Source organism: Beta vulgaris, chromosome 8 (assembly GCF_026745355.1).
Source record: "Beta vulgaris subsp. vulgaris cultivar EL10 chromosome 8, EL10.2, whole genome shotgun sequence".
Classification (NCBI taxonomy): domain Eukaryota; kingdom Viridiplantae; phylum Streptophyta; class Magnoliopsida; order Caryophyllales; family Amaranthaceae; genus Beta; species Beta vulgaris.
The window spans coordinates 10,926,499-10,990,032 of NC_079209.1; the positions used below are offsets into that span (position 1 = coordinate 10,926,499).

A 63,534-nucleotide genomic window follows, 5' to 3' on the forward strand; every position below is an offset into this window, starting at 1 on the left:
TCTGTCGTCACTCAGAAGAGGGAAGTAAGAAGAGAAAGGAAGAAGGTAGCAGCAGACACCAGCCCAAACAGCAAAAAACGGGCGGTAGGTCGGACAGATACACGGATCATGGAAACGACCCCCGTTTTAACAAGAATCGGAGAGAAATCTACCTGGACATCAAACATAAATCCATGCTACCCGATCCCCCGCCAATCAGGACCTCAGCCTATCGAAGAGACAAAAGCCAGTGGTGTGAGTACCACCGAGAATGTGGACATACCACTAAAGATTGTAGAGAATTGAAGAAAGGATTGGATAACCTGGCGGACCAGGGGAAGCTGAACCGCTACCTCAAGCATACAAGCGAAGAGAAGGGGAAGTAGAAGGTCGGTCAATACAATAGTGGGGATACGGAGGGTTTCATTGGAGTCATCGCGGGTGGCTTCACCTCAGGAGGCCTAACCGGTCGAGCTAGGAAAGCCCACCTCCAAAACCTCAAACACCAAGTGCTAGAGGTCAAGCCAAGCCGGTCGGACTGCCCTGTCCAGTCAGCCAGTAAGTGTGCCCCACGATGACCCCTTGGTCATCGAGCTTAAAGTAGCTAATTCCCGGGTAAGGCGCGTCTTAGTTGATAGCGGGTCATCCGCCGATATCATAACTCTAGAATGCTTAAAGAAGCTGAAGTACAGTGAGAAGGATGTCACACCACTCGACCAGCCACTCATAGGCTTCGGGGGTAACTCCGTGCAGCCTGTCGGGTCGATAAAGCTCCCCACTCGGATGGGTGAGAAAGGCAAGGGAAGAAGCCTACCGATTGACTTCCTAGTGGTCGACATCCCTCTACCATACAACAAATAATGTGACGACCCACTCTGAACAAAACAAAGGCTGCTATCTCCACATACCAACTCCTCATGCAGTTCGAAACAAATGAGGGGAAGGTCGGAAAAATAAAAGGGGATCAGCAGGCCGGGCGAGAATGCTATGTTAACAGCTTGAAGAGCAGAACTGAAGTCGACGTCCAAGAGGACTCAAAGAAGAGGAAAAGAGAAGAAGGTTCACCAAAGAATTTGGGGGTATACATCAAAGAGAACCCCAAGCAGTACGAACGACCTCAGCCAGCTGAGGAAGACGAAGAAGTAGTGATTGGGGCGGAACCCGGTCGGACTGTGAGGGTGGGCAAGGCCCTAAACCCAGAAACAAGAGCACAGGTAGTGGAGGTGCTCTGGGAATACCAAGACGTATTCGCCTATGAGGCCTCACAAATGCTCGGTCTTGACCCCAAAATCATGTGCCATGAACTCAACATCAAGGAGGGGTACAAGCCGGTCAAGCAAAAACTAAGGCATCAAGGTCCGGAAAGATGCAAAGCTGCTGCGGTCGAGGTCAAGAAGCTGCTCGACGCAGGATTCATTGAGGAATGCCAGTACTCGGAATGGCTAGCCAATGTAGTACTGGTGAAGAAGCCGAGTGGGGCTTGGCGCATGTGTGTGGATTTCACAGACCTGAACAAGGCCTGTCCGAAAGATAACCACCCTCTGCCCAAAATTGATAGGCTGGTCGATTCCACGGCTGGTCATGCCCTCTTAAGATTCATAGATGCCAATGCAGGCTATCATCAAATCCCGATGGCAGAGCATGACCGAGTTCATACCGCCTTCACTACCCCCCAAGGGGTCTATTGCTACAGAATGATGCCATCCGAACTGAAAAATGCTGGAGCCACCTACCAGCGGACAGTTAACAAAATTTTTAGTGATCAATTGGGTCGGAACATAGAGGTATACGTTGACGATATGATAGTCAAAAGCAAGGCCCATTCTGATCACCCAGCCGACCTAAGGGAGACGCTGAGCACACTGAGGAAGTACTGTATGATGCTCAACCCTAAGAAGTGTGTCTTTGGGGTAAAAGGGGGTAAGTGCCTCAGATTTCTAGTTGATGAAAGGGGTATCGAAGCCAACCCCGACAAGATAAAAGCAGTGCTCGAGATGAAATCCCCTCGGAATGTAAGAGAAGTGCAGCGCCTAACAGGATGCCTAGCTGCCCTCGGACGATTCCTATCCCGGTCGGCTGACAAAAGCCTGTTCTTTTTCAAAGCTCTCAAGAGAAAAGAATTTACTGGGACGAGGAAGCTGAGCAAGCCTTCACTTCCCTCAAACTTCATCTTTCAACACTTCCAAAGCTCATGTCCCCCTTACCGGGGGAAATACTATTCATATATTTGGCAGTATCCGAATACGCCCTAAGTGTCGTGCTGGTGGCCGAAAGGGAAGGGGCACAGCACCCGGTCTACTTCATTAGCCATGCCTTTCGAGGGGCAGAAGCGAAATACAGCGAGGTGCAGAAAATGGTCTTCGCCCTCGTCATGGCTAGCAGAAAGCTGAAACCCTACTTTCAGGCCTATCAGATCAAAGTCCTCACCGGACAACCCCTTCGCAAAGTAATTGAAAGCAGGAACCACTCCAGTCGGATGACAGACTGGGCCGACCAATTGGTTGATTTCGGATTAGAATATGAACCCAAGAGAGCCATAAAAGCTCAACCCTTGGCTGATTTTATAACAGAGTGCACAACTCGGCCCCCGGTCGGCCAAAGAGAAGAGTGGGAATTGTATGTAGATGGTTCCTCCACTAAGTCGGGGTGCGGAGCGGGGCTAGTGCTCAAACCCCCGGTCGCGGAGAAAATGGAGTACGCAATCAAGTTCAAATTCCTGGGGTCTAACAACGAAGCAGAATACGAGGCCCTCATCCTAGGACTTCAGCTTTGTATCTTGGCGGGAGCTACATCTATTGAGGCCCGATCGGATTCTCAGCTTATAGTGGGTCAGGTCTCAGGAGAGTACGAGGCCAAGGAGGATAACATGAGAATGTACCTAGTTAGAGCCCAAGAGTTCATCAAAAAGCTCTCCCATTTCCACATCAGCCACATACCTAGATCGGAAAATCAACAAGCCGATGCTCTAGCTCGCATGGCCAGCTCGGCAGAGGGGTCAGCTCCTCGGACCATCGTGTGGGAGATACTTCGCCAGCCAAGCATAAATGCCAAGGAACAGTTGATCCTAGATCGAACATCTACTAGGATGGACGAAGTGGTCGGATATTTAGGGGATGGAATCCTCCCAGCAGAGATCAAGGAAGCCGAAAGGATCAAGCACCGAGTAGGTTGGTTCCTATGGCACGATGAGAAGCTCTACAAGAAATGATACACGCACCCACTTCTGAAGTGTGTAACTCCCGAAGAAGGAAACTACATCCTAAGGGAAATACACCAAGGGGCGTGTGGCAGCCACCAAGGGGGGAGAGCCATAACTGGGAAAGCTCTAAAGGATGGATACTACTGGCCTACTCTTAAGGCAGATACACAAGAATTAGTGAAGAGGTGCCCATCCTGCCAAATTCATTCGGATATTCCCAGAGCCCCAGCCACCCCCCTCACCTCCATCCAAGCAGTTCTGCCATTCGACAAATGTGGCATGGATCTACTCGACCCCTTCCCCCAGCATCAGGTCAGCGCGAATTTCTAATAGTGGCACTAGATTACTTCACTAAGTGGACAGAGGCCGAGCCCCTTGCCTCCATCACTGACAAGCAGGTGCAAGCCTTTATCTGGCGAATCATAATCACAAGGTTTGGGGTACCCTGGGCCTTAGTCTCAGACAATGGTCGGCAATTCAACAGTGGACCAACTCGGGAGTATTGTGCTCGTTTTGGCATACAAACAAGGTTCTCAGCAGTATCTCGACCCCAAACCAACTGTCAAGCTGAAGCAGCTAATAAGATAGTGCTCAAGGGAATCAAAAAGTCACTTGACGCAGCAAAAGGGGCTTGGGTAGACGACCTACCCGGAGTCCTCCGGTCCGCTCGCACAACTACTAAGGAGGCAACTAGACACTCCCCGTTCGGTTTGGTATATGGTAGTGAAGCGGTCTTGCCAGTAGAAGTTGGCATCCCATCACCTCGAATCACCTTCTATGCCTTCGAGCAAAACGAAGAAGAAAAGCCTGTCAACCTCGACCTACTACCAGAAACAAGGGGCAACGCCTTGCTAAGGTCGATCCGCTACAAGCAAAGAGTGACTCGGCAATTCAATCATCGAGTTAAAACAAGGCCAATTCAGCTCAAAGATTGGGTGGTATGGAAGATGAAACGTCGCATTTTTCGGAAAGCTTCTAGCTCAACCACCCAGCTGAGAAATGCCATGTGGCAAATCACTGGTTTCCAGCTCAATATCACCCGCTCAACCATAACAGCAGTGTCCTCAAAGATGCCGGTCGGACAAGATGATAGTCTCCAAATTCCCTTTAATCGGTCGATTCAACTAAGTGCTAGGGAACACCTGGTCGGCCTCTCCAGGGCTCATTAGCCCCTGTCCGAGCTGCGCCCGTCAATTTAGAACCCGGTCGGTGACATGGGGCTACCTTGCCCATTGTCCGACCAGGTCTCTATTGATTCCCTTTATTTAGCCAACTCAACTATGTACTAGGGAACACCTGGTCCTCTCCAGGGCTCATTAGCCACTGTCCGAGCTGCGCCCGACAATCTAGTTACTGGTCGGTCACATGGGGCTACCTTGCCCATTGTCCGACCAGGTCTTTATAAGCTCCCTTCACTTAGTCAAATCAACCAAGTGCTAGGGAACACCTGGTCGGCCTCTCCAGGGCTCATTAGCCACTGTCCGAGCTGCGCCCGACAATCTAGAACCTGGTCGGTCACATGGGGCTACCTAGCCCATTGTCCGATCAGGTCTCTATAAGCTCCCTTCAGTTAGTCAAATCAACCAAGTGCTAGGGAACGCCTGGTCGGTCTCTCCAGGGCTCATTAGCCACTGTTCGAGCTGCGCCCGACAATCTAGAACCTGGTCGGTCAAATGGGGCTACCTTGCCCATTGTCCTATCAGGTCTCTATAAGCTCCCTTCACTTATTCAAATCAACTAAGTACTAGGGAACACCTGGTCGGCCTCTCCAGGGCTTATTAGCCCCTGTCCGAGCTGCGCCCGTCCACCCGGAACCTGGTCGGTCACTCTGAGGACTCCTTAGCCCCCAGCCGAGCTGGTCTCCTCCCTAAGGACCTGATCGATCAAACTAGGGGCTCCTTAGCCCCTCAACCGAGCTGGCCTCCTCTTCAAAGACCTGGTCGGTCAATCAAGGGGCTCCTTAGCCCCTCAGCCGAGCCGTTCTCCTCTTCAAGGACCTGGTCGGTCAATCAAGGGGCTCCTTAGCCCCTCAGCCGAGCTGGTCTCTTCTTCAAGGACCCTGGTCGGTCAATTGGGGGCTCAGCCCATCTTCCGAGCAGGTTTCCCCCATATGAACTACTTGGAATTAAGGGCACCTGGTCGGTCTACTATATGTTGGCCCCGCTGAGATCATGGACCTGGTCGGCACCTTCCCGACCTGGTCTTCTTCCAATCTTCCCCTATGGAGGTCGGTCTACTATATGTTGGCCCTGCTGAGGTCATGGACCTGGTCGGCACCTGCCCGACCTGGTCTCCTTCCAGTCTTTCCCTATGGAGGTCGCTCACCAGATCATGGGGAGAAATCTACGCCACAAATGGGCTTCACCCGGTCGGACGACTCTTCTGCCCCTTCCTGGCGTGGGGCTAAATCTTTGGGCCCATTAAATCCCTCCAAGATTCTTATGCCATGTGGCACCTCCACCTAAGCTCCGTGGGTCCCGCCAAAATACAGCATGGCTAACAAGCATTTGGGGAACCATGGGTCCCACCAGAATCATTCTTGAAAAGGTGTTACCAATCCCTTGGTGAGCTGTCCCATCCAGCACACCTCTTTCTAGGAATTCCCACTACTATAAATACCTCTTGTCACATCAATGCAAAGGTATTGAATTCTCACCTAACTAAGTTGAGTTTCTCACTCTAGACTCTTTCTCTACCTCAATCATCAACTGACTTGAGCGTCGGAGGGGCGATCCCGGAACAACCCCCGGGGTAGTTTTTCTGTGTTTTACAAGATTCCGGCGAACTGATAACCAGCTCTGCTCAGACTTAAGGACTTGCTCAGCACATACCATTAACCTCAATTTCTAGACAAAATCAATTTTAATTTGACATGTATGCTTAATTTTGAGCTTATATAACGATATGTTTCAAGACATCCTTGATCCTTTTATGTTACTAAACTATTCGGAGTGTCGTCCGGCACGAACAACTAGTTTGTAGTGATGTATTAGTACCGATATGTGGTCTTATGTAGTACTACCTTTAGGCAACAGAGTATAGTGTGGTACTTCCCTCATTTCTTTATTATAATCTATTCATTTTGTACTTTGGCATTATTCACATACTTTGTTTTGATCTCATTTGTGATTAATACACAAGGAAAAATATAATTAAGTGTAATCTTGTTTGATTCATCTCAACGTATATTTTCTAAATATCACCATTTTTATAGAAAGTGTGGAAGTTGAATTGAAAAAGAAACACAAGTAGTATATAGACTCTCAATAATTAATAATATACTAATAATCACAAAAGCATAAAAATTAAATTAAATACTTTATTTTTTTTCCAGTGGAACAAAATAATAATATTGTATTCACATTAGAAATTGTTGCTCTTGGTAGTCTATTACTAAAAAGTGATTTGATAGTGTTATATTAGTACTATGGCTCTATTCTTTTGAACTGAATAAATGAAAATTCATTTCAGTTCAGTTCAGACCAATTCATTTCATTATAGTTCAGTTCAGTTTAGACAAATTCATTTCAGTTCAGTTGAGACTACAACAAGTTGTGTGAAATCAAAAGGTTTGAATTTTGCGAGCATGAATGGGTTGAAGACCATATCAAGTTTGAGATTGTCAGATTTGTTTTCTTGGTGTCTAGCAAAGGCGTTAAGTATGTTGTAATACCTCTGGTAGTTTAGCATACTGTTGTAAGACCATACCGTGCTTTCGTTGATGTGTGATGGTGTGCAACACATGCATATGGGACGATATTAATGTCTTCAACAATAATATTGGATATCATGATATACCGATGAATGGTTTGCTTAAAAAAAAAAAAATCTTACAAGAGTTTATGAAGTGAGAAGAAAATATAAATATGACGGGTTTGAAAAAAAAAAGACGTTCTCGTCTTGTTGAAATATTAGGTGCGTTCGAAAATAATGGCGTTCTCATCGAGAAAAAAGGAAAAATTTGCAGGTTCGAAAAAAATGGCGTCCTTGTTTGACCGGCGATTGATGGATTAAAAAAGATTGACGTTTTCATCAAGACAAAGAAAATTATGTATTCGAGAAAAATGGTGTTCTCGATTTATTGAAATATTTGGTGAGTTCGAAAAGAATTGGCGATCTCATCAAGAAGAAAAAAATTGACGGGTTCGAAAAGAATGGCGTTCGCAACAATATATCTATTTTATTTGATTTGACTTAAGTTTTTTGTTTCTCCAATCGTAACATTCTTGTTAATGCCGTTGCGATTACAGGAGAATGTTATGATAGATTTAGGAGTATATTCTAAATCTATCTATGTAGAAGTGTTTACGTAGCTAGACTATCTATCTACAAGTGTTTATTTAGAGATAATATTTATTAGTATCATATTTAGTTTGTTTTCCTAGTTCTACCTGATTTAGGTTTTATATGATGTACTACCAATACGGCAATACCCTTTTAGGTTAATAATAATACAAACTTTTCCCCTTCAATCTATTTGGTCACATGATAATTTTAAACTCTAGTTTTATTTTTATCTATATATAAAGTGATCTGATCTAAATTCTTTAAAATTTAATCTGCTCCGCATTTTTTAGGTCTAATATGATATGCTAGTGTAGGTACTCGGTTTGACAAAATTTTAACAATATAGAATCATAACTAAATCTTTTTAAATTGGTCTCAATGTTCATAATTTTTCATTACCAAAACATATTTGGTAAATAATTCGGCAAGATTGAGAATATAATTTGATCTTTTACAAACATGATTAGACAATGAGTACTACTTACTAGATATTCCTTAATAAAATTATAGAAGTATATATTTTATAAATCTTAAAGATGTCCTAAAACAAGTTACCTTATTATTATTCATGATAATATAGTATATATGTTTTGAAATTATATGTATCTTGACAATAATTTTCTGACAATAATTTTCTTACACAGTACTTAAAGGTGACGGGGAAAATTGAAAAAAAAAATCTAATTAAGGCTATAATTCAACTTCAACCTAGGTACTAGAGAAAGATCTATTACTCCTATTAGAAAAGTTGTCATACATTAAGGGCCTGTTCTCCCCATCTTATTTTCAGTTCAGTTCAGTTCAGTTCAAATCAATTCAGTCCAGTTCAATTCAGTTCAGTTCAGTTCAGATCAGTTCAGTTCAGATGAGTTCAGTTCAGTTCAGCTCTTAACAATACTTTTACTCTCACATATCACTATTCATTTCAGTTCAGTTTAATTCAGTTTAGTTCAGATCAGTTCAGTTCAGTTCAGTTCAGTTCAATTCAGTTCACTTCAGTTCAATCCAGCTGTTTTATGCCGAAGAGAACATGCCCTAAAACAAATAAAACAAAAATAAAAACTAGAGACTCGAAACTTGGCTTCCAAGGACTTTTAGGTTAGTTGCTTTATTTTATAAGTTACAACGTTAAACACTTAAACTTAAGGATATTAGTAATGTACACCTTGTCAAAATTAAACTTCTTGAAAAAACACTTACCTTAATTACTTTCTCCAAAGTAAATAAAAGGAAATACCTTAATTATGTAAAAAAAAAAAAAGAGGGTTAGAGATCGTTATCCTATTTGTAGTTCAGATATAACTCTACTTTGTAAAGTTTTCCAAAATCCGATCGAATTCGGATTCTTCATAAATTATATATAGTTTATGATTAGAAGTCAAAACCTTATACTTACATACGTCAAATATTTAGCTTCAATAATAATACTCACCTTTCCTCCTCTCACTTGTTCTCAGTTTTTAGCTTCTTCTCGCCATAATACTCCTTCACTCGTACGAATCATCAACATAACCATGTCTTTTAATGGAGAATTATTCGAAATTATGTCATGGTTACCTGTAAAAACTTTACATAGATTATCAACCATGACAAAAATCTGCAAATATATTCTATCTGAACCCTACTTTACGGAGAATCAATGTCAAAATTCGTGCTCGAAAACCGATGAGTGCTTGATTATAGAAGAAGATTCAGGCCTAAATACCAAGGTTAGAAAACTACAATTTTCTTTCTTATCCAAACCACAATCTTACAATGGCATCCAAAAAATCCCTTAAGTTCTTAGTGAAAAAAAGTCGAATTTTGGCATCAAAGAATGGGTTAATCTTAGGTAGAACTATAAACTCCAAAAAAAACCAACCGAATTATTTCTGTGCAACCCTGCAACAAGAACTTGGTCGACTATTAAGTTGCCTAACAAGGAATTAGCAAGGAGATATCAAATTGATGGAAGTTTAAATATTACGTTGGTATGTGGTAATGCATGTAGTAAAGAAAATATTAAGTTTCCATTAGACTATACTCTTTTGATGTTTACCATACATGATATACAGGGCCGTATTTGGATATGGGCGAGAGGGGCAGTTGCCCAGGGCCCCAAAACATTTCGGACCAAAAAATTGTTTATTTTTTGGTCTAGACCGAAAAATTAAACATTCAAAAAACTTGGACTTAATCAGGGCCCTACTATGTAGGCTCGCCCTTGGGCCTCCAAAGTCTCAGAAACGGGGCTGATGATATAGAAGATTGGAACAGTTGTTATGACATTTTTATCTTGGAGGCTGGTAGTAATTGGGTACTCAAACATGAAAATGTCATAACAAGTCGAAGTTTGAATTTTGATGAACAAGTTTTTGGTATAGATGGTTGTATAATTTATCAAATTATGGAAGTTGTTTTACGCGAGATTCTTTGCCTTATCTATATCATTACAATGTTGTACGTGGGACTTCAAGAATTCTAAGAGTACCGCAAGATAGTGATGATGTCAAAGGACCAACTCAACCAAAAGCTTAAGCTGATGGTGGAGGCCCCAGGAATAGATTTATACTCTATCACGCCCCCTCACGCAAGAGCCCTTTGGGCTTGAAGTGTGGATGCAGCACAGGTCTCCCTCATACCTGGCGCTAAATATTCCACTGAGAAAGGGGGTGGATGAGATTCGAACCCGTGACCTTTTTGTCATGCTGGCTCTTGATACCATGTCAAAGGACCAACTCAACCAAAAGCTTAAGCTGATGGTTGAGGCCCCAGGAATAGATTTATACTCTATCAGATGATCAAGATAATTTTGATATAATTACGTGTACTTTTCGGATATTTGGATGGGAGCGTAAGATGAGAGATTGTGTGTTCGAGTCTATTTGTCTAGTTAAGTTTATTCGATCGGATTCTTCATAAATTATATATAGTTTATGATTAGAAGTTAGAACCTTATACTTACATACGTCAAATATTTAGGTTCAATAATAATACTCACCTTTCCTCCTCTCACTTGTTCTCAGTTTTAAGCTTCTTCTCGCCATAATACTCTTTCACTCGTACGAATCATCAACATAACCATGTCTTTTAATGGAGAATTATTCGAAATTATGTCATGGTTACCTGTAAAAACTTTACATAGATTATCAACCATGACAAAAATCTGCAAATATATTCTATCTGAACCCTACTTTACGGAGAATCAATGTCAAAATTCGTGCTCGAAAACCGATGAGTGCTTGATTATAGAAGAAGATTCAGGCCTAAATACCAAGGTTAGAAAACTACAATTTTCTTTCTTATCCAAACCACAATCTTACAATGGCATCCAAAAAATCCCTTAAGTTCTTAGTGAAAAAAAGTCGAATTTTGGCATCAAAGAATGGGTTAATCTTTGGTAGAACTATAAACTCCAAAAAAACCAACCGAATTATTTCTGTGCAACCCTGCAACAAGAACTTGGTCGACTATTAAGTTGCCTAACAAGGAATTAGCAAGGAGATATCAAATTGATGGAAGTTTAAATATTACGTTGGTATGTGGTAATGCATGTAGTAAAGAAAATATTAAGTTTCCATTAGACTATACTCTTTTGATGTTTACCATACATGATATACAGGGCCGTATTTGGATATGGGCGAGAGGGGCAGTTGCCCAGGGCCCCAAAACATTTCGGACCAAAAAATTGTTTATTTTTGGTCTAGACCGAAAAATTAAACATTCAAAAAACTTGGACTTAATCAGGCCCTACTATGTAGGCTCTCCCTTGGGCCTCCAAAGTCTCAGAAACGGGGCTGATGATATAAAGATTGGAACAGTTGGTATGACATTTTTATCTTGGAGGCTGGTAGTAGTTGGGTACTCAAACATGAAAATGTCATAACAAGTCGAAGTTTGAATTTTGATGAACAAGTTTTTGGTATAGATGATTTGTATATTTTATCAAATTATGGAAGTTGTTTTACGCGAGATCCTTTGCCTTATCTATATCATTACAATGTTGTACGTGGGACTTCAAGAATTCTAAGAGTACCGCAAGATAGTGATGATCAAGATAATTTTGATATGAATACGTGTACTTTTCGGATATTTGGATGGGAGCGTAAGATGAGAGATTGTGTGTTCGAGTCTATTTGTCTAGTTAAGTTTCTTCGATCGGATTTTTCATAAATTATATATAGTTTATGATTAGAAGTCAGAACCTTATACTTACCTACGTCAAATATTTAGGTTTAAAAATAATACTCACCTTTCCTCCTCTCACTTGTTCTCAGTTTTTAACTTCTTCTCGCCATAATACTCCTTCACTCGTACGAATCATCAACATAACCATGTCTTTTAATGGGGAATTATTCGAAATTATGTCATGGTTACCTGTAAAAATTTTACATAGATTATCAACCATGACAAAAATCTGCAAATATATTCTATCTGAACCCTACTTTACGGAGAATCAGTGTCAAAATTCGTGCTCGAAAACCGATGAGTGCTTGACTATAGAAGAAGATTCAGGCCTAAATACACATTTTAGAAAACTACAATTTTCTTTCTTATCCAAACCACAATCTTACAATGGCATCCCAAAAAATCCCTTTAGTTCTTAGTGAAAAAAGGTCGAATTTTGGCATCAAAGAATGGGTTAATCTTAGGTAGAATTATAAACTCCAAAAAAACCAACCAAATTATTTCTGTGCAACCTTGTAACAAGAACTTGGTCGACTATTTAGTTGCCTAACAAGGAATTAGCAAGGAGATATCAAATTGATGGAAGTTTAAATATTACGTTGGTATGTGGTAATGCATGTAGTAAAGAAAATATTAAGTTTCCATTAGACTATACTCTTTTGATGTTTACCATACATGATATACAGGGTCGTATTTGGATATGGGCGAGAGGGGCAGTTGGCCAGGGCCCCAAAACATTCGGACCAAAAAATTGTTTTTTTTTTTGTCTAGACCGAAAAATTTAACATTCAAAAAACTTGGACTTAATCAGGGCCCTACTATATAGACTCGCCCTTGGGCCTCCAAAATCTCAGAAACGGGGTTGATGATATAGAAGATTGGAACAGTTGGTATGACATTTTTATCTTGGAGGCTGGTAGTAATTGGGTACTCAAACATGAAAATGTCATAACAAGTCGAAGTTTGAATTTTGATGAACAAGTTTTTGGGATAGATGGTTTGTATAATGAGAACGTATTGTGTCGGACTCGTCCGACCATAATCTTGGTCGGACGACTTTCAGGTGGTTCCAATTTTTTTTCAGGTAGTCTTCATTTTTTTTCAGGTGGTTCCAATTTTTTTCAGGTAGTCTTCATTTTGTTTTCAGTTAGTCTTCTTTGTTTTTCAATGGGTTTTTGTGCTTCAGTTAGACTTACTTGGGTTTCAGTTGGTCTTTATTCTTTTTCAGGTAGTCTACATTTTTCTTCAGGTAGTCTTCATTTTGTTTCAGTTAGTCCATTATTTCTTTCAGTTGGTCCAACTGAAAGAAAATAAAGTCCAACTGAAAGAAAAGAAAGTCCAACTGAAAGAAAAGAAAGGTCTAACTGAAAGAAAAGAAAGTCTAACTGAAAGAAAAGAAAGTCCAACTGAAAGAAAAGAAAGGTCTAACTGAAAGAAAAGAAAGTCTAACTGAAAGAAAAGAAAGTCCAACTGAAAGAAAATAAAGACCAACTGAAAAGAAAACAAAACACTAACCTCTGCTTTCTCTCACTTTTCAGGTTGTCTCCATTTTTTTTCAGGTAGTCTCCATTTTTTTTCAGGTAGTCTTCATTTTTTTTCAGTTAGTCTTCTTTGTTTTCAGTTGGTTTCAAATATTTTTAAACACCAACTGAAACATATAAAACACCAACTGAAAGAAATAAAGAACTAACTGAAAGAAATAAAGAACTAACTGAAAAAATAAAAGACCAACTGAAAGAAATAAAAAACGAACTGAAAGAATACAAAAGCTAACTGAAACAATACAAAAACCAACTTACCTTCACTCTCCTCAACCTCACCAATATCTTTCTGTTCCATGAACTCTTCAACCAAATTTCACCACAAACTTTTGAACGATTCTTTTTATTACTTGCTTTTTATCCTTTTTGTCGAATATTGTGATCTTAGTACTAAAGGAAAACATACATATTTGGGGCCATAATGAACCTTCTTCAACCTCAATCCTCATTCTTTCCTCCCTTTTCTCTCTCCTCTGACTTCGAAAATCAACCCTCTTTAGTATCTCAATCTCATCAATGGACATCACAGAAATAGCAAAGAAGCTAGGCCTCGCCGATAATAAACCCGTCATCCGTAAAGCGGTGGAGTTTCGCCGTCTCTCCGATGTCAAATTCGACTCATCCGCCATTGGAGTTGTATACTCTTCTTCTCTCTCTTTAAGACTTATCAATAGTTGTCTATTAAAATTTTATAAACCATTATTGTCTCCACTTGTTATCATATCAGTGCAAATCTCAGTCCTCAATATGGGTGCGTAAATGGTTTTGTGGGATGCGACGGAGTTAGTGGTGGTTGAGTGGGAAGGGGGAGGGGTAAAGGGAAAGAAGGGCGGCAATTGTCTGCGTTTTCTTACTAAGGCCATTTGAGTATTGGGCTCAGCCCGTCTGACAGTAAGTATTGGTCAGACGGTCTGACCCAATACTTTCACTTGTATAATTTATCAAATTATGGAAGTTGTTTTACGCGAGATCCTTTGCCTTATCTATATCATTACAATGTTGTACGTGGGACTTCAAGAATTCTAAGAGTACCGCAAGATAGTGATGATCAAGATAATTGTGATATGAATACGTGTACTTTTCGGATATTTGGATGGGATCGTAAGATGAGAGATTGTGTGTTCGAGTCTATTTGTCTAGTTAAGTTTCTTCGATCGGATTTTTCACAAATTATATATAGTTTATGATCAGAAGTCAGAACGTTATACTTACATACGTCAATTATTTAGGTTCAATAATAATATTCACCTTTCCTTCTCTCACTTCTTCTCAGTTTTTAGCTTCTTCTCGCCATAATACTCTTTCACTCGTACGAATCATCAACATAACCATGTCTTTTAATGGAGAATTATTCGAAATTATGTCATGGTTACCTGTAAAAACTTTACATAGATTATCAACCATGACAAAAATCTGCAAATATATTCTATCTGAACCCTACTTTACGGAGAAACAATGTCAAAATTCGTGCTCGAAAATCGATGAGTGCTTGATTATAGAAGAAGATTCAGGCCTAAATACCAAGGTTAGAGAACTACAATTTTCTTTCTTATCCAAACCACAATCTTACAATGGCATCCCAAAAAATCCCTTAAGTTCTTAGTGAAAAAAGGTCGAATTTTGGCATCAAAGAATGGGTTAATCTTAGGTAGAACTATAAACTCCAAAAAAACCAACCGAATTATTTCTGTGCAACCCTGCAACAAGAACGTGGTCGACTATTAAGTTGCTTAACAAGCAATTAGCAAGGAGATATCAAATTGATGGAAGTTTAAATATTACGTTGGTATGTGGTAATGCATGTAGTAAAGAAAATATTAAGTTTCCATTAGACTATACTCTTTTGATGTTTACCATACATGATATACAGGGCCGTATTTGGATATGGGCGAGAGGGGCAGTTGCCCAGGGCCCCAAAACATTTCGGACCAAAAAATTGTTTATTTTTGGTCTAGACCGAAAAATTAAACATTCAAAAACTTGGACTTAATCAGGGCCCTACTATGTAGGCTCGCCCTTGGGCCTCCAAAGTCTCAGAAACGGGGCTGATGATATAGAAGATTGGAACAGTTGGTATGACATTTTTATCTAATTGGGTACTCAAACATGAAAATGTCATAACAAGTCGAAGTTTGAATTTTGATGAACAAGTTTTTGGTATAGATGGTTTGTATATTTTATCAAATTATAGAAGTTGTTTTACGCGAGATCCTTTGCCTTATCTATATCACTACAATGTTGTACGTGGGACTTCAAGAATTCTAAAAATACCGCAAGATAGTGATGATCAAGATAATTTTGATATGAATACGTGTACTTTTCGGATATTTGGATGGCAGCGTAAGATGAGAGATTGTGTGTTCGAGTCTATTTGTCTAGTTAAGTTTATTCGATCGGATTCTTCATAAATTATATATAGTTTATGATCAGAAGTTAGAACCTTATACTTACATACGTCAAATATTTAGCTTCAATAATAATACTCACCTTTCCTGCTCTCACTTGTTCTCAGTTTTTAGCTTCTTCTCGCCATAATACTCTTTCACTCGTACGAATCATCAACATAACCATGTCTTTTAAGGGAGAATTATTCGAAATTATGTCATGATTACCTGTAAAAACTTTACATAGATTATCAACCATGAATAAAATCTGCAAATATATTCTATCTGAACCCTACTTTACGGAGAATCAATGTCAAAATTCGTGCTCGAAAACCGATGAGTGCTTGATTATAGAAGAAGATTCAGGCCTAAATACCAAGGTTAGAAAACTACAATTTTCTTTCTTATCCAAACCACAATCTTACAATGGCATCCAAAAAATCCCTTAAGTTCTTAGTGAAAAAAAGTCGAATTTTGGCATCAAAGAATGGGTTAATCTTAGGTAGAACTATAAACTCCAAAAAAACCAACCGAATTATTTCGGTGCAACCCTGCAACAAGAACTTGGTCGACTATTAAGTTGCCTAACAAGGAATTAGCAAGGAGATATCAAATTGATGGAAGTTTAAATATTACGTTGGTATGTGGTAATGCATGTATAAAGAAAATATTAAGTTTCCATTAGACTATACTTTTTGATGTTTACCATACATGATATACAAGGCCGTATTTGGATATGGGCGAGAGGGGCAGTTGCCCAGGGCCCAAAACATTTCGGACCAAAAAATTGTTTATTTTTTGGTCTAGACCGAAAAATTAAACATTCAAAAAACTTGGACTTAATCAGGGCCCTACTATGTAGGCTCGCCCTTGGGCCTCCAAAGTCTCAGAAACGGGGCTGATGATATAGAAGATTGGAACAGTTGTTATGACATTTTTATCTTGGAGGCTGGTAGTAATTGGGTACTCAAACATGAAAATGTCATAACAAGTCGAAGTTTGAATTTTGATGAACAAGTTTTTGGTATAGATGGTTTGTATAATTTATCAAATTATGGAAGTTGTTTTACGCGAGATTCTTTGCCTTATCTATATCATTACAATGTTGTACGTGGGACTTCAAGAATTCTAAGAGTACCGCAAGATAGTGATGATCAAGATAATTTTGATATGAATACGTGTACTTTTCGGATATTTGGATGGGAGCGTAAGATGAGAGATTGTGTGTTCGAGTCTATTTGTCTAGTTAAGTTTCTTCGATCGGATTCTTCATAAATTATATATAGTTTATGATCAGAAGTCAGAACCTTATACTTACATACGTCAAATATTTAGGTTCAATAATAATACTCACCTTTCCTCCTCTCACTTGTTCTCAGTTTTTAGCTTCTTCTAGCCATAATATTCTTTCACTGGTACGAATCATCAACATAACCATGACTTTTAATGGAGAATTATTCGAAATTATGTCATGGTTACCTGTAAAAACTTTACATAGATTATCAACCATGACAAAAATCTGCAAATATATTCTATCTGAACCCTACTTTACGGAGAAACAATGTCAAAATTCGTGCTCGAAAACCGATGAGTGCTTGATTATAGAAGAAGATTCAGGCCTAAATACCAAGGTTAGAAAACTACAATTTTCTTTCTTATCCAAACGACAATCTTACAATGGCATCCCAAAAAATCCCTTAAGTTCTTAGTGAAAAAAGGTCGAATTTTGGCATCAAAGGATGGGTTAATCTTAGGTAGAACTATTAACTCCAAAAAAAGCAACCGAATTATTTCGGTGCAACCCTGCAACAAGAACTTGGTCGACTATTAAGTTGCCTAACAAAGAATTAGCAAGGAGATATCAAATTGATGGAAGTTTCAATATTACGTTGGTATGTGGTAATGCATGTAGTAAAGAAAATATTAAGTTTCCATTAGACTATACTCTTTTGATGTTTACCATACATGATATACAGGGCCATATTTGGATATGGGCGAGAGGGGCAGTTGCCCAGGGCCCCAAACATTTCGGACCAAAAAATTGTTTATTTTTGGTCTAGACGCGAAAAATTAAACATTCAAAAAACATGGACTTAATCAGGGCCCTACTATGTAGGCTCGCCCTTGGGCCTCCAAAATCTCAGAAACGGGGCTGATGATATAGAAGATTGGAACACTTGGTATGACATTTTTATCTTGGAGGCTGGTAGTAATTGGGTACTCAAACATGAAAATGTCATAACAAGTCGAAGTTTGAATTTTGATGAACAAGTTTTTGTATAGATGGTTTCTATATTTTATCAAATTATGGAAGTTGTTTTACGCGAGATCCTTTGCCTTATCTATATCATTACAATGTTGTATGTGGGACTTCAAGAATTCTAAGAGTACCGCAAGATAGTGATGATCAAGATAATTTTGATATGAATACGTGTACTTTTCGGATATTTGGATGGGAGCGTAAGATAAGAGATTGTGTGTTCGAGTCTATTTGTCTAGTTAAGTTTCTTCGATCGGATTCTTCATAAATTATATATAGTTTATGATCAGAAGTCAGAACCTTATACTTACATACGTCAAATATTTAGGTTCAATAATAATACTCACCATTTTTCCTCTCACTTGTTCTCAGTTTTTAGCTTCTTCTCGCCATAATACTCTTTCACTCGTACGAATCATCAACATAACCATGTCTTTTAATGGAGAATTATTCGAAATTACGTCATGGTTACCTGTAAAAACTTTACATAGATTATCAACCATGACAAAAATCTGCAAAGATATTCTATGTGAACCCTACTTTACGAAGAAACAATGTCAAAACTCGTGCTCGAAAACCGATGAGTGCTTGATTATAGAAAAAGATTCAGGCCTAAATAACAAGGTTAGAAAACTACAATTTTCTTTCTTATCCAAATCACAATCTTACAATGGCATACCAAAAAAACCCTTAAATTCTTAGTGAAAAAAGGTCGAATTTTGGCATCAAAGAATGGGTTAATCTTAGGTAGAACTATAAACTCCAAAAAAAACCAACCGAATTATTTCTGTGCAACCCTGCAACAAGAACTTGGTCGACTATTAAGTTGCCTAACAAGGAATTAGCAAGGAGATATCAAATTGATGGAAGTTTAAATATTACGTTGGTATGTGGTAATGCATGTAGTAAAGAAAATATTAAGTTTCCATTAGACTATACTCTTTGATGTTTACCATACATGATATACAGGGCCGTATTTGGATATGGGCGAGAGGGGCAGTTGCCCAGGGCCCCAAAACATTTCGGACCAAAAAATTGTTTATTTTTTGGTCTAGAACGAAAAATTAAACATTCAAAAAACTTGGACTTAATCAGGGCCCTACTATGTAGGCTCGCCCTTGGGCCTCCAAAATCTCAGAAACAGGGCTGATGATATAGAAGATTGGAACAGTTGCTATGACATTTTTATCTTGGAGGCTGGTAGTAATTGGGTACTCAAACATGAAAATGTCATAACAAGTCGAAGTTTGAATTTTGATGAACAAGTTTTTGGTATAGATGGTTTGTATATTTTATCAAATTATGGAAGTTGTTTTACGCGAGATTCTTTGCCTTATCTATATCATTACAATGTTGTGCGTGGGACTTCAAGAATTCTAAGAATACCGCAAGATAGTGATGATCAAGATAATTTTGATATGAATACGTGTACTTTTCGGATATTTGGATGGGAGCGTAAGATGAGAGATTGTGTGTTCGAGTCTATTTGTCTAGTTAAGTTCTTTGGTAAGATGATCAAGATTGGGGTACTTGAATGCAATAACATGGAGAACGAGAGGGTGAATTCATGGCGTTGGTTGATTAACATAGATATTGTAGATGTTTTGGGCATCAAGGAAATTTAATCGTGGACAAATAGCTTCATTATTTTGGGGAATAATTTGATATTTGCTGATATTGATGGCAATGTGTCACAATATTGTTTGAAGGTGAGAATTATGGTAAGCTAAAAGAAATTTGCAAGTATGAAGATAGTTCTAGCCAAAGGTTGCGTTTCAATTCTTACTCCACCACTCTTCGCCCTTGCATCAAAGATTTGATCAAGCCTTCTCGTAGAATTAAATGATTATTAGTCGATAGTTAGGGTCTGTTCTGTTCAACTTATTTTAACTTATATAAGATCTTATGAGATCAGATAAGACAAAATAACTTGAACACAACAAACCGTTAGTGTTTTTTAGTTTATGTTGCTTGCATTATTAGTAATTAGACAAATGTTATAGCTATTTTTTTGTTTAATTGTAGTAAGTTTCATTTTTTTTTCGTACGATGCAATATTATTATTGAACCATATTTTTCCAATTGATTTTGCAGATTAAAAACTAATCGTATCTAATTTTTGCTATTCTATCTTTTTCTTTTTTTTTTTCCTTACATTGTCTACAAATTAAATTAGCATGTAGAAAATATTTTTTTTAGTTGAAGTGAATGGAGCATAATTTCATGAATAGAAAGTGAATAGAGCCTAATTGTGTACCTTTAACTTTCCAAAACATGACGTTAACTTCATTTTTTTATGAGATGAATGAAGATAAGTTAATAGAACATCTTATCTTATATTATCCGATCTGATCTGATCTTGTAAGATCTTATATAAGTTAAAATAAATTAAAAGGAACAAACCCTAAATTTGCCACATCTAACACATACATTTCTGGAATCCAGCTCAAGTATGTGACATAATACACAAGTTTCAAACTTGCATATGCATTCAACATTCTAATACTTACTAATGATGAAATCTAGCATAAATCCACCAAAAGTTTCACCCTTTATCTAAGCTTTATTCAAGCAAAATATATAACCAAAACTGAAAAAAAGCTGCATTCTGAATAATGCGAAAACAAAACTACAAGAAAATCTAAAATGAAAAATGTAAGGTTTTTCATAACAGAGAAACTGATCAAATTGTTCACATTAATTTCACCAAAATGTGACAATAATTTCAGATTTATACAGCACATGAGGGAAGTAAATTAAGAGAGGCGCTGTCAAAACTCTCGGCTGTAAATGTAATACATCCATTTTTTTCAGTGAATATATAGTAAATAGTTATATAATCAACTTAAACATGAAGGGGAGACTGTACATCTTCAGCAATTGGGAAATGAATTTACAGGTAAGCTCCTCTTTATGCTGCAAAAGATTGCAAAAAGGGAGAAAACCCACAAAACTTCTTCTATTAGAAGGAAGTTTTATCTATCAGTCTCAATGTTATCGTCACTGGATTGGATGTCCCTCGTTTCTGACAAAGTAAGCCTCCGATTCTTTCCTGGACCTGATTCAACCAGCCCTTCTGACGTCAATGTTAAGCCACCAGATGCTGAAGATGATCCTAATTAACGCCGCATAGCTGAGGCATCAGTAGCTGTAGGAGATAATACTACTATTAGATAATATTATATGTAAAGGGATAATATTATATTGTAAAGGGTAGAATGGTACTTTACTAATCATAGGTCTGTATTATAAGCACTATATATATTAAATGCCAGGTTAACCTACAAGAGGTTAACACAATTATTTCCCACACTTGTACATGGTATCACAGCCAGAGATTTACTAAGAAAAGAAAAACAAAACAAACAAAATAAAAAAACCTCACATTTTTTTTTCAAACGGTTTTCTTTCTCTTCTCTGCTATGGATCCTTCGATCCTTTCTTCCGCCGCCAGTACAGATTTCGCACCGCCGACCACCGGCCCATCTTTGCCGACGAGTGTCCTTCCACCATCTGCCGACATCTATGCGACTTCTCCGGCGTCTTTATTGCACGCCTCGTGGTCTGCTGCTGTCCCTCAGTCCGTGCCGTCGAGTTTTCCTCCGGCCTGCATCACAGCGGCTCTTCTCCGGCCACCCCGTCGCGCGTCCAGCCGTCCCTTCCTGCGACGTGGACTGCTGCGCCGTCCGCCTTTTCTGCCGGATTCTCAGTCTCCCAGCCACACGTCTGGGCACCTCCGGCCAGCCCGTCTCGCGCCTCGCCGCGTTTTCCGCCGGGGTTTCCATCCACCACCGGCGTTGTTCAACAGCCAATCCAACCTGGACCTTTTCCGGCCAACTCCATGCCGTCCACTTCATCGGTATTTGCCCTCCCGCAAATCTCCTCCCCTAATCTCAGTAATTTGGTAACTATTACTCTTTCTTCTCCCGAAGATTATTTATTGTGGAAAAGCCAAATTACTTGTTTATTACTTTCCATAATCTGCTTGGTATGGTTGATGGTTCTGCTATTATTCCCTCTGCAACTGTTCTTGATGAATACGGTGTTTTCATTCCTAATAGTCAGTTCTATGAATATTTGCGTTTGGATCAACAAATAAAATCTTGGATTTTTGCCACACTCTTTAGGGATGTATTTGTGGATGTTCATGATTCACATACTTCTGTGGATATTTGGACTAGATTACAATCTAGATTTATGCATGCTAGTATGGCCAGATTAATGGAATTAAAGGGTCGGTTAACTCGTCTTAAAAAGACTGCTTCCCAGACGATTATTATACCATTTGAGCGTCCTCGATCCCACATCCCCAGCGTTTTAATCATAGCTTTGTTCCCTCCTCCTCAGAAAGTGTCACTCGAGCCTTAGCTGCACTATCTGTTGGTGGTGAAGCTAATGACTCAGTCTGGTACCCGGATTCGGGCGCTGCATCTCACATGACTCCTCATGATGGTACGTTCTCTATTAAAACTCCTTATACTGGGTCTAATTCTGTTGTAGTTGGTAATGGTACCTAACTCCCAATTAAAAGTACTGGACATTTAACTTTAAAAACAGCAAGTCGTCCCCTCCGTTTATCATCTGTCTGTCATGTCCCTAATTTAAAACATAATTTATGATCAGTTAACAAGTTGTGTCATGAAAATGATTGTATTGTGAGTTTTGATAAAAATTCTGTTTATGTTAAGGACCAGATCACGAGGGAAGTTCTGCTTAAGGGAACCAGTAAACAAGGTGTCTACCCTCTACACCCCAGCATTGTCCCTCCTGAGCCTTCAGTTTTTGCTTTCCTAGCCATTAAGGAGTCTGGTGACGTGTGGCATGCTCGTTTGGGTCATACCTCTTCTAGCATTTTAGGAATTTTATGTTCTAATAAATACATCACATGTACCTCTAAATTTCATGATGATTGTGTAGGATGTAAGTTAGGAAAAATACATCGTTTACCCTTTGATTCTGTTGAACATCTTTCTACATATCCATTATATAAAATTCATAGTGATCTTTGGCAATCTCCTATTTTGTCAAATCAATTATTTCGATATTATGTTGTGTTTGTTGATGATTTTTCACGCTATTCCTGGATTTATCCTTTACGTCGAAAATCAGAAGCTTATTCAAAATTCCTTATGTTTCAAAAGATGGTTGAAAATATTTTTAATTGCAAAATTAAAATATTTCAAAGTGATGGAGGAAGGGAATTCGACAATTCTCCTCTTCTTCAACATTTTTCTGACACTGGTATTATTTTTCAAAAATCTTGTCCCCACACTCCAGCTCAAAACGGTGTTGCAGAACGCAAACATCGTCATATCATTGAAATGGCTCGTACTATGATTATTCATTCTGACTTTCCTGCGGAATTTTGGGTTGATGCATCATATACTGCCACTTACACTATCAATAGATTACCCAGCTCGGTTTTAGGGGTGTTTCACCTTTTGAAAAATTATTTCATCGTACTCCTTCCTATCAATTTTTGAAAACATTTGGATGTGAATGCTTTCCTTTGTTTCTGAACTCTAAAAATCACAAACTGCAACCTAACTCTAAAACCTGTGTTTTTATTGGATATGCATTGGAATATAAAGGGTATCGATGTTTTGATCCTACTACCAAGAAAGTCTACACTAGTCGTCATGTTCTTTTTCATGAACATAAGTTTCCGTATCGTCACCTAGTGGGTACTCAGACTTCCATGTCTTACACCTCTCCCCTGGTCTTAGATTGCTCTTGGAGTCCTACCAATGTTGCTAGTCCGTCTCTCCCTGTCGTGTCTTCAGCGTCAGCTGAGCCACCTGCCCATTTACAGCTTGCGTCAGCCTCCCCGACCGAACCCACGCTACAGCCCTCGCTGCGAGCCTTGCCTGCTGCGTCCCTCGGCTGGCCAATGTCTTCTCCCGCGCAGGTTGTCCCGCTCGCCAGCTCTCCCGAGCCTGCTGGCTCGGCAACAACATCTCCAGCGCCCGATGACCTCTCGACCACGTCTTATGCGTCGCCTGCTGGGTCGAGCACCCCACCTCGTGCCTCGCCCATCTCGCACACTCCCCCTCCCTTGCCATCTCCTATTGTGTCCCCCTACTCTACTTCTCCCACGTCGTCTTCTCGTGTTGTTAATCACCATCCCATGGTCACCCGGTTAAAAGTTGGTGTGTCTAAGCCTCGTGTCTTAATGAACTTAAACGCTGAAATTGTCGAGTCTGAACCTACTAATTTTAAACAAGCTTCTAAAGACTCACGTTGGCGTCAAGCTATGTTAGATGAATATCATGCTTTGATTAAAAATGACACATGGGAGTTGGTACCTCGCAACTATGATAAGAATTTACTTGGTTGTAAGTGGGTCTACAAGATTAAATATCATTCTGATGGTTCTGTGGAGCGGTTCAAAGCCAGACTTGTTGTTTTTGGCAATCACCAGCAGGCAGGTATTGATTACTTTGAAACCTTTAGTCCTGTTGTTAAACCTACTACTGTTCGCTTGGTTCTTACTATTGTTGTTTCTCTAAAATGGTCTATTCGTCAGTTAGATGTCAAAAATGCTTTTCTTCATGGTTTTCTTAATGAAGAGGTTTATATGCGTCAACCTCCTGGTTTTATTCATCCATCTAAATCTACTCATATTTGTCGTCTCAGAAAGTCCATTTATGGTTTGAAACAGGCACCTAGGGCCTGGTTCTCCAGGTTTAGCAACTTTCTTTTATCTATTGGTTTCAAGTGCAGCAGTTGTGACACTTCTATGTTCACTCTCAAATTTCGTGGTCATCTCATTATTCTTCTATTATATGTTGATGACATTGTCCTTACTGGTAGTAGTCCTCCTCTTGTTGCCAAATTCATATATGTCCTTTCTTCTCAATTTGCTATAAAGGATTTAGGGGATCTCCATTATTTCTTAGGTGTGCAGGTTGTGCGTACTCCCTCTGGTTTATTTTTGTCTCAACATAAGTATGTTTCTGATTTACTTCGTAAATTCCATCTGCATACTGTTAAACCAGTTACCACTCCTGTTGTCTCTAGAGTAACATTGTCTCTGCTTGATGGAGAACTTCTTGCTGATCCCACAGATTATCGTAGTATGGTCGGTGCATTGCAGTACTTATTTATGACTCGTCCTGATATTGCTTATGCTGTTAATATGGTGTCTCAGTTTATGCATGCTCCTCGTACTACTCACCTTCATGTTGTGAAAAGAATTTTCAGATATCTGCAGGGCACTCTGGATTATGGGCTGTATTTATACAGCAGCAGCTCTCCTACTATTATTATTGCCTATTCTGATGCAGATTGGGCAGGATGTCCTGACACACGACGTTCTACTACTGGATATGTTGTTTTTCTTGGGAAGAATTTAATTTCCTGGCGTTTGAAAAAGTAACCTACTGTCTCTAAGTCCTCCACTGAATCTGAATACAGGACAGTTGCCTACACAGCTGCAGAAACTATTTGGCTCAAGCAACTTCTTGCTGACATTGGTCATTTTCTCCGTCGTCCTGTGATTGTCTATTGTGACAATGTCTCTGCTACTTATCTTACTGCTAATCCAGTTCATCATGATCGTAGCAAACATATCGATGTCGACTATCACTTTGTTCGAGAAATGGTTGCCAAGGGAGGTCTTATTGTTCGACATGTTCCTACTCAGTCTCAGGTTGCAGACATTTTTACTAAAGGCCTATCTACTGACTTATTTACTAAACATCGTACCAATCTACCCGTTGTTTCACCCCGTAAAGATTGAGAGGGTGTATTGGATAATATTATATGTAAAGGGATAATATTATATTGTAAAGGGTAGAATGGTACTTTACTAATCATAGGTCTGTATTATAAGCACTATATATATTGAATGCCAGGTTAAACTACAAGAGGTTAACACAATTATTTCCCACACTTGTACAACTACATTGTATGCGAAAATGTCACTTAACTAAGAAACTTCATCATCTTCCTAAAAGAGATAACAATCGCCTTGTTTGGCAATGATTGCAATGATTGTATTCACTGGTCTAACAATCAGCTGATTGTATTAGTGGTTTGTATAAAAGTGATAGTAACAAAAAGCTGAAGTTTGTTAAACTTGCATGTTGCTCCAAATTTGTTAATCCCCCTCCTGGATATGACTGCTGTCCAGGAGTTGTTGGAGACTGGACAGGAGGATACACTAAGTTTTCTTCTTGTTTCATTCATCACTAACATCTTTTTCATTCTTTATCCATCAATTAATGGGTATAATTTCATCCCTTCTTCAATTGCATTTGTTGTATTCCCAGATGATGAAGAACAAACTTCATTCGCCTATTTTTTTTTCAATCAACAATACGTTCAAAGAAAGAATCAATTTTGAGACATACCCACAAAAATTAAACTCAAATTACAAGTGGGTTTGTAAAAAAACTTACATGGGCATACTTTAATTGGTTGGAATTGAAGAGGGTTGAAGAGAACTGCAACAGTAGTAAGAGAGAGAAAGTAATCCATGAAATTGAAGTTGTCATTTTTTGTTGATTAGATCTGAAAATGAGGGTTTTTTAGGAGAGTTAAGTAGAGAATATGTAGGGTTTTATAAATTGGTGGAAGATGGGAAGTGAATTCACATGAATCTAATAAAGTTGAAAAATTAGGGTTTATATTTGGGGAGGTTGGGGGTTTTTTATTTTAATGGTGATGATCTCAAGAGAGGAGTATGTAATGTAATGTAATGTATGCACTTCTACAGTATAAGAACTCTCACTGAAGGAGTGAAATTTTAATTTATTAATTTTAAGGATTATGCTATATACGGCTTAATTGCATATAAGACATAAATACACTACTTAAAATGGAAATAAATTGTGAATTTATGGAAATTTTTTGCATCAACTGATGTAATAAATGATCAATTAATGTAACTTATTTCAATTTTTAACTTCTTATATACAGTCCTGCTGCATATACCTTTTTCCTAATTTTAATTATTTTTTTTTTCTAATTTTTATATTTTTTCTAATTTTTTTTTTCATATTTTAAGAGTAGAGGAAAAACATGAGGGAGATGTGTGGAATTTGTAATAAAGATGTGGGGTAAACATGTCCTACAATACACTAATACAACTGTGTGGATTTATCATTATCATTATTTGAAGCACCATAAACTTGCATTTTTCCTTTGATGTCGACACGTGTCAATTTCATAGAGGTGTTAATGATTTTTTAATTTGTGTCTCATTTTTTCCTTTTTGTTCTTCTTAGAGATTTGACCTTACTTTTTCACATTATTGGCCATGAAGCTGATAAGAATGTGATTCCAGGAATATATGTCAAATCAAATCAGACCAAATCTTGATTAAGGCATCAACATGTAATAAGGCTAGGTTGTGCTTAAACTTATTGAGGATTATTAGGGTGCGTTCTCCTCAACTTAAAAAATTAAGTTTTAGATCCAATAAGTCCAGATAAGGTCTAATTAGGGTAATAAGTTTCAATTAGGTTTAATAAGGTCCAATAAGTTTCAATCAGGTGCAATAAGTTTCAATCATGTGCAATAAGTTTCAATCAGGTATAATCAGGTCCAATAAGGTTCGAATAGTCAATGTTCAATAAACATTTGTATTATTGTCCATTATTTTATTATTCATAATTTCATATCACTATTAGCTTATTATATTATAATTAGAATCTTAATTAAAGTACCACAATTATTATACAGTATTATACTTGTATTAGTGTCTATTATTTTATTAAATATTTGTATTATTGTCTGTTATTTTATTATTCATATTACTATTAGCTGATTATTATGTTATTATTAGAATTTTTTATATTAAAGTACCACAATGTATAGTATTATACTTGTATTATTGTCTCTTATTTGATTATTCATATTACTACCAGCTGATTATATTATTATTAAATAATATTATAATCATGGTCAAATAATCAAGGTTAACAATAATAATCATGATAATTACAAGATTTTGCAATTCGTCTTTAAATAAGGAGTTAATGCATTCTACTATCTTCAAGTAAATGAAAGTGGAGTGAGAATTTTTCATATGTGTCAATTTTAATTTGTTAGCAATAAATGCTAATCAACTTTTGATTTCTACTAGTGCTTTATAAAATCAAAATAAGAATATTAGATATATTAGTGGTGAAAGTTATGTATAGGCAAATATATAAATGGTAAAAAAAATTGTTAAATTAATTATCATAAGAGATAGTTAATAATTTTTTTTTTTTAAAGGACGGATTTTAATAATTATTACTTCATAATAAATTTTGAGGGTTAGTATTTACGTTAGGGGTAATATTTATGTTATTAATGGTCAATTTTTTTTGTCTAATAAGGTCAAATAAGTTTCAATAAGATCTAATAAGGTCTAATAAGTTTCAATCAGGTCCAATAAGGTCTAATAAGTTTCAATCAGGTCCAATAAGGTCTAATAAGTTGTAATCAGGTCCAATAAGTTCAACCAGGTTTAATAAGTTCCAATAAGTTCAATTCAGGTTCAATAAGTTTAGTTTAGATAAGTTCATGGCCAATAAGTTGAAGAGAACGCACCCTTAGGGTAGTTTCATATTTATTGTAACAATTCTATTTTTGGTTAAAAAAGTAACTTTAGTTGACAATATTACCCTAGACAACGTCTTGTAATTCGGGATGGTACTCCACTAAGCTACCACCTCTCGCTCATAAAAACTGGTCATCATGTTTCAAGTAAGTAAATTTTAAAAAGATATAAATCCTTATAGCACTTCCTTTATAATTTGTGAATCATTTTTTTACCGTTGAGTTGCTCAAATTGAATTACTATAATTATTCCCTGAGTTATTAATAGCATCTATATAAATATATTAAAGGAAAAATTGACGATATAGGTCTCAACTTTGGGTGATAATTTTTAAAAGGTCTGAACTATTGATTAACCTGTGTAGGTCCCAACTTTAGGAGGGTATTAACTTTTAGCGGGCCTTAGTGACTTGAAACTGGCTTAATAGGTCATAACTTGTAAAACTTGGGTCACGCCAGAAGGGTTAATTGAGGGAGGGAGTAGGAACTAGGTGAGATTTTTAAAAAAAAAAAAACATCAGTTTTAAGTCACCGAGGCCCGCTAAAAGTTAAGACCCCCTAAATTTGGGACCTACATAGTTTAATCAATAGTTCAAACCTTTTAAAAATTATCGCCCAAAGTTCAGACCTCTATTGTCAATTTGCACCCATTGACCAATATTATGGGCTAGTGGTTAGTGCTACCCGTTGCAAGTTGCACCCATTGACCAATATTAAAATATTAACCACAACGTCTTAGGGTCCATTCGTTATTTTTTTGTTTTCAATTTCAGTTTTCATTTTTTCAGTTTTTTTGAAAATTAAAAACCATAAAAAGTGATTTTCACTTTTTAGTTGTCAGTTTTCAAAATCACTATGTTCGCAATGAATTTGACTAATTTTTCATTTATTAGAAGACATATATCATATGGCTTTGAAAATCAAAAAAACACCATAATACCAAACGGGCCCTTAGAGTAATAATAACGCAGGTCTGGAGCATGAAGTCTGAGGGCAGACTTTGGGGAGTTTTGCTCCAGACTGCTGGTAATCAAATGAAATGGGAAGATGAGTCTGGGATTGAGTTTTGGTTTCCCAAACTCAATCTCAGACTTGCTTTGGGCCCCACAACCTTTTTTTTTGTCTTCCTTCAATGCAACAAAACTCATTTTTTGCTTCTAAAAAAAAGCAACGGTAATATTTTGCCCAATACTTTTCATGAGCTGGTTTTGTATTTTTAAAAAAAAAAAAATTGACCAACGGTAATATTTTGTGAAAATGCTTATAAATAGCCCTTTGTTTGTATAATTTTTATCATTCTTCCAAATTCTTCTATATCAATTTTCTCTTTCTCTCCAAATTCTTTCAAATTCAACCTATTGTATTTTATAATGGATCCAAATCAAAATTTTGATTTGAATTCTCTAATGAGCTTATTGCAAAACAATGCCCAATTCCAAACTTTTGTTGCTCAACAAAACCAACCCGAAAATTCTCAATTTTCAAATTTCTCAACCCCCATTCCTAATAATATGGGAAATGCACAAGTGCAAACTTTTACCCAATTTCTCCAGACTAGTGATAATATGGACCAACCTTCGATCACACCAATCAGTATTGGATCCAATTCTGGTAACCCATTTTTAGATAATGTAGGCATTGAAGAGGGGGAAGATATTGATGTTACTACAACTACGCGTACTGCTGGTCATACTGTTACATGTCGCAAGGTAAGTCAACCCAGAGAGAAAAAAGGGTTTAATTGGACGATAGAAGATGAAACACTTCTTGGTATAGCATGGAGTAATACTACCAAAGATGAAGTAAATGGCAATTCACAAAGAGCAGATGCCTACTGGGGGAAAATTTGTGCATTCTTCAATAAAAATAGGCAAACAGATAATCAAAATGAACGAGAGGTAAATCCTTGCAAACAACATTGGTGGGCGATTAATAATGCACTTGGAAAAGTTGCAGGGTGTTATGCCAAGCATGCAAAGAGGAGTGGGTTCAATGAAGCCTTGAAACTCTTAGAGGCTCGTGCACTTTACCAAAGTCTCTACAATTCGAAGTTCCAGTACGATCATGTATGGAGTATTGTGTGTGAAACAGATAAGTTCAGAGCTGAACTTAAGAGCAAACGTAAGAAAGGCAGCGAAACCGATTCATCAAAAAGGAATAAGATTTCTGAATCAGGAGACTACACAGCAAGTGGGGAGGATGTTGAGGCTTTCCATGAAGTTGATGATCCCCGACCAACAGGTCAACAAGCTGCAAAGAAACAACTAGCTGCCCAGAGGAAGGGAAAAAGCATCGAGAGTGATCATAATGAAGCCATATCAGCTGCAAAGAATATTGAAGAGTCACATGCACAATCAATGAGTCATATGACAGATTTGAAAGAGCATGAGCTTGAAAATCAACTACTTTGTGCCGATGTCACCAAAATGGCTCCTTTGCAAAGAAAGATTCATGAGAAGAAGTTGCAAGCACTTGCGGAAAAATATGGATGGACTTTTGATGATTAGGTAGCTTTCAACTTGCTAAATTTTATTATGTTTATTAATGTTTATCTATGTTGTTTTAATATGTTGTAGCTATGTTTCAGTTAAGCATGTTTTTAATTTATGAACTTAGTTACTTCGTAATATTAATAATAATTAATTATTTTCTTGATTAACGTTAAATATAATAATTATTAGTAATATTATTGATAATAATAATCACAACAATAATGGTGAACTGATTCCAACTTAAGTGAGTTGTCACCTCCAAGTCTATATCAATGCATGACTTGTTACCTCACATCCATCTTTTCAGTAACTTTATCAGATATTATTGCACTTTTTTTTTTTTTTGAATTATTGTACCAAAGATTAGTGCATTACTGTTGTAATACTCATTGAGTTATTTTAATATTGTGCATTGAATTATTAACCTCTAGACCTTGTATATATTTACCAATTTCTGAGCTCAAATTCTCATAACAACCTTTCCATAAATCCTCTGAACAATTATAAACCTCAAGCCATAGTAATAATGTTATACTTTAACCCTCCCAACACCTTTGATGAATTGTATAATCAAACATATGATTCATATATGGGGGGTGCCGACATTTCCACACGTTTAGTAGATGATATCCTAAATCATGTGATTGAAGATACATCACCTTCAAACCCTACAAAAACAAGAAAGAAAAGAAAAAACACATAAAGAAACCGTGAGGAAGGGCATGAGCGCATATAGAATGATTATTAGTTCTCAAGCAACCCGGTGTATAGTGCACAACAATTTCGCCGAAGGTTCCGAATGAGAAAGGAGTTATTCCTTCACATCATCAATACTCTTGAAAATCATTCTACATATTTTCAAGAAAGAGTTGATGCCATTGGTAGGAAATCTCTCTCCCCACTTCAAAAATGCATTGCTGCCATTCGGTTATTGGCTTATGGAGTGGCAGGTGATGCCGTAGATAAAAATATGTGCGAATTGGTGGATGTATAACACTACAATGCTTGAAGAACTTTTGTAAGTGTGTGATTGAGGTTTTTGAACCTCATTACTTGAGAAGGCCAACTGTCGATGACACTCGACGTCTTCTTCAAATCGGGGAATCCCGTGGATTCCCTGGTATGCTAGGTAGTATCGATTGTATGCATTGGCAGTAGGATAAATGTCCCACGGCATGGCAAGGTCAATACATTGGAGGTCATCAAGGTGTACCAACAATGATATTAGAAGCTGTTGCTTCTTATGATTTATGGATTTGGCATGCATATTTTGGTGTCGCGGGATCTAACAATGATATCAATGTCTTGGATCGATCCCCGATATTTGATGAGTTGCTTGAAGGTCAAGGTCCTGAAATCCAATACACGATAAATGGAAGCATGTACAATATAGGATACTATCTTGCAAATGGTATCTATCCTGAATGGCATGTTTTCGTCAAAACCATTCATCGAGCAAACATGTTATCTGAAAAAAGAAAACTATTTGCTCAACATCAAGAAGGTGCAAGGAAGGATATAGAACGAGCTTTTGGGGTGCTCCAAAAGAGACTTGTGATTGTTTGCAACCCCGTACGTTTATGGAAAAAAAGTGAAATTGGTGATATCATGAAAGCATGCATCATATTACATAATATGATTATTGAGGATGAAAGAGATGATACTGAATTGACCACTAGCGTTAACTATACGGTAGCAAGGAACCAAAGTGAAAGTCCACAACTTCATACCGGTCTACTTAGAAATTGTTATGTAAACCGGAGCAGGTACTTTGAAAATCATACGCGAATTCGCAACCGAGCCCAATGTCACCAAATGCAGCACGATTTGTTGGAACACATATGGTCGCATTTTGGAGGATACGCTCGTGTGTAATTTTCAATTTCGTGTGTAATTTCCAATTTCGTGTGGTTGTACTTCTTTTATAGTTTAGCAATTATATATGCAACTACTTCAAGTGTACTCAGTTTGTGTCCCGTGATTTATATAACATTAAAGTAATCCTAAAATCTTAAATTCATAATTACATAAATTGTAATTTTAATTATATAATAGTCGATTAATATTCAAACTATATATTATCATCATATTAAGTAATTAACATTGTAGAAAAAAAACATAAAATAAATGTTATATAAATTAATATATTCAACTTTTGGTAGAGAGTCTAGAGTGAGTCTGAGGGATAAAGTGTAAAATTGGAATGAGTGTGGAGTGAGTCTGAAGAATAAAAAGTAGGTGAAAATTAGTGGAAAGCTGATGTGGCACAGTCTGAAGATTGGGTTTGGGTTTGAGGGATAAACTCACCCTTAGGGTGAGTTTATCCCTAAGACTCAACTCCAACCTCCAGACTGTGCCACATCAGCTTTCCACTACTTTTTAATTTTACAGACTCACTTCAGATTCATTCTAATTTTATACTTTATCCCTCAGACTTTCCACAGACTATGTTTTAAATTGATTTTTTTTTTTAAAAAAAAAAAAGACAAATGTCAACTTTCAAGTAGCTAGAAATTTAACTCCTTACATGTCATAGTCTTGGATGGAGTCTTTGATTATCAAACTCACTTCAAGACTCCATTTTTTTTCTCTCAACATTATTGCATAGTCTTTGCTCAAGACTCTCAAAGTCTTTGCTCAAGACTCCCCTTAAGACTACCAATATTCATACCCTTAGCTCTTTTTTTTCATTTTTTGTTTTTCTTTGGAGGTTCATCTCTTGAATATAGACCAACTAAACCAATAAAAAGAAAGAACTATAAATTTTAATTTTATAATGTCTTACTAATGGAATATACTTCCTCCATTTAGAAATAGTTACACAATTTGTATCGTGTTTACTATTCTCATCTTACACTTTGTTTATCTTTGGTAATTTATATTTTAGAGAAAACATAATCTACGGGATCTTGTTAGATTTGTCTCTATGTATACTTTTTTAATTTAAGTTTCTATGATTTTTATTTATTAATAATTAAAGATATCTATACAAATATATTAAAAGGTGTGGCGCTCTCCCTAGGGAGTTTCAGTTCATGTAATCCATGTACAATAAAAAATTCAAAAAATTGCGTAGTATAGGGTTTGATCCCAATACCTCAAGTACATATACTGAAGTCTTAACCACTAGACTAAGTTGAATTTAGTATTATTATCATAAAATATTATATTAATAAATGAACTTTCCTTACCCGGTGCATAGCTTGGGGCCTAATAACTAGTTAATGTATGAAATCATGTATTGCCAAACGTTAAAACATGAAAAGGTGCAACTATTTATAGACGGAGGAAGTACTCCCCCATTTCTTTTTAATTGCTACATTATGTTATGCACTTATGCACAAGAATTTAGGCAGGTCACTTTCAAGCTTTTTGGATTGTACTTATAGACCCACTATAATGTAAAATAATATAGATAAAAGTGAAAATAGTACTTTTGGATAGAAAAAGAGAAAAATAAATATAATAATATTAGTTTTTGATGTACTAAGTAATCCAAATAAGGAAAGTTTATATAATGCAAGAATTATAAAAAATGGAATATTCAACAAGACAAAAGAATATAACTATATAAGAGCTCCCTCGTTTATCTTGTGGGAACGATTTTCTAATACTTCTTTTCTTTGCTATCAAGGATGTCTTGGCCTAATGGTTAAGATTGAGGTGTTGTGAACAATAGGTCACATGCTCGAATCTCCATTCCCCTTCTTTGTACTTTGTACTGCCTTCGTGACTCATATGAATTTTAAAACAAAAACTTATTTGCTTCGGTTAAATGATGACGGAAATTCCAAGCACTTATAGAAATTCAACATATACTTCTCCATACCTCTTTTCACCCCTCAAAATATTAGCTAAAAGTTCCAACAACTTTTCTTAATTATGTAGTTTACTTGGCCTCCTTTTCTAATAAATTATTTTATTTGGATTTACGGATTTCATCGCAAAATGTTGTTTAGAGCAAGTTTTAATTTTATGATTATATACGAATATCAAATCTTTCTGTTCGGAGCAAGTCAAAGTAGTTTATTTTAAAGAAATATAGGTTAATTATAGTCAAATTTATTTTCTGAATAATATTAGAAAGGGAAACGAATTATTCAGGCCAAATCACCTTTTCCAAGCTTAGAAGTAGCCTAGTAAAAAAATTTCATGTTATTATAAAAAAGAACTTTTAGATATTGTTTTGTGTTTCATACATGGGTCCAACTAGAAATACTAGTGGATAACCAAATAGCTGCATCGATATGTTGATATGTCAAGCTTGTCTCTATCTAGTAGTTAAAATTCGTGTTTAAGATTTTGAAATCATGAGTTATTCCTACTAGGGTTACATTTAAGTGTAGATTAGTTCTCTTAACCTTCCCCATAACCATTTTCAAATTGTTAGGTTTCATTGGACCGAAAGCTCCTTAACAGACAACAATATGCGTCAATTGCACACAATTAATGTATCTAATTAATAATCTATTATAATATCTATACAAATATATTAAAAGGTTTACGAAAACAAGAAAATGTGCCACGTGGCGCTCTCCTGAGGGAGTTTAGTTCATGTAATCCATGTACAATAAAAAAATTAAGAAATTGCATAATATAGGATTCGATCTCAAGACCTCAAATACATATACTAAAATTCTAACCACTAGGCTAAGTTGTATTTGGTGTTATTATTATAAAGTATAATATTAATAAATGAAATTTTTTCTTATCTGGGGTATAGCCCGTGCCTAATAAGTAGTTTGTTCTTAAAAAGCAATATAGAAGAAAAGAAAAATAGATTGATATAATACTGTAATTTTTTGGACTGAACTTAACTGAACTGCGCTGAACTGACCTAAGCTGCGTTAAATTGAAGTAAATGAAAATTGTGAGAGGAAATTATTGAACTGAACTGCGTTGAACTGAACTGAATTGCGCTAAACTGAATTGAAAATAAGTCAAAAAAACGGAATCTTTGTAACCTTCTCGAGTCCTTATCTACGAGAATTGAAATGCAATATTATTATTTTATTATTATATTATTATTATTATCATATTATTATTATTATGATTATCATTGTGATGATTATGATTATGATTTTTATGATTATTCATATTATTTATTATTATAGGATTATTGTTATTATTATGATTATTGTGATTATTATTATTTATTATTGTTATTATTATTAATTCAGTTCAGTTCAGATCAATTTAGACAAATTCATTCTAATTAAGCTCAGTTCAGCTCAAAAATTCATTTCAGTTCGATTCAGTTCAAATTTATTCAGTCGAAAAAAATAGAAACGAAGTAGTTCTAGTTGGTAATAGAAATTATCCCAAAAAGACTTCTCATAGAGTCCTAGTACTAAAAATTATTTTGATGGTATTAGTATCTAACACTACTTTTTTCCTTTACGGAGAGACCATCTATAGACTATATATAATTTGAGTGTGCTTAATCCAACAATTAGTAGTTGAGCATCCATGCGACCAACTCAAATATTGATGCTGCCATACAAGCCTTTGCTCTTAATTTTTGAATATGAGGTTTTCAATCGAAAGTGATGCAGCTTTGGACTGTACCGACTACAGATGATGTGTGGTCTTGCAAAAGTGTGGTATTCTTTATGCAACAGAGCATAGTGTGACATTGATAGGCTCACTCAGCAACTAGCTAAAAAGGTTAGCTAAAGGCTACAACTTAATCCATACAGTAGTATAAGAGTTAATATAAATTAAATTATAATATTTTTTTGTGGTGAAACAAAATAATTTTGATAAGACTAGCTAAAAAGGTGGCCCATCATTAAGTCATGCAATGCGTAATATAACTGGAAAATATCCAAAATCAACCTTAGGTTATCTTATTGGATCGCTTCTCATTTGCTGACATACTCTCTTAATCACGAAACTCTAGCCGTCTTCTCTCTTCTCTCCCTCTCTAATTCTCTCTTTAGGCTTTTAACTAGTTATTAGGTCCGGATAAGAAAAAATTTCATTTATTAATATAACTTTATGATAATAACACTAAATACAACTTAGTCTAGTGATTAGAATTTAGTTTATGTACTTGATGTCTTTGGATCAAACCCTATGCTATGCAATTTCTTAATTTTTTTATTGTACATGGATTACATGAAATAAAACTCCCTAGGAAGAGCACCACGTGGCACAGTTTCTTGTTTTCATACACTTTTTAATATATTTATATAGATTAGTTATTAGGTCAGGAGTATGCCCCGTATAAGGAAATCTCATTAATTAAGATTATACTCCCTCTTATAATATATTGCTTACATTTTATTTTGGGTGAATCAAAATATTGTGTCTACTTTATTTTTTATTAATTTATTTTGACTAAATTATCCTTAATTTTTACACAATTTTTTTAAAAATATTCCTATCTTTCTTTCAAAATGTGTGCTCCTATTTATTGTTTTGCGCCATTGCAAGGAAATATTTACTCCATCCGTCCCAATATAAAATATCTGTGAAAAATGCGTCGCCCGGTCGATTGGGCCGAACCGCCCAGTCGGGCGAAACTTCAGTTTCGACAGTTATTCGTAAAACAGCCATAACTTTCTCGTTTCTTAGCGGAATTGGGCATATGACATGTCTTTGGAAAGCTCTTGAAACAAGCTATCAACTCCAATCTGAATCACATTAAAACCATATATAAATTGAGAGATATGTGCATTCAAAGTCAGTCTTATGCCATTTTCACAAATAACTTTATGATTTTTTTACGATAGAATCGAATCGTAGGATCGTAAAATCGTATTAAGATCCTACCATGTGATTTTTTGAGGTTAGGTAGGATCGAAAGATCCTACAAGATTAAGATCCTACGTAGGATCGGGATCGGTGAGGTCCTTTCGGATTGTAGAATTGTAAGATCCGGATTTTAACAACAACGCATTTTACGCGCTAGATTTCTAATGAACAAGTGATATAACTATAATGAAAAAGTGATGTAACTACACAAAAATATTGCAAAAAAAAAAAATTGAAAAACAATTTTTTGTTGGGCTCGAAGTTTTTTCGTGGGTATAACTCTAATGACAAGTGTTGTAACTCTAATTCAATCGTGTGGTTGAGATTTATTCTCATTTCTCATGTAATGAAGCATTCTCATGTAATCCGGCCCCTATATACAAATAGATGTTATAGAAAGGAGGATGACATCTGTCTGACTACAATTTTTGTACACAAAATAAATAATATATATATATAGGAGCATTGATTCCAAACTTTTCTTTTTTAGTTTGAAAAAAAATACTTAATTCCATTTTAAATATATTGAGGATTAATTTCAATTTCTAAGACTATAATATATAATCCGCAGTGCTAATTTTTTCAATCATAATTAAGTCATATCGTGTCAGTATACATTATAAAAAAAACACTTCAATTATTTTGAAACAGATTATTCCTAAGAAAATATATATTAGAATTCTTTAAGAAGATCAATAAAATTTGAAACTATTATGTCAACTATTTCAATATAATTTTTTTTGCACTAAGAAGTGAAAATGTAAAAATATTACTTCCTATCGTTTTATCTTTCTTCACGTATAATGTTATCCTTTCCTTTATGGTAGTTCAAGGCCCTACTATTTATTTTAAATTATAATTTCATACTACGTATGGTTATTTCTCAACACTCTAATGTTCCGTGCTTCTGCAGTTGTCTAATTTATGCGCGTGAAAGATCTTGTACACTATTTCACATATTCCTATAAATGCATACCTCAAACAATTTTAGAAGCCCTACTTATGTCTTTTTCCTTTTGTCATAATTATAGTACCTCTCATAATTGCTCTAAAAGTAATTGAGCAGACTGCTTATATCACAAGATGTAATTTTCTTCTTGAGAGCTCATTTCATATATTACTTGAAAGTAAACGTGTTTGGCCTGGAAGTAATATTGACTGCGTAACAATTACGAGAATTTTATCAGGGTGCATATAAGTGAGAACAATTATTGGTGCTAGATGCTTATTGATGATGATAGAGTTAACTCTGTAAGAGCATACACAATGGTTGATCCAAAATTTTGGATCATCAAATATTTAAATAGTTCATCTCTCTTCCACCTCATTCATGGTTTACAAATAACTTTTATGATCTCCTTACTCCCAATGGATGATCTACAATTTTAGATCTTTATATTTTTTTTTCCTACCTTTTACCATACCCCACCATATATTTTCTCTCTTGACTCTCCTTTTCATCCTATTATTTATGTATTTATTATGAACTATATAATAATCAAGTAATGATGATTGACTTAGAATATGTATGTTTTTGTAATTAAATAATATTAACAAAAATTAATGTTAATAATGCACTTAATTACTTAATATGATAATTAAGCTAATAATATTGATGGGTGGAAGTAACTCAATATTGGTGTTTATTTGTAGACAAAAAAAAAAGTAACTATTGGTGAAATATTTTTTTAAAAAAAAAAAAATTAACACATAAATATTACCTTTGAAAAAACAAAGGTTACAAAAATCTGATGTAAATATGGAAATGGAATATAGATGCTGCAATTTCAGACATGTGGGCCGCGAAGTTTTTTTCCCCTTCAATCTCCTGCTGACATGTGTCCATTGCTGCAGTGTTTTCATTCATGAACCAAGCATTGCTCAGATCGTTGGGATGATCTGATCATCTTCCTTCTCTCCTTTCTTTTTTCTCTTTCCTATTTTTTTATTATATTTTTTCTTCTCTCTCCTTAGAGCACCATTACTCATGAGTGAAAAACTCAATGATCCCACTCTCTTTCTAACTTTCTCTCTCTAAAAAATAACATCCCACAATCTTTTCCCACTCATCTCCTTAACCATGAACCATTTTTCAATCATCCCAAGTACTTTTACCTACTCAACTATTTTTTTACTCCACCCAACTACTTTTTCTCTCTCATCACCCCATCACCATTATATAATATTTTTATTATTTACTTTTTAATAATATTAAATATTCATTACTAATTGATAAAAAAATTAATTTATAAATAGATAATTAGCATTTTTAGCATTAACTAAATTAAATGTACAAAAAAATTGTTTAATTTTTTTAAAAAAGTGTAAAAGTGGAACATATTTCATATAAAATAAGAAAAATTATAGAAAATTAGTAAATAGCTAGAAAACAATTATCCAAAATATTACAGAATGGGTTTCTAATTGTAGATTTATGAAAATAGAGCCATTGGTATTTTTTTTTCGCTTTGTATTTTTTAAGATATTGCATTTTTAATATTTATAATTGTATTATTTCTCTCACCTATCAGAATTTGACAAGTGTCAAATTCTGACGCGCGCGTTTGGAAACCTGACACACGCGTGAGAAATCTGACTAAAGTCAAGTTTTTTTTGGCTTTCCCCAACGTTTTGGCCGGGGGAAAGCCAAAAAAAATTAATTTTCATCAAATCAGGCAGTGGGTCCCACTCCCACGCCTGATCATCATTTCACTCACCCCAATCCATTTTTTTCCCCAATCACTCCCATTCACCTCACGATCTTTTTTCAATTGTGATTAAGAGCACTTTTTTCTCAATCATTGTATGATTCTTTATTTTCACTCACGAGTAATGGTGCTCTTATGATCTACAACATAGATCATCCAGTAGGTATCCTCTAAGAGATTGAGGTGTTACTATGATATTTTCATAAAAATCATTCATCATCTATAAACTTAAAAATATGGCTCACAAGTGAACAATGTTAAGATGATCATCATAAATATGAGCATGAGAATCAATAGTACATATAGAACTATTATGGAAGGGAGAGGTGGTAACTGGTAGCTCAATGGAGTATCACTTCGAATTCCAGAGTCTCGTCCAGGGTTTAGATCCTCATTCCAACAATATATTGAGGCATTTATTTGTGCATTGTACCCAGCCTCGGAGATGTGGTGTGCCCAAGGCTGGTCCTAACATTTTTGGGGCCCTAAGCGAAATCATATATGCGGCCCCTCCGACTTTATGAAAAAATGATACTGAATGTACTTCATTTGTTGAATTTACCATGGAGAATTTCTCTAGTTCTCAAAGCATGATATCTATGACTATTATAATTGACTAAGCTAATTTTGTAGTTGTGCTATTAAAAATATTTCTTATAAATTTTGTTAGGTTGCAACATTCACTAATATGTTGATACGAATTCAACAACGTATTACATAAATACATCTGATTTTGTATATTATTTAAACAAAAAGGTAAAACCTAATAAATAAATAGTTCGATTTTCAAAATATTTAAATGAAAAAGTGGAGGAAAAAATCAAGATTATTGATCTCGTAAAGAAGAAGGATTTTAAAAAATATAACACCATATGGACTAATGGGAAAAAAATAACCCTCTCTATTTTAGTGATGAATATAGTTGATAAGTAGCTTCTTGAACCTCCTAGGAAACCTAAGACATAGCTTCTTGAACCTCCTATGAAACCTAGACTACCCCATCTTTTATACAGAGTAATCATTACTACATCCGTTTCTAAATAATAGTTACACTTTGACTTTTAACACTATTCACAAAATTCAATTTGACTATCATTTGTCATTTATGGATAAGAAAAAATATAGTCTTGTGAGATCTTGTTTAGTTCTTGCCGATATGTACTTTTAGAATATCAACTTTTTATAAATACAAAATTAGAGATATTAATACTCAAATAAAGTTGTGCATTGACATACGTAAATGTGTAAATATTATTTAGGAAAGGAGGTAGTATTTACTAAGAAAAACCGGGGGCTTGATCTTTTCTTTGCCTTGTATTTCAATAATTGCCTTGATTTTAAAGGAAAACTATACTAAAGAGACATATCAAATAAAAAAAAGAAAAAAAAAAGAGATTGACAGGTGAAAATTAAAGTTGCACAAGGACTACAAAATAGGAGAAATATCAAAAGATCAATTGCACCAATAACATGTCAAGTTTTATGGAACAGTGGAACTTTGTGTTTCATTTAGTACTGCTTTTGCATAATTGCATGTAATTGATTAGGAGCTAACATAGCCTTAGTACACTAAAGTGCAGTGAAATTTTTTTTGGGCCTCCTGCGCCATGGGCCCCAGGCAACGATACCTCCCGCCTATCCTCAGGGCCGACACTGGATGTGCCCTGCAAGTTAATAGCGTAGCAGGAGTTGATCTTCGAACAATTATCTTTCCTAATTAAAAAAGAACATAGAACTATTATGGGCTCATGTTATATTTAAACCAATATGCTAGACTCCACTCTCAACTGAGAATGAATCCCACTCGAAACCTATCACATAGTGACACATGGCATTGTCGTCACCTTTCTAGAAAATAATGCTTTGTTATGTAAACTAGTTACTGGTTGGGGGCAATGCTTAAGTTTTATTTTGGAAATTAAAGATCAATTAAGCACATTGATGTAAACAAAATCTTGATCCTAAGTCTTAAGTACCATCTCACAAGAATATACCATGTAAATTAGATAGCTTCTATGTCACTTACTCCCTCCGTTTTCTAAAGATCTTCCCACTTACTGTTCCTACAGATACCAAGGAAAATCAAGTTGTGTGGGGCATGGTGTGAGTAAAGTAGGAGAGAGAAAGAGGTTAAGATAAATAAATAAATAAATAGGGGTTAAAGTAGGAGAGAGAAAGGGAGTAAAATTGAATTAATAATGTAATAGTGGACCATATGATAGTGACATGAGAGGGTAAATAGGGAAATTTGTTTTGCCAAATAAGGAATAAAGCAAAAGTGGGAAGATCTTTTGGAAACACCCTTAAACGGAAAGTGGGAAGATCTTTAGGAAACGGAGGGAGTATTAGAATAGTTGTATGTCCTATACTTGGTGTATGATCATCATTCAACAATGGTTGTTATCACTTTTTAGTAATGTCAAATTGGTTTGGAAATGTGTCGATATAAAGAAATTAAATGAACAAGTCATTATATATATATATATATCATGTATTAAAACTCATAATATCAGCTTTCATTTTATAGGAAACATTGGCACTATGAGTCTCGACTATGGTCAGCTTTTAATTATCTCACAGAATTCCTAACTTTGAGGGTTATCTTTCTAGAACGGTGCTTTAACTAGGGGTGGCAATTATTCGAGTCGAGTTCGAGTTTGAGCTAGCTCAACTCTACTCGTTAGCATTTCGAGTCGAGCTCACTCGAATTGAGCTTCGATCAAGTTGAGCTTTGACCGAGTAGGTTTCGAGTAGCTTGCAAGTGTCTCTTGTTAAAAGTAATAATAAGGTAGAAAAATGTTGAATTTAGGTATTTTCCTATTGATAATTGGGTATTCGAACTTTTCACGAGTTTTTGAGTCGAGTATCGAGTTGCTCAACTCAACTCACCATCTTGAGTCGAGCTCAAATTCGATTCGAGCTCACTCAAGTCGAGTTTTGAACAAGTCTATCTCGAATGCATCGCGAGTTATCTCGTCTTATTGCCACCTCTAGTTTCAACTTAATTAATTTATTAATCGGTTAACTATAAACACGTTTAACTCTTTCAAATGCATAAAACTCAGTCATTAGATTTAGTTTTTGAATAAAGGGTTATATTTATATACGAGTATCATATTTTTAATTAACTGTTTTTAATCAATATTCTTCATCAGTAAGACATTTCATTATAAGAAAATATTTTGAAACAATACTCCTAGTTCCTTCTTCTCTATCATTGCGCAACATTTGTTTTCTCAAGGTCAACGTTTTTCATGACCAACTACACTTTTTCACAACTATATATAAGAAAATAATTCACCTACAAACAATCATGTAAATTTGTTAACACATCAGACGGAGGAAGTATTTGTTATGTAAGGTCTTGTTTGGTTGACAAAACAAATCATGGGAAGTGTAAATTTCTAGGAAGTAGAAGTATATGAAATTGTTTGGTTGGCAAAATCATGGGAATTTGCACTTCCTAAGAAGTCTACTTACTCCAAAACGGAGGAAGTTACTTACCTGTAAGTACAGCTTCCCATAGGAAGTTTTACTTCCCATTATCAACCAAACACAATTTTACACTTATTAGGAATTTTAAATACATGGAAAAAATAACTTCCTAAGAAATATGACTTTCCATATACAACCAAACAAGGCTTTAGAATACAAAATATCATGTAAAATACAAGACATAAAGACAATTACATAATATTGAAACAAATTAATTCTCTTAAAAACGTCTTCTTCAAAACTGATTCCGAAGACACATACTTCTAAATAAAAGTTCTTTTAGTGGGTTGCAATCATAAGTTCATAACTTAAGAAATCATCTAAAAGTATTATATAAACACTCATTCATTATACCTAAACCATTCAATCAAATTACATATATTCTACTTCTAGCCCCAATTAATTATTTATCAACCAATTAAATTTTTTCCCTTATCATCCTATTTCCAAACCTCTCCCTATTTTTAATGTTACAAAGGAAATTGTTATATATACTTACTGGGTAGACTATCCATTAAAAATAAATAATTAAAAAATAATTAATTCTGCTGAGTTGGACTCCACTAATTATTAATGCTTATCTCTAGTGGGTAGATTACTCAGTGTTTGCACTTCTCCATAAATTTAATCTGTTTTTTTTCTATTCTAAGCGTTTATTCTATTCTAACAAATAAATAACTTATTCTTGTTAACTCTTGGATTAAGGAATTCCTATATAACTTAAGTGACACAGTAAAAGTTTTTTCTATTCTTTTACACAACTCTTATAAAAGACGGTGTCACATTAGTATTAACATGAGACCAACTGATGTCATGCTGACACGTGTGCATCATAACATCACTGGTATTAGTTAAGCGCTCGGACCTATTAGTTATGTTGACCTTAAAATTCTTCTGAATGAATTAGTTAAGCGTTGAATTATATTAGTTAAGCGATTGGACCTATTAGTTATGCTAGTAAAACCATTTGATCATTTCTCCCTCAATTTATATCTTCTCTCTCCTCTGACGACTCTAATTTCTATCTCCTATGTCACTCTCTTCTACCAACTCGTGTTTCTCTCTCCACACTGCCATTTCACCCTACTTCACCAACTTCCATTTCATTCTGAAGCCTACATCTCTTTCTTTCTTTTTCTTTCTTTTCTTTTTTGAACATGAGAAACTTTCAACTATATAAAGTTCTTTTTCGCAACTTCTTCAATCTTGATGATGAGAATTTCTCATAGCACTTTGTTTTCCTTTATCAATGAGTCTAAACTCTAATGAATCTCTTATTATGAGTTGCAGCTTTTAGGTAAAAAGTTAATTTTTTCTTCAGGTCAGTAGTCATGGTTTTCTAATGATTGGTTATCATTTTCAGGTAAATATTTATGCAACTGGGTAAATAGTTATATTTGTAAGGTTAATAGTTATGGTTTTTAATTTAGTTATTGGTAATTGTTTATAGGTTATTAGTTATAGGTTTCATGTTCTTAGTTATAGTTATGTTTATGGATAAATTCTTATATTTGTAAGGTTAATAGTTATGCTTTTTAATTATTAGTAATTGTTTATACTTTATTAGTTGTAGTTTCATTTTATTAGTTATAATTATGGTTCTGGATTAATGGTTATATTTGTAAGGTTCATAATTATGGTTTTTAGTTATTAATTATTAGTAAAATGCGTTATAATCTGATTTATATTACATAACTAATATACTTCGAATGCTTAACTAATATAATTTAACCTTAACTAATATTTTTCACCGCTTAACTAATTAATCCAGAAGCAATTTAAGATTAACATAACTAATAGTTTAAAATCGCTTAAGTAATTTCGCTGCTGGTTTGATGCACGTGCGTGATGTCAGCATGACATCAACTGGTCTCACATTAACAATAACGTGAGATCGTCTTTTCAAAAACAGACTTATTCTTTTATTAACTGATTTATGTATTGGATTTCCTTTGCCTCATGGTTGGGAATAAATGATTGGACTCTTCTAGTTAATAATGTTAATATCTAGTGGGTATATTATCGAGTGAGGGTGCGTTCTGTTCAACTTAAAAAATTAAGTTTCAGGTCCAATAAGTTCAGATAAGTTCAGATAAGTTCAGATAAGTTCAGATAAGTTGCAATAAGGTCTAATAAGTGCAATAAGTTCCAATAAGGTCTAATAAGGTCTAATAAGTTCCAATCAGGTGCAATAAGTTTCAATCAGGTGCAATAAGTTCCAATCAGGTCTAATAAGGTCCAATAAATTCCAATCAGGTTTAATAAGGTCCAATAAGGTCCAAATAGTCAATGTTTAATAAACATTTGTATTATTGTCCACTATTTTGTTATTCATAATTTCATATCACTATTAGTGGATTATGTTATTATTAGAATTTTAATTAAAGTACCACAATGATTATATAGTATTATACATGTATTTGTCTATTATTTTATTATTTATTTGTATTATGTCTATTATTTTATTATTTATTTGTATTATGTCTATTATTTTATTATTCATATTACTATTAGCTTATTATGTTATTATTAGAATTTTTTATTAAAGTACCACAATGTATAGTTTTATACTTGTATTATTGTCTATTATTTGATTATTCATATTGCTATTGAATAATCAAATAATAGACAATAATACAAGTATAAAACTATACATTGTGGTACTTTAATAAAAAATTCTAATAATAACATAATAAGCTAATAGTAATACAAGAGGAATGCACAGGCGCGATGGCTCACAAGCTGCTAAGACGAAGAATTGAAGGACGAATAATGTCTTCGTGTTATGCAAATTTTGAACAAAAAAAAAGAAAAATAGAAGGAAGAAAGGAGAAGAAAGGAGAAGTAATGAGAAGAAATCTGAGAGGTGTTGAAGCTACTGTCACTTTGAACATTTTTTTCTCTTTCTTCTAGTAACATTCAAATAAATGAAAGGTGAAGAAAGCTGAAGAAATGAATGAGGAGTTGTTGTTAGCAATAAATGTTCAGCTTATTTTCATTGATTAAGAAAAGGAGAATCAGGCCCATAATCAAGCCCTTTACAATGATAGTTCACTGCCTTTTGCTCATCTTAGATTAGTAACTACTAGTATTTTATAAAATTAATTTTTTGATTTTCTACTAGTGTTTTATAAAATTAAAACAACACTATTAGATATATTAGTGATGAAAGTTATTATAGGCAAATATATAAATAGTAATTTTTTGTTAAATTAATTATCATAAGAGATAATTAATAATCATTATTTTTTAAAGGACGAATTATAATAATTATTATTCCATAAAAAATTTTGAGGGTAGTATTTACGTTAGTGGTAATATTTATGTTATTCATGGTCAATGTTTTTGTCTAATAAGGTCAAATAAGTTTCAATCAGGTTCAATAAGGTCTAATAAGTTTCAATCAGGTCCAATAAGGTCTAATAAGTTTCAATCAGGGTCAAGAAGTTCCAATAAGGTCCAATAAGGTCAATCAGGTTCAACCAGGTCCAATAAGTTCCAATCAGGTTCAATCAGGTCCAATAAGTTGAATCAGGTCCAATCAGGTCCAATCAGGTTTAATAAGTTCCAATAAGTTCAGTTCAGGTTCAATAAGTTCAGTTCAGATAAGTTCCAATAAGTTCAGGTCCAATAAGTTGAATAGAACGCACCCTGAGAAGACAATATTTTTAAGCGAAAATTGCTATATCTAACCACTGAATAAATTACTCATTAGAAACAAATAATTACAAAATAATTGATTCTTTTAACTTAGACTCTGCTATTTATTAAAGTGTAACATAACCTAATTATATATGTTCATGGCCCTAAATTACCCACATAGCTACATAAATTATACTTCTTGGTTTGGTTGAAAGTTCCACGTCACCTCATTTTTCCTCCAACCCCACTCACACCCATAATTTGCAGCCAATACATTTACACACCCCACTCACTAAATTTAATTTCTCCCACCCAAAACATTATATATTCTCTGACCATTTTACACCTCCCAAAAGATCCACCCCTGCCTCCATAGAAAAACGCACCCAGACCCAACCCTCTCTAGTCTCTACTACCGCTCGCCACCAATTATGGGCTCAAACGGCCAATATGAAGAGCCTCTTCTACTATCAAAACCACCACTTCCCCCGCCGCAAAAACCCGCGGCGGAGGAAGTAAGCTCGGCTCTCGAGAACACGCTTACAAACCATGACATGACTAGTCCACGTCGCCTGTGGCTAGCCACATGGCTTGAAATGACTTACTTGGTCCCACTTGCTGGACCTGCTATCGTTGTTTACTTGCTAAACAACGTCATTTCTATGTCCACTCAGATCTTTTGTGGTCACCTCGGTAATCTCGAACTCGCCGCCTCTTCTCTTGGTAATAATGGTGTCCAACTTTTGGCTTATGGTCTCATGGTATGTTTCATCTCAGATTCTCATCCATTTTTTTTTATTCTATGTTCACTAGTCAATAAATAAGGAAGACAAATTAGTGTCTGTAGACATTTTGTCAACTAATTTTTTAATTATTCTTTTCGTACCTTTTGTTTGCAACATTTCACTTAAACTACAGGAAATCGTAAATTTACAACTTAAGTATGAATTTCATCATTTTTTATGGAAATGTTCTTCATTGATTTGTATTTCTTCAAATTTTGATGATGTTTTTAAAAATACTGAAGAAATGGGTTTATGCGTAGATAAAGGAAAGGAAAAGTGTAACGTATAAAAAGATGTTTTTTTTTCCTAAATTGTGTTAGCTCTAGAATACTCGATGATTGGAACCTGGTCCTTTATCACTGCTTTCTTTCTGAGGTCGATTTTTCTCCTTTTGTGTTACTTTTTGATGTCGAATTTTAATTGTAGTCTTCAAATCTATGTTGTTGTTCTTGCGATTATTTCAAGATAAACATAATAAGAAGAAAAAAAAACCCTTTCAAAAACCAAAAAAAAAGAAAAAGAACAGAAAAAGTTTCTTCATAGTTATGTTCGGCCACCTTTTAGATGATGAATGAATTTGTTACACCTTTCATTCCCTTTTTTTTTGTGCTAAATTACTCAGACTTTAGTGAAGATACGTGTGTAGATTCTGTTCTTGTTTAAAAGGGAGGGTTGAAATGTTTGATACCTAAATTTCATTTGAAAACAACTAAAGATATAATAAAGGAGATGAGACAAATTAAGCTGACAATGATTTCATAAAATAATTCGTATTTTTTTTCTTGTTCTTGTGGGTGGGTGTGTTTGTTTGAAGAGTAGTAAATTTGGTGCTTGTCATGATGTAATAGGAGAATATAGGGAGTGCTATGCATTTTCTATTAAGTTAAAGAAGTCTATACATTTTCTTAAGCATAGGGAGTCCTATGTTGTTTCTGATTTGCACCCCGCTACGCCGTAAACTTGAAAAGTATATCCTCCTTTTTTTATACATATATATTATTTTATTCGTCTCATAATATAATGTTTGTTTCTCTTCTAATATCAAATTTTTAAAACTTTGACAAAATATTTCGCATAATACATATAAAAAAAAATGCTCATATATGATCTTATTAAGTCCGCTTCAACGAGTACTTTTATAATATCAATTTTGTTAATTTTTGTATTAATACGGAATAGAAATATTAAAAGTCAAAGATATATTTGAAAACTGTGTGAAAAAGAAATAAATACCGTACTATAAGAGAAATGGAATAGTGTTATTATCTGAAGAGAAAAATGGTACAGTCAAATTTAGAGGGCGGGGTTGTGGCGATTGAAAATGTTTACCACTCACTATATAGGTTAAATGGAGAATATGGAGATGGTCAAGGATGACAAGCGAATCGTCTTTTTCTGTTTCTATTGGATGCTACCATAATAAGTAGTGAATGGACACTGGAACTAATAAACATATATTTTTTTATATTAAGTTGAAATCTATACTAATATATTAAAAAGTGTTCCTAAGAACGTATATATGCCACGTGTCACCCTCCCTCATCCGATAGCGTTCTATCCACGTCTTTCTCATATAGTAAAAAAAGAAGAAAAATTGTTTACGTAAAGATTCAAACCCACAACCTCAAGTATGAAAATAAGAAATCCAACCATTGCTCCACCATACCATTATTGATTTTGTAATCAAAATTAATGATGACATATGAATGAAAAACGTTTGAAATACATATAATGAATAAGATGACTTTTTTAAATGAGTATGAGAATACTTATTTAACTACTAATAAATTATAGCAAAGAGAAAATTCGGGGCATCACCCGAGTCTAAATACTAGTTTTTTACGAATAAGGGAATTTCTCTTGCAAGAGGCGAGAGATTTGATCCTAACATGTGTGGGTTACTGTGGGATCATAGGTGATGTCAACAACACAAGTTGCCGATGTTGCTTAATATAGAAACATAATGGTATGATGGATGGATATATATATATATATATATATATATATATATATATATATATAGTAGATATTTAATTAAAAGTATTTTTTTTCTTATAGGAGAGAATTTTTTGGTGGCTTAAATGTTGTGAGACCAGGATGATTTTTTTCCATAAATGTAAGTTTTGTTCCCTTTCTGGGGTAAAATTTATTCCCTTACAAATTACAAGTATGACTAAGGTGGTCCTTGAAACATACTACCTCCGTTCTCTTTTAGTTGCAACGTTTGACAAATTGCACTATTCATGTTCTCTTATTTCACCACATTTATTGATTTATATGTTAAACAAAATATAGTCATGTGGGGTCTTGTTTGATTCGTTTCGATGTAAGCTTTCATAATATCAAATTTTTATAATTTTTACTTACATACAATTAGAGATAAAACGATTTGAAATTGTACATTGGCAAGCGTGAAAGTCAAAATGTTGCAACTAAATAAAAACAGAGGTAGTATGAGGTAAACATGATGTTAGCAATTACATCCTGCATTTTTCTAATTATCGCCCATTTCTTCAACTCCATTATGGGGGAAGGGATAAATTCATGCCAATAAATTTTAATTTTTTTAAGCTAAAATACGTAAATAAAAACATGTAATATGTATAAAAATATGGGTGGTTTTAGTAAGTACGGGCGGTAATATTAACACTTTTTTGTAGCGAAAGTTTATCAACTCTTGATTGTATTTCCATAAATAAACGATAAAATATTATATTTCATCCGTTTTGTTTCAAACGAAACATTGGCTGAAATGACACTATTCATTGATCAATATTGACTCCAATTAATTGTCATTATATAAAGAAAAACATATTCAAGTGGAGTCTTATTAAATACGTCACGATAATACTATCAAGTTATAACTTTTTTATATTTTTTACGTAAATGATTAAAGAAGTGCGTTGATTTGCGTGAAAAAGCAAACGTTTTATTTAAAATAAAACGGAAGGAATATTAAGATTTTGTTAAATATGTTTCAAAATGTACTCTATAATATCAATTTTTTTATAATAATTATTGTACAGAATTAAAGATATCAACAAATAAAGTTATGTTTGAACAAGGATTAGAGAAATGGTTTTCTATATAGAAATAGACATTAGACAGGACTGTAAAAATTTGTCAATGAATTGATCACGTGAATAATATGACGAATGTGGACACTGGACAGTGCAGTTTGCTACTCGTCATTAATGCTATTCTAAATCCGGATACCCCAAAAAAGTTAATAATGAGAGATAATGCTAGTCTTTTACAGTGTTTTAAGTCAAGTCAATTTTATCTGCACTTAGGAATTAGAGTTATTACTACGTGTTTGTTTTTGTTTTTATTTTTTCTTTCAACTTTATTATTAGTGGTCAGAGTTCTGTCCACTATGACCATGATTTCCCTCCAATCTAATTAGGTGTCGTTAGGTTGATCAAGTACAATTTTCCAAGAAGTTTTTACCATGTACAAGCATTTTCTAGGAAGTGGAAAATGTTATATGGTTGAACAATGAGAAGTTAATTCCTATTGGAAGTTCCACTCATGTTACAGGACATTTGTGCGAAGTGGAACTTCCTAGAAAGTGTGACTTCCAATGGACACAGAGGAATTGAAAAAGTGACATGTCATTAGAAAAATGCAGGAAGTAATCCATATTACAAATTATCTTCCTTCTTTGGATCAAAAAATTTCTATCTATGAATGCGAAGATACAAAACTTAGGACAATAGTTCAATTGAATACAATATTTGAACAGAAATTAATATGGTGTCCAAATTCTTTAACAGTGTTGAGCACCTCTTTCACTTGTAACATTCATATTTATCAGCAAGTTATTAGGTGATGAAGATTTGAAGCTAGGACTTAATGTATTTCCTTTTTAATCATATGTTAATGAATCATGAACTTATGCACATGTAGCTTGGTATGGGAAGCGCAGTGGAAACACTATGTGGGCAAGCATATGGTGCTAATAAATACGATATGCTCGGAGTTTATATGCAACGATCAACGGTCCTCCTAATGGCCACCGGAATTCCTCTAATGATTGTTTACCTGTTCTCAAAGGACCTTCTGATACTACTAGGGGAACCAGAGAACATAGCCTCAGCTGCAGCTATTTTCATATATGGTTTAATCCCTCAAATATTTGCATATGCTTGCAATTTCCCAATACAAAAGTTCCTCCAATCACAAAGCGTGGTGTTCCCAAGCGCATACATCTCAGCTGCTGCCCTTTTGGTCCACATTGGGCTCACTTGGGTCACGGTTAACAAGCTTGGTTGGGGCCTTATTGGGGCTTCTTTAGTGTTGAGCTTTTCATGGTGGATCATAGTCGTGGCTCAATTTGTTTACATATTGGTGAGCTCGAGGTTTAAGTACACTTGGACTGGGTTTAGCTGTGCTGCGTTTAGTGGGCTCTGGGATTTCCTCAAGTTGTCTGCTGCCTCGGCTGTGATGCTCTGCTTGGAGACTTGGTATTACCAGATCTTGGTGTTGATTGCTGGCTTGCTTGACAATGCCGAGATTGCCTTAGATTCCCTCTCCGTAAGGTAAATAAATTTCTTCCCCCTCCACTTATAAGTTACTCTTGGTAATGCATATGAAATGCACCTTAAGAAACCTTATACATGTTACCTTTAATGCCCTACTAATTCTAGCTAACGGGACGCTCAGGCAACCCAAAGATATATCAGGGACATTCTAGATATTTGGCTTCTTTTAGGACTGAATTACCTCTGTTTGGACATAATAGTTGCATTTTTGTTATTTTAGGGTGTAGAGATTTCAAGTTTCCTACAACACATGGAGTGTTTGTGAGTAGCTTTACGAACATACCCATTACTGAGGTTTAAGTAACAAGGGGGGTGGAGAATGATCCAACTATTAGAAAGGGTACGACAATGCCCAAAGCCTTCATCGCGAAACTTTTTTTTTTTATTTCATATCCTCTTGTAACTCTCTTCATCCAAATCTCTTGGCTACTTTGAAAATCCTCATAATCTCAACTCTGTGCTTTTCTTACTGGTGCGTTTTATAATCGATGTTATATTCACCAAACCAATGTAACCAGTTCCCCTTATCGATAATCAAAATCCTTGACTTCAATCTTCTACTGTATATCTTCATCAAATTCTACCCCTTATGGTGTTTCCACATATCAATCTCCACATACGGAATTTCTATTACACCCATCTTTTCAATATAATCCTTCGTAAATGCTCGACATTATGTCCCATATATAATAACTATTAGTAGGGACCTTCTAATGTGACTATTTCTTTACGGACCAAAAAAAAAAGTTTTCTCCCCCTGTAATAAGTCAAAACTAGGGATAAAGTGTGGACTAGAAAGTTCCCGTTTTCCAACCTTGCATTTATGTTTCCACCATGGATGTTATAATGTGGATTGAGTTTTTTGTATCAAGGAGAAAATGGTCCCCAATTCATAAACTTCAGTTGTCATTTTTGTACACCAAGCAATCGATCTTGTCTGTAAGAGTATGTACTATGACCGAGGTGTGTGGCTCTTTGTTGCTGTGGGGCCTTTGAACTGCTTGTCCTGTTATAACACATTATCGCATGTTAATCCGAATTTTCTAAATTGGTGGTGGCTGAAAAGTTGAAATTTGGAAAAGGTAGATTAAACTGATATTTACTATATAGGTCATACTGGTTCAGGAGTTAGTAGTTACAATCCTCACAATCCCAGTGTGAGGATATGTGAACAACAATACATATTTTGTTGAGTACTATGTACTTGCCAGTTGCCACCTTTTGCATATGATATGTTCGTTATGTAGTTAACTAATTCCACTCTATGTGTGTAGTTTTTCATTGAACCTTCTTTAAACATGGCTGTACGACTATCGTAGTATGTCAATCCACTATACTAGTGTATAATCATCTGTTAAAAGTTCAACTGTTATTATCTCTGTTCCATATATGAGTCAATTCAGGTGCATTGCCACATGTTAATTATTGCATAAAAATTCAAGATAGACTAAGAATAGTTTACAAACAATCAAATACCTTAAAATGACAAAGAGTATGACATGGAATATTTATGAGACGAGATTAAGAAACAAAGAAATAATTCAGGTTTATGAGTTGTGACTTTGTGAGTATAATTGCAGCATGACAATATCAGGATGGGTGTTCATGATATCAGTAGGTTTCAACGCCGCTGCAAGGTTAGTACTCTTCATTCCTATACTATTAGTATTTCATCATAATTGAGACATAGATTGGTTGTTCTCTTTCTTTATTATGGATTGATATTTTTTTGGTGTTATGATTTCGCAGTGTAAGAGTGAGTAATGAGTTAGGAGCAAGACACCCGAAATCAGCATCATTTTCTGTAGTGGCAGTGACAACCCTGTCCTTCTTGGTAGCCCTTGTCTTCGCCATCCTTGTGCTCATTTTTCGGTATGAGCTCAGCTATATCTTCACTGGTGGCACTGAAGTTTCTGAGGCTGTTGCAGATCTCTCACCCTTCCTTGCCATTTCTATCCTTCTTAATGGAATTCAACCTGTTTTATCAGGTAATGAGAGTTCGAGTTTCTGTTTTTCTGAAATTTCATATTCAACAGTAATATTTTTTGATGACTTTTTTGAGCCATTTTTTTTTGTTAAATTGGTGATCACTTATGTGACAAATTCATTTATACTCTAATAATATGCAATATATGCATTTACTGAAGTTTATGTTCATTTTGAAGGTGTGGCGGTTGGATGTGGATGGCAATCCTTCGTTGCTTATGTAAATGTGGCATGTTATTATGTGGTTGGAATTCCTGTTGGTGTTCTGCTTGGATTCTACTTTAAGCTTGGCGTTAAGGTAAACTTTTGTTCATGGTTTATGTTATTACGTGACTAATGATTCACAAAAATTGCAACTTTATGTGAGATTAATACTTGGCATCTCATGGTTCGTTTGTTGTCGTTTCGGGTTTCCAATTGTTCAAGAAACCCATAATATATAACATCTTGTTTGGTTGCAATGAGAATTAAATTCCCATAGAAATTTACAATATGTGAAAAATTAATTTCCTTATGAAATTTCTAGGAATTACTCTAAATTGTATTCATAAGGAAAGTTGTAATTCATAGAAATTGATCTAGGAATTGCGAGTGATCAAGAGGAGGGTAGATAAATAAATTCCTACTGAATTTCAAATTCCCATGAATTTTCATTGCCCTCATTTTCCCTACTCCTTATCAACCAAACACCTATCTAAATCTAAAAATCGTGGGAATTTCTATTGCCTATCTAATTTCTTGTATACCAAACAATCATCAAAACCATAAAACAAGTATATCACGACTTCAAAAATGTTAAAATCAAAAATCAAAAATTGATAGTAATACCTAGTCTTAAAGTCGTCGTTCTTTCGAATGTTTTTTATTTAGTTCTAACTCATAAATTGTGTTTGAAAGTAAGAAAGAAATTATCTTTTGATTACTTAAAAGTAATGATTTTGACATATTATTGTGTCATTGTAGGGAATATGGGGTGGGATGATTGGAGGTACAGTAATACAAACTGTAATTCTACTGTGGGTCACGTTCCGAACAGATTGGCAAAAAGAGGTACTGTTTATATGCAACTCATTAAATTATGTGTTATTTGGTACATACTCCTAGTTCTTGATGAAATTTTTTATATGCTTCATTAGAATATTTTTTGTCCTATGAATATGTGTTTCTTTGTTCTTTTACTGAAGTTTCAAGAAAATTAACTAATTTACCGTTGATAATTATACTCTCTTTGTAATAGTTTTAATAAGTATACATTCCTAAACATTAGGAGATTGAAAATCTTGATAATACACATTGAAACAAATGTAAGATAGTTTACACGAGTGTATTAGTGAGAAACTGTGGACAAAATATTGGACAAAACATTATGGTATAGAATTGTAAACATGATTAGTAGAATTAACTAAAAATAGGTGAAGTGGAGTAAATACCAAGTACTTGTAGTCTCTTAATCAACGAGCAAAGTGTAATTTGTCCATAAGCTAGGAATAATCTCAAATTTGCAATATGAGAGTAAAGACAAACTCAGATTGACAATGATATGTAACTACTGTAACTATGTCAATTAATTAATCTATAAATTAGTTTGAGGATTAATGATGTGGACCACAAAGACCATTATGAGTTTCTCTATTGGTAGTACAACTATATAAAACATAGATTATGACATTTCGTTTTTAGGTAAACGTAGATTATGACATTTCGTTTTTAGGTAAACGAAGGTGTCGGAGTAATGCTGATGTTTGCAGTGGTAGTAGGGTAATGGTCCAATATTTAGTGTCTCAAATATAGTGTATCAACCGTTAACGTCATGGAGTATGAGAGTGACCCACTGAAGTGGAGTAGTATGTAATGCGTCATTAATTACGTGTTAAGTGGGACAAACAACATTTGGATTTGTTAAGTAGGTAGGTAATAACAACTGCATAATTTTGTTTCATCTCATGTATGTAACGCGAGCTGTTGTAACTGTTAGTGCTCTTTATTTGGAATCTCCACACACAACGTCTTGATATCTCTCTCTCCTACCAAGGCTTCATTGTCATTATACTAAATCTTATCTTTATTTTCGAACGAGTGGACGAATGGTATATAATTAGAATTGATGTTGCTTCGTACTTCATTTTCTTATCTATTACTCAAGTTAATCTTCTCCGTGGCTTTTGTATAGAAAATCACCGAGGAATTATTAGTTTGAAAAGGTGAAACTTTTAATATGTGAAGTTTTACTCATTTTTTCGCTTCAATCTGTTTTGCAAAGTTCTACTTTATTTTTAAATTGGCAAAAGAAATATTATTAATTAAGTGGTCTATGATCCACTTTTATTTGCTATCTATATTTAAGTGCGTTTTAGGTTTAACATGTTATGTCATAACATATTGTGTAATATGCATAATAACATAGACTCCAACAAAAATGATATGGACTATACCAATAATGACATGAATATCTATCATGTCATTATGTCATTTATTTTATGTCATTTGAGTTCTTTCTACCAAAGAAGCGATTATTTGTAGATTGTCATAATACCATAAATTATGGTGTAACAATTTCATCTAAAAATTTGTGTTTATATATATTTAATGTAAGTGGACCAAAAAATTGGACCCTGTGTTCTCTCTCTTTAAATGTTCCTATTAGTTTAACGTAAGTGGATCTAAAAAATATATTAACTCTCTTATTGCCTAAAATATTGTGTCTATAGGGATTGCACAAATTATTATAATAGACGGTCTAATTTTAATATAAAATTAGACAATCGAAGCCTACATTTTCTTAAGAAGTCCATTCAATTTCTCTCTAACCTAACACTATTTTTAGGTATCTTGCACCATCCAAGTCGTCCATTCTCTTCTCCTTCCTTTGTTTTCCTTTGAATTTTGAATTAGAACAAACAATTTTTAAAAATAGTCTGACAGTCTTCAGAATGGATTAAACTAGTCACTAAAATACTAAATGGACTAAATCAGTTACTAACGGCCCGTTTGGTAGTTGGTCATAAATGATGGTAATGAGAATGAATTTGTGTAAAATATCATTGTCCATTACCATGGTAATGCTAATTTATCATAAAGTGTCCACTTTCCTTCTTGAATTTTCATTCCCATCCAATACCACCTTGTAGGGTGGTAATGAATGGTAATGAAAGTTGCTTCCCCTTGGAGACAAAAACACAAGTTTAGGGGTGAGATTGCTTGTCCATGGAGAAAAAATGCCTCCCCGTGGAGATTTTAAGGGTGTTTCCCTAATAAAATTACACTTAAAATTCATTCCCATTACTGCAATTTATTAACGACTACCAAACGGGCCGTAAATGAATTAAAGAATGTTATTAATGAATAGATTAAACTGGTCACTAAATAGATTAAAGTAGTAACTATATTTAGAAAGATGATCCATACTCTTCTTAATATTGGGCTTGGGCCGTGCCTAGTTTTATATTAAAAGTAGACGGTCTCTTACAAAACCAATTGTAGTGATTGAGTAGAGTTTCGAAAACAAGAGTATTACTTTAATTATATATACACTATTATTAATTTATTACTCCATTTCACAAAGAACTGCTGACCCTAGTTTATCTATATTTTGGCAAAGAGCAATCTATCAGAGTAATGTTGTTTTACTTGCCCCCGTCTCTCTCTCTTTTAGTTAAAAATCTAATAAACTCAATACTCTTGCTCTTTCTTAAAGCATAGTAAAGAAAACATACCTGATCAATTTTTCATTCTCTTTCTTCTTGTATGAATTAAAATTATGGCATTAGAGTAAGTCAATAGCTATATAGTTATATGTGAAATACAGGACTATGTTATGTAGTAATTGGTGATATATATACAAGTCCTTTGAAATGGTACTCTACTACTGTCACCATTTCATTATTAGGACAAGTTAAGCGAGGAAGATAAATATGTTTTACCAATGTTTCTTAATAAATTTGTATACATATGTTCTGTTAAAAATTAAGATTAGCTTAAGATAAACATCATCCTTCTGAAATCACTCCGTACATTCATCAGGAGGCAAATGCAATTTTAGATGATCTTTTGTTTTTTGGTTGTCAATTATAATTATATTGAAAATGTAGATGTGATCGGAGTTAATAATGAAGTATATAATATGATATTAAATCACATTGAATGTTGGAAATTTGCAGGTAGAGAAAGCTGCGAGCCGACTAGATAAATGGGAAGCCGTGAAAGAGCCTTTGCTAAACTAGATTAGTTAATATATTAAATCTTCGTTCAGTATGAAAATACATGCAAGAAAAAAAATATGATAGTAGTGTAGTTTCTCATTCATACAAACAGCTTCAACTTGGACGTGCATGCAAATTTTGGTCATGAAAACTGAGAGATGGATGCGTTTATAGTGTGAAACCTCCATGTATGATGTGGAACTCTATCAACAAAGTTTTGGTGTAATGATATGGGGTTATGTTAGCCAGTTTCTAAATTGTTGTAAAGATTACTGCATCAAGTTAGCGGATCATGTTGTCTTGAATGACTGAAATTATATATCTATGAAGGAAATTAAGATTAGTCTCCAGATGAGATCGTTTTTGATTGCATGGGTTCTAAGTTTTTAGTGCTTGTATATTTGGTACTACACTACTACTGAGATCAAAATCTTTGACTCATAATTTGTACACCATGTGTGTTTCATTTATTTTATAACTTCATCTGTTTCAGTTTAGTTGTGACACTTTTAAAATTACGGATTCTTAGCCAATTTTTGAAGAGGATATAGATAGAGAAATAAAATAAAAGGGTCTCATGTGATAAAAGAGAGAGATGAGTTTTTACCCAAAATAAAAGTATTACAACTAAATTGAAGCTTCCTAAAATAAAAATGTATCACAACTAAATTGAAACGGATGAAGTAGTAGTTATTATTACTATATTTAAAACGCATTATAATTAATCAATATAAATAAGTGGCACGCATGCAGTGGCGGAACTTGACCAACAATTTTATAGGGGCCGAGTAGGCAAATTAAAAGGCTAAAAACTTAATTGTAAAATTTAAAGGATGAATAAAAACACTAACAAAAGCAGATCATCAAAGTTTACATATATTATTACCATTGATTACAAAAAACTTGTAGCTAATGTAATTGTTCTAAATCCTTACCCTTCAATTTTTAAGCAGCTTTATCCATTTATTTGTTTGACCAATATCAAAATTTGAGGGTATTGAAAGAGTAGTTTACAAGTGGGTAGATTTCTTAGAAATTGAAGGAATAGTTCATTAATATTATTAGTAACTAAATCGATTATCAAATTATTTTCCTAAGGCACGACAAAAAGAAAAGGTACATTTATCTTTTATGATTGTTAGTAATAATTAAAGAAAAAAATTCTGATTAAACTTTTTAAAAAAACAAGAAGATACTAACAATGAATAAAAGATTTTACAAAATTAGGAAAATTATAAGCCAAATATATAGGAAAAATAAAAAGAAGAAAAATACTTACAACAAATAGAAAATATTTCTCAAAAATTAGAAAACAATAAGCCTAAGATAAAGCGAAAAAGAAAAAGAAAAAGAAATAGAGAAGAGAAAGAAAAAAAAATGAAAGGCATAAGCGTGCCTTGAGTCAGGATCAAACATGAGACTACACTTACTATGAGCAACTTATTGCTTCGGGCGCCACTGTGCCAACCACACTTTTATGTAATGCTTTGCAATTCAACTATTTTAATTATCAAACTAAGAGGGGACAAGCCCCTGCCCGCCCCTTTTTTGCTTGTTGGCGGCTTCAGCTTGACCATTACTCTAAGGATGACATACTGATGAATATGCAAACTTAATACCATAAGGGTTCAAGAAGGTTTTTATCGGAGGATAATCAAACTGGGCACCATGGTCCATAACAATCTCCACGGGAATCCCAAATCATGTGATCAAGTTCTGCCAGATGAATTTATTTACCTGGTTGGCCGTGATCTTCGCAATCGGCTCCACTTCAATCCATTTTGTGAAGTAATCAATCCACACTATCAGGAACTTTCTACCTTCGAATGCCGGTGTAAATGGTCCTATGATGTCCATCCCCCACTGGGCAAAAGGGATGGGATTCAGGACTGGTTGTATATCATTTGCCGGTTGGTGGATAACTAGGGCGAATCTCTGGCACTTGTCGCACTTTTTGACATAGGCCTGTGCGTCTGCGAGCATCATGGGCTAGTAAAATCTTGCCCTTAGTGCTTTTAGTGCTAAAGTCTTGCCGTCGATATGATTTCCACACATTCCCTCGTGTATTTCTTTGATAATTTTTGTGGCCTCATGGGCCGTTACGCAACTAAGGAGTGGGAGCGAGAGGCCCTTTTAGCAGCTACCCTGGAAGATGCAGTACCACATGGACTCTCTTCGAAGCTTCATGACCGCCATCTTATCTTCCGATAGACTATCTGTCAGCTTGTAGGCGATTATATCATCATACTACTTCTTCCCCTGAAAGATTGTGTTTACAGCCGGCTGGTCAGTGTCAATGCTTCTTTCTAGCAACATCTCTATCATCACGCTGCGCTTCATGTCGCTCGTACTAGAGCTGGATAGCTTGGATAGAGTGTCGGCAACCATGTTCTTCGTCCTTGGTACCAACCAGACCTCAAAGCTCTATAGTCCAACCGTCATGTGCTTGACCTTGCTTAAGTACTTTTGCATGAGGGGCACCCTGGATTCATAGGTTCCCTGTATTTGGTTGGATACTAGTTGCGAGTCCGTCAACATTATTATTTTGTTAGCTCTCACCGCTATGGTCAGATTGATACCGGCTAGGACTGCTTTATACTCAGCCTCGTTGTTGGAGGCTTTGAAGCCAAAACAGACGGCATACTTGAACATTTCCCCCCTCTGAGGACGTCATCACTTCCCCGGCGCCGACTTCCGTTTGGGCAGCGGAGCCGTCCACTGCTATCTACCAGGTACCAGCCGGCTCGGTTGTTTCTTCGTAGGTGATAGGCGTGTCGCCCACCTAACAAAAGTAATTTCCTAACTAACCTCCTAACTATGTAGCAGGGCAAGTCAAGGTCGAATCCACAGGGACAAATAATAATATCAAACACTAGAAATCTTGACTCAATTTAAATAAACAAGTGACAAACAATGATGAAAAGGGTATTGAACTAATACTACTGCTAAACTACGACAACTACTAAGAACACACAAGGTATAATCAATCAATAAAGACATCTAGAATTAAGCATCCCCACTAGCACGAATAATACACGAATAATCTCCATCGCAATAAACATAATCAATGATTCAAAAGGAGTAATACACTCTATAACTACCAAAGATCTCTCCCGAGTACCAATGACTACTCTAAACAAGCAATCAAACATATTCCCATGGAATCATGCAAGAAAGAGACCTTAAATATGGCATCATAAATAAATTCCTACTAATCCTATCTACTTATTCCCATAGTGATATTCATACTCTTGATCGAATCAACAAATCCATCTAAATTCAATTCCCATTGAAAATAAGACATAAGGAATCAATTCGAAATCAGCTATCCCTAGTATGATAATGAAAATAAGAACAATTCAATCAAGCAAGAACAATTAATCACATCAACTTGGGATTAATGGAGGAAATCATGTATTAATCATTGCTAGGGTTCAACTTAACCTTAGATTATAAAACTACTCACTCATAATTGAAATAACAAAGCAAATAATAAATAAATTGAAAGACATACTAATAATAAAGGAAGAGAAGAGATTAGAAAACTTAGTCTTTACTTGAATGAATCAAATTTGTAGAATTCAAGGTTCAATAATGGAGTACCCTCTCAAAAGCTCTCTAAAAAGTAATAGTCTATTCTCTCATAATGAAAAAGTACTCAAAAGTATGTTTAATAAAACCTAATATTGTTTACATAAACTAAAAAAAAAAATAATTAAAAGTCGCGAATTAACCGAGCAGCAGCATGCACGGTCGAGCCAAATATTGCACGGGCGTGCAGCACAGCGCACGGGCAAGCAGAAAGTTGCTTGAGTGTGCGCACGAAACAAAAGGTTTTGGACGATTTTGTTACAATTATGCACGGGCAAGCGAGATCTCGCTTGGGCGTGCGCCTTGGTACGTGGGCAAGCGAGATCCTGCTTGGGCGTGCGCCTTCGTGCGTGGGCAAGCGAACTTCAGCTTGGTCCCGCAAAGAGAGTAATCTTTGATATCGTCATTCCTTCCAACTCCAAAAGCACTGAAACTCATCTTCTCGCATCCGAAATCCGCCATCTAGACCATCTACGAACCATATTTGCTCCTCTTAGTCACAACCGGCCTCAATAGCCTGAAAATCACATGAAAAACCTGAAAGTATCTCGAAATAACACAATGGTTCAGAAGAGTGCCCAAATCATGCAATTAGACCTAATATGCACTAAAATCTTCATGAAAATGAGACTTAATACCTATCTATATGCAACTAAAAACCGACTTATCAAACTTCCCCAAGCTAAACTAATGCTTGTCCTCAAGCATTCCAACATGAAACATAGGAAAAAGTACGATAAAAACTCTCCAAGCACACACACAATACGGTTTTCAAATCAATCTTCAAATGTGAAAATAAAACCATGAAGAGAATAAACACAAAACTATTCAATCCAAATCCTAGATCTCATAATTTTGACTTGACAATCAATACTACCACTTTGCTCCCCCAAGCTTGCCTTGACCATACATGATAACCCCTCACTCTAGTCGTGCACACAACACTCATGTGTATAAAAAGGTCA

General features: G+C 35.1%; 3 protein-coding genes and 1 pseudogene across 3 annotated transcripts in view; all 4 read left to right on the forward strand.

Annotated features, from left to right (window-relative positions):
• Nucleotides 1-365, forward strand: part of LOC104882896 (uncharacterized) — an 894-nt gene extending 529 nt beyond the window's left edge. Inside the window, exon 1 of the mRNA XM_010667311.1 lies at nt 1-365. This exon is cut by the window's left edge and continues 529 nt beyond it. Coding sequence (XP_010665613.1) covers nt 1-365 — 365 coding nt within the window.
• Nucleotides 366-29,879: 29,514 nt separating this feature from the next.
• LOC104882895 (glutathione S-transferase T3) lies at nt 29,880-30,875 on the forward strand. Its single transcript, XM_010667310.1, has one exon. It carries the CDS (start codon nt 29,880-29,882, stop codon nt 30,873-30,875), a length of 996 nt encoding a protein of 331 aa, XP_010665612.1.
• Nucleotides 30,876-31,111: 236 nt separating this feature from the next.
• On the forward strand, nt 31,112-32,735 carry LOC104882894 (uncharacterized; annotated as a pseudogene).
• Nucleotides 32,736-47,745: 15,010 nt separating this feature from the next.
• Nucleotides 47,746-59,328, forward strand: LOC104882851 (protein DETOXIFICATION 40). Its single transcript, XM_010667268.4, has 7 exons — nt 47,746-48,225; nt 52,159-52,790; nt 54,374-54,430; nt 54,543-54,781; nt 54,959-55,077; nt 55,743-55,829; nt 58,937-59,328. The coding sequence occupies exons 1-7, from the start codon at nt 47,896-47,898 to the stop codon at nt 58,997-58,999; spliced, it is 1,527 nt and encodes a 508-aa protein (XP_010665570.1). The 5' UTR covers nt 47,746-47,895; the 3' UTR covers nt 59,000-59,328.
• Nucleotides 59,329-63,534: the final 4,206 nt, after the last annotated feature.

Bases quoted from the DNA above. Each gene is read 5' to 3' on its own strand.
- LOC104882895 (XM_010667310.1), top strand. From the start codon at position 29,880: ATGGGAAATGCACAAGTGCAAACTTTTACCCAATTTCTCCAGACTAGT.
- LOC104882851 (XM_010667268.4), top strand. From the start codon at position 47,896: ATGGGCTCAAACGGCCAATATGAAGAGCCTCTTCTACTATCAAAACCA. The intron at 54,431-54,542 runs GTTAGTACTCTT...ATGATTTCGCAG, and splicing joins GGTTTCAACGCCGCTGCAAG to TGTAAGAGTGAGTAATGAGT. The intron at 54,782-54,958 runs GTAATGAGAGTT...TTCATTTTGAAG, and splicing joins AATTCAACCTGTTTTATCAG to GTGTGGCGGTTGGATGTGGA.